This window comes from Azolla caroliniana, unplaced genomic scaffold, assembly GCF_043228905.1.
Source record: "Azolla caroliniana isolate FFs.n. ecotype wild unplaced genomic scaffold, voAzoCaro1.0.p SCAF_4, whole genome shotgun sequence".
Classification (NCBI taxonomy): domain Eukaryota; kingdom Viridiplantae; phylum Streptophyta; class Polypodiopsida; order Salviniales; family Salviniaceae; genus Azolla; species Azolla caroliniana.
The window spans coordinates 498,511-570,599 of NW_028230439.1; the positions used below are offsets into that span (position 1 = coordinate 498,511).

General features: G+C 42.6%; 2 protein-coding genes and 1 long non-coding RNA gene across 3 annotated transcripts; 1 reads left to right on the forward strand and 2 right to left on the reverse strand.

Annotated features, from left to right (window-relative positions):
• Positions 1–8,861: 8,861 nt before the first annotated feature.
• On the reverse strand, positions 8,862–17,633 carry LOC147864630 (carbonic anhydrase 2-like). The gene is made up of 8 exons (XM_087318928.1): positions 17,558–17,633; positions 10,809–10,940; positions 10,535–10,583; positions 10,301–10,417; positions 10,142–10,195; positions 9,937–10,025; positions 9,410–9,515; positions 8,862–9,221 (listed from the first exon to the last, which is right to left on the reverse strand). Exons 2-8 carry the CDS (start codon positions 10,901–10,903, stop codon positions 9,039–9,041), a joined length of 693 nt encoding a protein of 230 aa, XP_087175054.1. The 5' UTR covers positions 10,904–10,940; positions 17,558–17,633; the 3' UTR covers positions 8,862–9,038.
• Positions 17,634–21,234: 3,601 nt separating this feature from the next.
• LOC147864631 (uncharacterized) lies at positions 21,235–22,987 on the forward strand. Its single transcript, XR_015529708.1, has 3 exons — positions 21,235–21,368; positions 22,045–22,153; positions 22,698–22,987. It is a non-coding gene; the product is annotated as an uncharacterized LOC147864631 (long non-coding RNA).
• Positions 22,988–25,028: 2,041 nt separating this feature from the next.
• On the reverse strand, positions 25,029–29,869 carry LUT1 (Cytochrome P450 superfamily protein). The gene is made up of 9 exons (XM_087318740.1): positions 29,279–29,869; positions 28,443–28,742; positions 27,833–28,030; positions 27,648–27,749; positions 26,966–27,106; positions 26,248–26,355; positions 26,047–26,129; positions 25,780–25,942; positions 25,029–25,375 (listed from the first exon to the last, which is right to left on the reverse strand). Exons 1-9 carry the CDS (start codon positions 29,831–29,833, stop codon positions 25,313–25,315), a joined length of 1,713 nt encoding a protein of 570 aa, XP_087174866.1. The 5' UTR covers positions 29,834–29,869; the 3' UTR covers positions 25,029–25,312.
• Between the last annotated feature and the right edge of the window lie 42,220 nt (positions 29,870–72,089).

The window sequence follows — 72,089 nt, forward strand, 5'->3', positions numbered from 1 at the left end:
CGACTTTCATCAAGGAGCATCTCTTTTCTTTATTGTTTTGAGATAGAGACTCTAATAGTGTGGCAAAGTTGTAGGTTCATACCTGTGTGCCTCTTTCCAAACCCAAATTACAATCCATGTCTATACACGGGTGGTATGGGACACCAACAAGGGACTTGGATTTGTCTCTCACCTTCGTTAAGGGGGGGGTGGGCTAGGTAATTAACTATGGGTTAATTAGTATCTAATTATATGAGTAGTTAATCACGTATGTGATTAAACAACAGAAGACTAAGTGGTGTGTGTGTGTGTGTGTGTGTGTGTGTGTGTGTGTGTGTGTGTGTGTGTGTGTGTGTGTGTGTGTGTGGGTGGGTGGGTGTGTGTGTGTGTGTGTGTGTGAGAGAGAGAGAGAGAAAGTAGGAATTACACTTGTGAACACTTAAACAATGGGGGATCATTAACAAGGGTGTAGCTTAAGAACTATTTCTTATATTAAAAGACATCATCAAGTTACAAAAATACCCACAATGTGGTATATATACATCTCATGTGTAAGGGTGCACATGTGAGAAGAGAATATAGGTACAAGAGTATACATCCTATATTAAATGAGTTTGGTTGTGGGGGATGTAGAATGTATCCCACTTAAGTACGAAGTACAAAATTCCATTTTAAACTTTACAGTAACACACTAACTAAATTCGATTCATGTAACTACTAAGTTACATGATTGACAAAATGACTGAACCTAGTTGAGCTTGATATCTCAACAATTTTGTATAATGTTAATTAAGATTCTAACCTTGGGTTGGTTGGAGGTTGAATTCGACGGTGGCTCAAGATACGGTGCGAAAAGAGGTGCATGATGTGTGATTGAAGAGGTCATGGTGATTGAGGTCATGGTTGTGGGACACAATATATCAATGGTGGTGTAGAAGATCTGTAGGTTATGCAAATGACATGGTTAGATGTGAGCATGTTTGGTTCATTTTATGTGTAAGGGTGGTAAAGGCACCTCATTGGTGCACTGGCAACATCATAAAAATTTGCAATTTTCTTATAATACCCACTTGACATCCAATGCACTCAGTAACTCCCTTACGTGCACACATTCAATCTCTCACAAATCAACGAAGGATAGTTGGCCCTAGGCATAGAAAGAGAATAGGCCTAAAGTAAAGTTAGATTGCTAGCAAGTTAAACTCGACATGGAAATGGACATGGACATGAAGGTGACCTCCTTTGTTATCATACCTACAGATAGTAACTCAGACATGAACAATACTACAATAGGACATGACCAATCAAAGATCTGAGTAAAGCTTAACGCCAAGAAAAAGGGATAGAACTTTGGGAGGTCCAATTCTTTAGTGGAACAAGGTAAGAAGCTATGACTCGTAAAATAGGAGCCACAATCGATGGAACGAAAATTAGCACAAGACAACTACTAAAGAGTTGCGCACTATTGAGGGTGGATTAACAAGAATAAGGGAAACATATGTATCACTAAGTAGGGAAGTTACGCCCTACATTGGGTAGGTTGGGTAGCACAGGTTGGACTCTTCTAGAAAAGGAGAAATATGAGAAAGTTTTGTGTAGAATAAAATACTAGACAAACCCTATGTGAAAATCAAATCTTAACTAGCCTACACATTACTCAGAGACATTTATGCCTCTAAAACTAATACAAGAGCTAGTATCCCAAATGTAGAGAGAAAAACAATCTCTAAGTCGAGATCAACAAATGGCAATGCTAAGGTCTCACAATTCGTAGGGTTTTGGGATGCTTGTGACCATGTAGTGTTTCAAAAGTATCACACAAGTTTATGAGACCCTCTCCGTTGTAATACAGAAGACCTTTTTTTAGTCCACTCTTATTCCCCAGGTAAGAGTGTGGTTTCGAACTCCGCAGATGAAAAATGTGACATGACTTCATGTATGTGGAGGAGTTCCAGCTCACTAGCTTTGAAAGGAGACAAAGTAAACAAAACCCTATGGATCAATTGTTCACACTCAGAAAGAGGTGAAAGAGACAATACATTACTACATTAGGTGTACAAAAAGCTTACACTACAAAGTGAACCTGGCAACAACATGTCAGACGAGAAACAGATGAGTAGGTTCATGAATGGGCTAAATGACCTATCTTGCGAAATTTCTTCATAACTTGGTTGTGTAGATCCTTCTCCAAAGCTTGTGCAGTAGTCATGGCCATTTAGGATTTCATGACAAGGCTCCAAATACCAATGTTAGCAGCATATAGCCTCTCAAAAGAGGTAGAACATCCAATAGGTTGTGCTATACGCGAGTATATACAGTGCCCCAAATGCCAAGGCCATTTTAAGAGGCTTGAATTCTTATATCTCAACTAATATCGATCACCATATTAATAGCAGTGTAAGGCATTCATCATTCACCATCTAGACAAGGAGGGCACCCAATGGATCATAGTACTTGTAGATCATTGTTAGAGGACACCCAATGGGAGGTTGTGATGGCCACCATGTGATGGCAAGGTCTGAACCTGTGACCTATGCGTACATAATGCTAAGGACTTGCCCATTAATCTATTTTATACAAATATTTATTAAATTTAACATAATATCATATCCAATAGAAACCTCACTAATTGAATGTGGTTTTCTCATTAGATTCTGCTTTTGTGTCTTGATAATCCAGCCCCACTACAGCACTAATTCTTAGTTATTATAGCAACTTAAGAGATGAGAGGAAGAGTGTCGAATACATGTGTATAATGGACGTATTCACACTATCCCGTTTTGGCCATTTATGTAATTAGCATAAAGGGTAGTTGCCCTAAGTCGGTCACTATATATAGTGACCTTGTAACCTCTTTGTAAGGTTGGATGTTGTATTATTGCTTTGGGAAATAGAAAGTCGTTTTTGTGCCTCTCTCTCTCTCTCTCTCTGTGCAAAGACCTAGAAACTGTCATACGCAGGTATTCAAGCACGAATCGAATGCTTCTTGATCTTCCGCATTGACGACATTGTCTCCAACATCTGGTATCAGAGCGAGGTTCGGCCGTCATCACCGCCTGCACAGCATTCGGTTCTTCACTTCATCACGGCCTGCACAGTATTCACGTCATTCGAAGAAAGAGAGAAGAAGAACAAAAAAACGAGGTTTTGCACCTCATCGCGTTAGATCCTCTTCGCTTGGAGTAAGCCAGCCGGTTGTACTCCGTTCCTTGTGATCGCAACGCTCGAGGTGAAATCCCCTTGTGCAACATTGACACGATCGCGCTCCACTCGGTTAAACGGCATCCGAAAAGGTCATTAAACGTTGCTCGCCGCTCGTTGTAACCACTCGGTGCAGATCGGTCTCAAGACAACAACCCCAATTTGCGCTTCATCCGGCTGATCGACATTCGGGAGGATCAGTTGGATCTGTCTCTCTCGTCGCTGCAGCCACCCGAAGCAGAATCGGTCCAGATAATCGGTTTCAATAATCGGTATTCGGCATATATATCCGAAGCGAACCGGGCTCACTCCGACTCGGCAACATTCGGGAAGACCAGTCGGTTCTGTCCCTCAAGTTACCGGAGTCAATTCGAGCAAGTTCCGAAGCCGAACCGACTCGGGTTCAAATCCGACTAGAACGATATCGGGTGAGCCAACTGGCTGCACTCCAACAAGGTTCGTAGTCAACTCCGAACCGAGCTTCGTCAAACAAAACCGAACTTGATGGCATCAACATCCGGCTCGTCAGAAATGAGTCTACGAAAGTTCGATGGATCGAACTTCAACTTCTGGAAGGAACAAATGCAGGACTATCTCATAGTCAAGGGACAAATCGATCCCATCGAAAATGAAGAACCTCCAGAAGGATACAAACCAATTGAGTGGCAGAAGCTGGACAGAATCGTCCGCGCCACGATTCGGATGCACCTATCGGAATCGGTATACTTTACGGTGCAATCGTGTACGACAGCATTCGAACTGTGGAAAACACTGTCGGACACTTACGAAAAGAAGGTCGCCGCAACGAAGATGTTTCTGATCCGGCGCCTCTACAACTTGCGGATGAAAGAATCTGACTCGGTTCAAGCACACCTCAATGAGTACGAAAGCATCAGCTCCCAAATCTCGTCACAGGGGACGGCAATCGAGGATGAACTCAGAGCAATGATACTCATGAGCAGCCTTCCCTCATCATGGGAAACTTTCGTCACAACCGTGTGCAACGCGTCAACCACGGCTGTTAAGTACTCCGAAGTCACGAGCGCAATCCTGACCGAAGCAGCTCGGAGAAAGTCTTTCGCCAAAGACTCAACAGACGACGCTTATGTAGTACAAGGTTCGACAGACCGATCGAACATACGAGGAAGAGATTCCTCACGGCCGCCGAACAATCAGCGAAGACGGAGCCAGTCACGGGATAACCGAATCTGCAACTATTGCAAGAAACCCGGACACATCAAAGCCGACTGCCGCGCACTCAAGAACAAGAACAACAAGAAGAGTGGCCGGCATGAGGAGGTCAATTACGTCAGCTTCTCAGCTGATGTGCTACCAGACGACCCGAATATACTATCAATCGAAAATCCAGTCGGATCAGAAGTTCTACTCACGACTGAAGAATCGAGCACATGGCTCTTAGATTCGGGCGCGTCATTTCACGTGACTCCTCATCGATCCCAGTTTCGGCAATATACGATCCGTCACTCCGACTCAGTTCGAGTCGGCAACTCACAACACTGTGACATCATCGGAATCGGCACAGTAGAGCTCAACCTTGCAGGTGGCTCTACACTTGTACTCCACAATGTCCGACATGTACCCGAGCTCTCAAGGCCATTGATCTCAGTCGGACAACTAGATGAAGACGGCATTCGTGCCGGTTTCTCTTCGGGAGGGTGGACACTCCACAGGGGGAACCTCCTGCTTGCTAGAGGACCCAAGATACACTCCTTGTATCCGTTACATGTTACGCTCAGAGAGGGTAACCTGTTTTTGGTGGATATTCCTGTGTCATCACTATGGCACAGAAGATTAGGACACCTCAGCAAGGCCGGCATCACGCACCTATCTAGAGCCGGATACATCCCTAAACTCTCCTTCTCCGACCATCAATTCTGCGAGCATTGCCAGTATGGCAAACAAGCAGCCGCATCACACCCGACATCAGCACCAAGAGAAACGAGACCTCTCGATTTAGTCCATTCGGACGTTTGTGGCCCAATGCCGCATCAGTCTCTCGGCGGTGCCTCTTACTTCGTCACTTTTATTGACGATTCGACTCGAAAGGTGTGGGCTTATCCAATTCGCACCAAAGATCGGGTCTTCTCGATCTTCACCGATTGGCTCGCTATGGTGGAAAATCAAACCGACCAAAAGCTGAAATGCTTTCGGACAGACAATGGGGGAGAGTTTAAATCCGAAGAATTTGTCAAATTCTGCCGACAACGCGGCATCCGACGTGAATTTACGGCACCACACAGTCCGGAGCAAAACGGGATTGCAGAACGAATGAATCGGACAATCCAAGAACGGATAGTTTCCATGCTCCAACACTCCGGACTGTCGGATGGCTTCTGGGCAGAGGCTCTACTCACGGCAGTACACATAATCAGTATGTCGCCAAGTAGACCTCTAGGACTTCAAATTCCTCAGGAACTATGGATCGGCAGTAAGCCGAATTACAACAAGCTGAGGATCTTCAGATGCGAGGCGTACGCCCTCATTCCGAAAGATGATCGCCGAAAACTTGCACCTCGGTCCAGGAAATGCATCTTCCTTGGATATGGATCCGACGGCGAAATGGGATACCGACTCTGGGACCCCGAACGCAGACAAATCGTTCGAAGTTCGGACGTTGTGTTCAACGAGTCGGCTATGAATCCATCAGTCGAAAAACCGATCGAAGTCCGAAGGGTAACATTCTTCGATGTGCCGACCCTTCAAGAAGGCCCCGCTCTCAACACACGGTCAGCTTCACGGGTAGCTGAACCTTACACTACCGACTCGGACAACCCCGACTCGGCACAGCAGAACAATCCGCTTTCGGACCATCCGACCTTGATACCCGATGCGACCAGTCCAATCTTACCTCGACGATCCGAGAGACTGTCGCCACCTCCGGAGAGGTATTCTCCTGGAATTTTCTTCACCGACGCCGGCGAACCGACGTCTTACGAAGAAGCATCGACATCTGTCGATTCAGCCACCTGGCATCTGGCTATGGAGTCGGAAATGCACTCCATTCGGGCAAACAAGACTTGGGATCTGGTTGAATTACCTAGGAACCGACGTGCTCTTCCTTGCAAGTGGGTTTATCGACTAAAAGAGACGCCTGATTCGACCACCCCAAAGTACAAGGCCAGATTAGTTGCGAAGGGCTTCCGACAAGAATATGGCGTCGACTTCGACGAGATTTTTTCACCAGTGGTGAAAATGACAACCCTTCGTTTTCTACTCGGCGTAGTGGCAGCCGACAACTTGGAGCTGATTCAGCTAGATGTCAAAACAGCCTTCCTCCATGGTGATCTTGACGAGGAAATTTACATGGAGCAGCCAAAAGGCTTCGTGGCGACTGGCCAAGAACATCTAGTCTGCCGACTCAGGAAGAGTCTATACGGCCTCAAACAGGCACCGCGACAATGGTACAAGAAGTTCGACGACTTCATCCAATCGATCGGCTTCTCAAAAAGCGATGAGGACCATTGTCTCTTCACCAACACAGCTCAAGATGGATCACCCATCTTCCTCATCATTTACGTGGACGACATGCTAATTTCTGGACGCCACGCGGGCGAACTTGCCGTCCTTGGCATGAAGATTAGTCGGCATCGCGCTAAACGACATCTTTTTTTGTCTCAGACCGACTATACCCGACGTGTCTTAGAACGCTTCAACATGCAATCAGCTAAATCTGCTTCAACCCCGCTCCCCATGACTCTTCGGCTCTCTCAGCGAGACTGCCCGACATCCGGTCCGGAGGGGGAAGATATGAAGTCGGTACCGTATGCACCGGCAGTCGGCTCCCTTATGTACCTGATGGTCACGACACGGCCTGATATTTCTCATGCCGTAGGAGTCGTTAGCAGATTTATGCACAATCCTGGCCGATCGCATTGGAACGCAGTCAAGCATGTGTTCAGATATCTGGCTGGCACAAAAGACCACGGCATTCTCTTCGGTCCGAACCGAACCTCAGGCGTAGTCGGTTACACCGACTCGGACTTCGCCGGCTGTATAGACAGTCGGAAATCAACAACTGGATACTGCTTCAAATTCGGCAATGGAGCAATTTCGTGGAAGTCGAAACTTCAGGAGTGCACAGCGACCTCAACGACCGAAGCAGAATATGTAGCTGCGTCTGACGCAGCAAAAGAAGCTTTGTGGCTCGGTCGGCTGGCGCACACGTTTCGACAAGTCGACCATGACTCGGCCCCAGTTGTCTACAACGACAGTCAAGGTGCTGTTGCCTTGTCGAAAAATCCGGTTCACCACAACGCCTCCAAACATATCGACGTTCGATATCACTTCGTTCGGGACTGCGTCATTTCAGGGAAAATCGGTCTAGAGAAAATATCCACAACCGACAATGTCGCAGATGGAATGACCAAGTGTCTTTCGGTAGACCGCTTTCGGTCCCTTCGGCATCAGATGGGCGTAACGACAAACCAGTCCGGTTAGAGCCGGACACAAAGCAGGATGGTTCCCGACAACCGACATCAGTTCCTTAATGATCGGCTTCAACTGTTCCGACCCGACCAGTTCGGTCTTCTGCCTTCGGACCCTGCCGACTCGAACAAAGCTGATATGTCCGAGAACCTAAGTCTATACCTGTAATCTTAGATAACCCATGTATACGCCCATTACGGGGGAGTGTCGAATACATGTGTATAATGGACGTATTCACACTATCCCGTTTTGGCCATTTATGTAATTAGCATAAAGGGTAGTTGCCCTAAGTCGGTCACTATATATAGTGACCTTGTAACCTCTTTGTAAGGTTGGATGTTGTATTATTGCTTTGGGAAATAGAAAGTCGTTTTTGTGCCTCTCTCTCTCTCTCTCTCTGTGCAAAGACCTAGAAACTGTCATACGCAGGTATTCAAGCACGAATCGAATGCTTCTTGATCTTCCGCATTGACGACATTGTCTCCAACAAAGAGCTCTCCTTATCATAATATGCATGTTAGTAGCTTGCAAATGCTTAATGAGCACACTTGTCACTTCGCCAACAAAAGGGATAGGATGATACAACTTGACACAGCTCAAAAAAGGAGACGACTCCTATTGAAAGGAAGACTTGCACTCGATGTTACACACCTAGAGACAATATTGTGCAATGAGTTTTGGAGAGCGACTTTCTTTGATTAGTTGATACGTTGGAGGGGTCAATATAGCATATATTTTTTAGTGGTGTGACCTAACCCATTCCATCTTGAAAATCGGACATACAAGAATGAAAATGATGCAATCTTATCTGCAATGCAAATGATGTCCCAAAACATATATAAGCCATGTTTAATGGAAAAACAAACACCAGAATGCTAAGTTGGTTGGTTGTGATCCTTGCTTCTTCTTTTACCCCTTTAATCTATCTCATTGAAAATGAATAACTATTGTCCTAGAATTACATCAAAGAAATCATTGTAATGCTTCTATTACAAGTTCAAATTATTGCAGATGTATTACATACATAATGACTGTATGAATTACATAATGATTTAGATAGGCAAAAGAAACTAATATTCAAATAAATCTGTGTTGATCAGATTAGGCAAGGCCTACCTATGGATCTCTTGCTCCACAACATATCCAAATATTTCAATAAAAATACAAAAAAAAACATTCGAAAAGTTCATAAAAAGTACGTGTCCCTTTCAAAAGTTTTGGTTAAGAAATTCGAATTTAGAAAAATGGTTTTGCTCTATTCAAGGTCCTTATCAAAAAATATTAATTATTATCCATGTAGTATATTTCAAGTATTATACTTTACTAGCTGCATAGCCTGAATTTTTCTTTCTAAATTATATACAAAAAAAATTGTATTTCCTGGCCTGACTTTGTTGTCATCACAAAGTTCTTCATTCAATCTTTTCTGACGATATCACCTTTGCAAAGCCTAAGGTGACGCCCAAGGTCCATCGTTCAAAGGAGCCATTAACAAAGTCATAATATGCCCCATGCAATGTCACCTCTCCATTCTCAACTCTCTCTCTCACAAAGGGAAATGAAAGACAATTCCTCAACGATTGATCAACTGATTCCTAGACATTGAGCATGATAATAATTATAGTTAAATAGACATGGCCAAATTAAGTTCAAAGTAAATGGAGATCAACTAGTAACTTATAATTAAGATGGAAATAAAAACACTATCAAAGTAAATGAGGATGAGACCCCTAGTAATGGATCATTTATAGAAGATTTTACAAGATATTTAATATATTCTAACCTTTTCACAATAGGTGCATTGTTCATCAAAGGAGTCATATGCACGTGTATTTTTCACCTTCCAGGAAGCCCCTTTTCCGATCAAGACCCAATCTTCAATGAATTCACTGCAGTTATAGGTAGCATAAGGATATCAAATTAGACATGAGTTTAGCAGATGATATCAAGGGGATCATTATGAAATATGTAGCTCTATCACCTGAGTTCAGATGAAGGTATGTTTTAAATGCCAATTCCTCTTCTTTAAACAAAGTTCTTTTTCAATCCCCTTTTTAGTAATAATAAGAAAAAATTTAGATGCCATTCTTACAAAAATCTATGTTCTTAAGTGCCTTTCTTTATATATACAGAAGGGTACAGATAAAACAAAAATGGAGGTGCTTAAAGAAGTTTGAATACAAAAAGCTTGTTTGTTTAATTCAAGGGAAATTTACAAAAAAGAGGAGAGGTTTTAATCTATCTAGGTACGGTCAAACAGGCATTATAAAGAGGATCTGTTGCATATAGTGAATAAAGTTATATATAGACCTGAATTTGTTCGAACCATCTTCTTTCATTTCCATCAAAGCTCTGATACCACCACACCGGCTGTGCCCAATAACAATGAGGTGTTTTACCTATAATAAAAACAAAACAAGAAGGCACCGAATTTTGTAGTTCAAGGGAAACAAGTAGCAATCTATAATGCTAGAAAGAAAGAAAGACAGAAAGAAAGAGAAAAAGTAGTCTTTACCTTCAGCTGCAAAATACCAAATTCAATGGCAGCAGCAGTTGAAGAGCATGATTTCTACATGAACATAAATATATACAAATCCTAATAAAAATGTATTTTTTCTTTCTCTAATTAGACTTTTTTTTTCTCAGAATATCAATTTTTAACAATGTCTCTTACAGATGAGTATGGCGGAACTAGATTTGCAATATTGCGCAGTACGAAAGCATCGCCAATGTCTAGACCCATGATTTTGCATGGATCAACCCTTGAATCCGCGCATGAAATGATCATGAACTATCAATCAAACAAACAGAAATTTTCGAATCTTGGAGCTTTTCTTGAGTAGTTTGCACTATATAACATCATCTAAACCAATGGGAATATGTTAGCAAAATGGCACATATATATAACCGGTGGGCATTGAACTTCAGCCAGCGTCTTGAACAATTCTCTCTCTTTCCTGGAAGACAAATCAAACACGTGTATAGATAGATACACAAGAACTTATTACAACTTCAAAACCCTGTTACAAGATGGGAAGAAATACCCCCAAGTTATTTTAGCCATAAAAAGTTAAGAAATCAATGCAAAACAAGTTCAGAGGATTTTCAACGCATGGTAATGGATGCAAAACAGTGAAAGTAAATATATAACCGCAATGATATACACTTAGGTTTTAACTCACTTGTAATACTCCTTGAATTTGAGAAACCCTTTTCTAATCTTTTCCAGTGGTTCAACTTTGCTTGTCAGCTCAGACACATCTGTCTTCGGTTCCATGACAGTTGTTTTTGGCTTGGTCAGTGTAATGCTTTGTCTGCAAAATACACACAACATTATTAGTCTCATACCAAAGTCACCATGGAATTCAATGGATACGTAAATTAGAAATATATATATGAGCAAGTCATAAGATATGTGTGTATATACACTTTGACCAAGTATAGAGATCACTGATGTTTCAAATCTTGGTGAACATTGATGTTCAGTCTATCCATCTATTTTACATTCATCACTGTCTTGGATATGTTCAATAAACAAAAAACCAAGCATGTCAAATACAATGCATTCCATGCACAGATAACAACAAAACAGAGAAATTAGAGAGGGGAAATAGTTAACTTAACTATCATATTTTGCGTAGCACGATTCATGGAAATGAGAGATGTAGTGAATTTTTTACTTGGAGAAAATAATGAGGAACTGAGAACATTGAAAAACTCTGACTTTCTTTATGTGGTGTTTCTCTACACAAAACTATATTTATTCCGTAAACTTTATATATGTAAAAACCAGTTCATATAATCAATTGAAAGTTTCTTGATCGAAATATAGAGCACAGGTTAACTGATTTTGCCTATCACACATAATTTTTCTTTACAAAGTCCGATTGAATCTAAACAACAAATGCTGGTATTACATTGCCACCACCTTGTCCCATTCCCAAGGTTTAAATTTGAACTAAAGATTAATATCCAGGATCAAGATAAATGGGCATAGATTCCATGTTTCAACAGTTTATTGAGATTGAACTTGAGCCCCAAATTTTATAGTGCCACATTGTGTCATCATACAATGTGTCTAAATTGGCGTGCTATATCCAAAATAAGAGAAGATGACTATAGAGGAAGAACTTCCTTTTTTTCACACTGTTTGAGTTTACATATTGCATAAATTATAGTACAGTTAGATACCACTGTAGCACTAAAAGCTCAACGACTGTTTTCCAAGTCTATCAAGTTTACACTTCAGGGTGAGGTGCATCCACTCAGATAGCATGGGGAGGTCGAATAACTGTGACCATATCAATCCACTCCATAGTGTATGATCTAGCATAGCTAGAGACCACTATAGCATCAGTGCAGAATATGATATAGATAGACATCTCTTTCTAGAAAGAATTGTACCTCTCCAGAAATCCTCAGATCTGGCTTTCCTGAAATAAAAACTGTTTGAATATGAACCATGCAAAAACTATCACAATCCCCTGGAAAAACACATAGAAGGAAAACTCTTCCAAAGTTCAAAAACTTACTCTGTTGACCGGGATTTGAGGAAGTAAAGAAGCAAGAGATAGCTGATTCAAAGGGCTGATAAAAAATAAAGAAAGAAAGAAAGAACTCTCTGGTATTAGGGTCCTATCCCTACAGTAATTTGATGTATGACCTTCTAGTCTCTGTTAGATAATCTTACCAACTAGCTACAATCAGCTAGGCGCTCTCTCTATCTATCTATTTGTCTCTCTATAGAGCTGCATGAATTAGAATTAGAATTAGAATTTTTATCATCCATAAAGAGGCCACTTTTGACGTATGGGACTGTCCTAGCATCCAAGAGAAGAAAGGGGGCTTTTCCTTTTGGGATGACATTGCTATGTGATTGAGAGGCGACTTGAGAAAAGAAGTCAAAATGGAGTAGCAGAGAGGAAGAATAGACATCTTCTAGAGGTAACAAGAAGCATGATGATTTCTATGAATGTCCCAAAGCAGCTGTGGGGACAGGCAGTTTTGATGGCTGCCGCATTAATCAATAGAATGCCCTCTAGAGTATTGGAGTGGAAGTCTCCATGTGAGTTGTTGCAAGGGAATAGCTCTGGAATCCTTCCTATGAAGGTGTTTGGATGTGTGTGTTTTGTAAAGGACAGTAGACCATCTGTAGGAAAACTTGATCGTAGAGCTGTGAAACGTGTATTTGTGGGATACTCGGCCACACAAAAAGGATATGTTTGTTGGAGTCCAGTAGAGAAGAGATTATTTGTGAGCATGGATGTGAATTTCAGAGAGTCGGAGCCATATTATAAACAAGAGGTAACTTCACCCTTTGATGATGGAGATAATGGTGAGAGGTTGCTAAAAATAGGATCAATTCCTTTGCTGATCACTACATCAGCTGCGAAACAAGTGAGCATAGAAGATAAGGAAAAGAAGACGATGAACCTATATGTGTTGGGACTCAAGCTGAGGAGGAGCTAAAGGTGTATACATAGAAGAGGAAGCAGAAAGAAGGAAATATGAACACGTCTTCAGTGCCACTTGTGCCATCAAGGTCCATGTCCCGACCTGCCTCAACTTCTGAAATACCTATAGAACTCCCAAACCCAGAAATCACAGGTGATATGATTTCCTCTCCTTCTCCTATAGAGGTTAGGAGGACCTCACGCAATAATGCAAGAGTCCCTGCTGATCGTTATGGTTTTCCTCATGATATTGCTCAATTTATATTGCTACACATAGAGCATTCATTGCATCATTGGACTCTCTCACTTTACCCGAGAAGATCCAAAGTGGAAAGCAGCCATGCAAGAAGAACTCGGAGATCTTGAGAAGAACAAAACTTGGGAGATTGTGTCACTACCACCGGGAAAGAAGGCGGTCAGTGCAAATGGGTGTTTACAATAAAACAGACCCCAAAGGGGAAAATAGATCGATACAAGGCACGATTGGTGGCTAAGGGATATAGTCAGACATATGGTGTTGATTATGATGAGACTTTTGCACCTGTAGCGAAGATGAGCACTGTTAGAACGCTTATTTCCTTAGCAATGAAAAAGGATTGGAAATTACATTAATTAAATGTAAAAAATGCATTCCTTCATGGAGAGTTGATGGAGGAAGTGTACATGGATATCCCCCCAGGTTTTGGTACAATTCAAACAGTAGGTAAGGTTTGTAGACTAAGGAAGTCGCTTTATGGACTAAAGCAATTCCTCGAGCCTGGTTCGACAAGTTAAGAAGGGCTATGGTGGGTATGGGATACCAACAAACGAATGCAGAGCGTACAGTGTTTTTTCGACAACACAAGGAGCATACTACATTACTTGTTGTGTATGTGGATGATATAATTATCACGGGTAACGATGAAGGAGAAATCGCCCAACTGAAGGTGCAATTGCGTAAAGAGTTTGAGGTGAAGGATTTCGGATTTCTACAATACTTTCTTGGAATTGAGGTAGCTCGTGGAGCAGGAGTTGTTCTATCTCGGCAAAAATATGTATTAGATCTTCTCACAAAAACTGGAACGTTGGGTTGTAGGCCCGTAGCTTCTCCAATCGACCAAAAGATCAAGCTAACTGAACTTGTAGGAGAGAAAGTTGACCGTGAAAGGTATCAAAGATTGGTAGGTCGACTGATTTATTTGACTCACACCCGTCAAGATATTTCATTTGTAGTAAATGTGGTAAGTCTCTACATGCATGATCTGAGGAAAGATCATATGGATGCAGTGTACCATATTCTAAGATATCTCAAAGGCGCCTCGGGGAAGGGATTGATCTTTAGAAGACATGGTCATTTTAACATTGAGGGCTATTGTGATTCTGATTGGGCCAATTGTGCTGATGATAGGAAATCCACATCAGGATACTGCATGTTTGTTGGGGGCAATCTGGTCTCTTGGAAGAGTAAGAAATTGTCAGTAGTAGCAAGGTCAACAGCCAAAGCAGAGTATAGAGCTATTGCTATAGGAGTTGCGGAGATGTTATGGCTGAGAACTCTCCTAGTAGAACTAAAGGTGAATCAAGAAAATCAGATGATGTTGTGGTGTGACAATAAGTCAGTAATCAGCATTGCCAACAATCCGGTACAGCATGATAGGACCAAGCACATCGAAATCGACAGATTCTTTATCACGGAGAAGCTTGATAACGGAGTCATGTTTCTACTGAACCTCAAGTAGCAGATTGTCTAACAAAGGGACTTGGGCCGGTAAGTCTTACTAGATTGTGTGACAAGATGGGCTTAGTGGATATTTTTTCGCCCATCTTGACGGGGAGTGTTGAGAATGATTAAAAGTTATAACGGCTAGCCCAACGGTTAGTTAGCTCCAACGGCCAGATCTTGGCCTTTATAAAGAGGAACTTTCTCCTCATGTAAATATGAGCGATCTCTGTATTTTCTCCCTCCTATTGTGATATACCAATGTATATTATTGAACAAATGTGCCTTCTCATTTTTCTATTGATACGATCAATAGGCATTCTTGCTTTATATTGAGACCAACATTAAGGGTTGACATTTACAATGTAGTATTCTATCTTTGTCCTCTTAGCATCTTCCCACTCCATCCTTGATGATTTCAACCATTGTTCAATCATTACATAATGCATAGCACCGCCCGAAAGCTCGAAAAGATTATCCACACCCCATCTTCTAAACCATTTCCTTATGTCAACAACCCAAGCGGATGAGAGAATCTTACTCTTATGACTTTTGTAATGTTTTTATATACTCTTTGGAGTGCCAATATTTCTACGGGTTGAACACCTATTACCAAGAGCATAACCTGGTAAGAGGTAGTGCATTTAACTCCTAATTGCCTCCTTAAAAACATCTTTTGAATTTTCTCAATCTCATTCCATGCATTAAGAGATATGGTGCCACTCCATACTTATACTCCATAAAGCAATACATGAGTTACCATGGCATTAGTTTTACTTCCCATCCACGAGGCCAACAATTTAAGGGGGGGTGGGGGGGGGGAGGAGAGCAAGTTAGAGGAGAATTCGGAGAGAAAGATATGCTCAAACAATTTACACCCATTTAAATGAACAATGCATGTAGATCCATGCCAACCAGCATAATAGCTCTAGAGGATGAAAAAGACCTACGCTTTCTAGCTGGCTAGAAGTCAGTTGATACAACTCACACAAAAGAGGAACTCATCAAATGTATGGGGTATTCATCCCGATATGTATATACGCCCAGTTTTGCTGAGCCTCTATGAAATGCTTCCGCTAAAAATGGCAAGAAAATCAAACTCATCTACAAGGATGGAAGAAGAACAAGCTTTCTAATTATTTTTACTATCATGGTAGGCTCACACTTCCAAGACTATATAGTATGATTGTGGGAAAAGACAATTAGTAAATTGGTAGACAAACAAAATTTAAAAGAGCCATTTGCCAAAACATTCATGACAAACAATCTCATTATCTTCTACTCATAAAAAAAGACAGAGCCGACTCAAGGTTGAAACTCTATATTTGTTGCTTTGTAAATTTCAGAAAATCCTCTATACAATAGCACAAAAGGAACTCCAAGAATGTATGGAAAAAAATGGTATATTATGTGAATACCAATACAAAATGTTTTTCAAGTGAGCTTCGGGGCAATCTCAAGGTAATGCAAGGGTGCCCTCTCTCACCCATTGTGTTTGGCTTATGCATAAACCACTTCAAATATTTCACCACGCAAGCATAACAAATTAAGCAGCTTTCTAACATAAACTTTCAACAGTCAGTTACGCCACAGCTTTGCTATACAAACAGTACAATGCTCTTCTCAGAGGATGTCAATACCTAATTTCAATACTTACTTCACAGCATTGAGAGTTTTCGTCGAGAGAGTGGCCTTTTGAGTAAATGCAAGAAAAACCAAAAGTCAAGACCAAGCAGCCAAATGTCTACCCATACGTCGCATACAAGCACACGGTCTTGAATCCGTGAGCTTTTAAACGGGTTGAGCAAGCTACACTTTAAATCACCAAAGACTGGACAATGCCATAGTTGCCAATTGTTTCATAAACTGGAAGGGTGAAGAAACAAAGGATAACCCTTGATAAATGACAAAATGCTACCTCCGAAAAAAAAAAATGCATATTATATATAATAAGTATAATATAAAACTCTGAAAATAGGATCCAATTTTAATTTGTATAGCATAGATAATCAGTATAGCATATATGAGATAGTGGAATGTATAAGTGGATCAGAACTTTGAAAAAACGAAAATCAAAATTTAGAAATGATAAGAGTTCGAAGAGACTAAATGTAATCCTACATGAGGATGTGTTAGATGATCCTTTTCTTTTCTCTATAGTTTTTGAAGATGTTCTATGATCATCCACAAACTGAAAAGTCAGTGCGCTAGCTGATGCTCTATGCATTCGTATATCTTCTATTACAGTGCTGAAGGAGTTTTAAAAGCGGGTGCATTTGATGATCCTTTTCCTAGTTTTAAAGATGTTCGAAGATTCCGAAGACAGGCAAGGCATTGTGCGGTAGATGATGACGACTAATCAATCTCATCGATAAAAATCCAGAAAAACACAGGAAATATCAAAGGCATTGCATAGTCCGCAAATCCCACAGTGGGACCGTATGCTGGAAACATACACACACACATATATACATATAAATATAAATATAAATGTGTGTGTGTGTGTGTGTGTGTGTGTGTGTGTGTGTGTGTGTGCATATCTTTCTTTTGCTTTCCTTTGTTTTTTTGGTTTTCCTGCTTTTTTGCTGTATTTGTTTCTACTCTTCGGTTCTTTGATGTTGGTTTTTTTGTTCCTTACCTTTTCTTATTGGTTAAAATAAATAAAAGAATGGAGTTAGACGAGCTCGCCGCAGCACAAAAGAAGCAGAACAGAATGACAGATGCATTTTTAAGCATACGTTATTATTAATATGAGGAGCTATGGCGTCGTAGCAAATACCTGGTTGGGTACCACGCAGATCCTCCCGGCCTCTGTCTTCTTGCTGTCTGTCGGTCTGTCGGTCGGTCTCTCTGGCTTAAGCAATGTCTGCAAAAATACAGAGAAATACAAGCATCTCCTGTTCCATAGAGAAAAGCAGAGAAAAGCAAATCCTTCACACCCCACCACCTTCCCATAATAACATTTATTTATTTGTTTTATGTATTTTTATTTTCTTTAATTGTATTTTCTTTTCTTTCTTTTTTTTTCTTTCTTTTTTATTTTTTTTATTTTTTATTTTTTTTTTTATTTTTTTTTTATTCTTTATTATTGTTTCCTTTTAAAATTTTTAAAATTTTAATGTTTTCTTTTTCCTTTTTTTTTCATTTAACGTTCTTGTGAGGGGGACCTACTCTCATTGGAAAGATTCCAACAATATTTGAACATGCAAATGTTCCCCTCCGACTTTTTTTGGATAGTTGTAGATAATTATTAAACATCTGAATTTGTTCCGCATTAACAGAAAGTTGCATGAGAGGAAATGATCGCTAGCTTATAAGAGGAAATTCCGAAGTGTTTATAGACGATAAGACACGTTTACATCATGTTAGAAGTTGAACAAGTTCTTGGTAATTGAGAAAAGAGTCATACTAGACACGTGGCGTCTTATCGTGGACATTGTTTCCAAAGACGAAAGAGCATGGCAATTGCCTAAAACATTAATACGATATCATTTTCAAACTTTCTTGTCCCAAACATCAATGAAAGGAAATATTATGTAAACAGGATTCAATAATATTCTTATTTATTGAGTAATCACTTCTATTAGGCGTTGATTGCAGGCTATGATGTGGATCAGTGGCATGGAATGCGCGTTTTTGGAGTTGAGATTGACCTATGTGGTGCTAGCAAGTAAGGTCGAGGACAACTTGTGTTGGTTTTATGCCACACCTAATAGATATGGGTCCACCTTTACTTTGTTTATGCCTCAATTATATTTGTATGGTTTATGCCATGCTCTTTCTTCGAGTTGTGGATTTTGCATGGGGACTTAAAAAGGGAATTTTACTAAATAATAAGTATAATGGCAATATTACCTCTTCTACTAGGGTTTTGTGTTTCCATTATTTACATACATGTTATCTCATTTACCGATATTTTCAAAAAATGCCTCTCACTTTGATTAAAGGGCTCATTGGTGTGTATGTATATGCAAACACAGATAAGGGTATTATAACGAGTTACTAAGAATGTTGCCAATAAGGGATGACAAAGTGATCAAGATCCTTAATAGCCAAATCGTGACTTGTCTTCATTGTATATATATAATATTTTGCAAGAATGTATGTGATTTCCTCAAATGGCCCAAAGTTTTCTTTACTAGTGTGAATGCTCGATGTGAGAAAGTTAGGGATAAGTAAGTAGATGCCAATGAGCTTAGAATTCATAATTAAATAAAACTTATGATGGAGCGCATCAAAATCTCACCTTTGTAGTGGCATCAATGATTGCAATATAAGATGTTCTTTAGAAATATATTCACTTTGAACGAGTTTTTTCATTCACTATTAATTTTATTAGATTCTCGTATTATGATAACTATTTATATCTGAATGGCAAAGTTTGAAAATGAAGGGAAGATTCTTAACTTGGGGACAATGTTAAAACAGTTCCAAACTAAATGTCAACAATGTGACCCTACATGAGATAAACATTAGTTAATATTGAGAGTAGTCATATTTACTATCATATAGTAATGTGTTTACGTATTCTTGAAAAGCCGAAAACCACATATGTCAAGCTATTTATGGTTCAAAGGTTATTGAATTCATGAGTTTTACTTTATTTTTCTCTAACAGATTTGTTGCAAAAGAGCAATGCGTAGGTCTCATGGTTCACTGCCACACATAAGTGAGTTGCCATAATGAAGAAAGTTCATTGTTGAGTAAACAATTACATAGCAAAATGATAGCTATGATGATTTTGTAATAAACTTGCCAAAATGTACTCCCACTTCGAATGTGAATGGATTTCCAACCCAATCAACGATCGTCTAGAATAAAGGGTCACCCTAAAGTGACGGACAAATGTGAGGTATAACGACAATTCATAGGTTTGTGAAGGAAAGACCAAGGATAAAGATTAATATTTATGGAAATGCATCAAACATGTAAAGAATATATGATAAGAAATGATTATGGGAGCAAAAAAGAAAGTATAAAGATCACATTATTCGGAGAAAAAGAAGAAGCATGGGGAGTATCTAAGTTGAGTAGTGCCATAATCATGACAAACACAAAGGACCACATCATTATTACTTGAACATTTGATTTGATTCGCAATTACTTGTTGAATTAACACGGTTTGAATATCTTGACCAAGACACACATGCATTGCCAAATGCATAGTCTTCAGTTTGTGACCGTGGTTTAGGCTAAAGAAGATTTGAGCTTGAACACCCTCCACTATGGATTATACAAATTAAGGGGTAATTAGGGGCTAAAAATGAGGGGAAAAGGCAAAATCTAGAATTGTGGCCACCAAAAAGAAAAACATAACATGCATCTCTCATCACAAAACAAATTTTCCAATGAAATTTGCAATATACATGAAAAGCCCAATTTCAAATTCAAGACTTAGTTAGGTGGTGATCTTGATGTATTCGGCCTCTTTTTTATGGATGGTGAAAGGAAGTTCTCGCTCTCTTTCTCCTTTACTTGTTGTTTTTTTCTATTCCCTCATAAAAAGAGTGTATATATCGAAACAACATGTTAATATTAAAAAACACCCTTGTTGTCCCTACTAGCCAATTCCTACTACAATAGTGGGGATTGGATGGCAAGGCAAGCTCTCTCTCTCTCTCTCTCATCTATGTTTATTTTCGATGATTGGGTACAGATCCCATTTTGTTGTAACCAATTGTCTCACAGGCCAAATGTGGTCTTAGAAGACATTAATATTTCTTTCTTTCTTTCTCAAGTTCGACCTAGCTCGCCTAGACTTTGCCCCTCATCTCATACATCATGATCAGTCTACCGTGAACCTTCAAAAGAAATCTGGCAACCTTGAAAAGATAACAACGAGCAAGTTGAGGATACCATGATTTGTGGGCTTGCGATGCACGCGGAGTAAGATGAAGAGAAGGAGTGGAGTGCATAAGCGTGCATGCGTGTGGATGTGCGTGTATGTTAGGTCAAGCAGGGAAGATTCCATCCAGATAAGGTCGCGTGGTTCGGAGTCACGATTGGATGGTCAGATGTATCGATCCACAACAAACTTTTTTATACATATATTCCTCGAAAGGCCCAGGAGTTTTTTCTGGCTCTGGGTAACCAACCACCAGCACTATCAAAAAAGGAGAGAAAAAGATGGGCTTAATTTATATGTATATGTACATTAAAAAAAAAAAACAAAAGAAAAAGAAAAAGGAAAGAATAGACATTACATAAATAATGTTTTGCTTGATTTGCAAGCCTAAAAAAAGCCTGATAACACATACATAGATATACATATATTATTATATATATGTAAATAAATGTAAATAAATATAAATAAATAAAGAAGAAGAAGAAGAAGAAGAAGAAGAAGGTGATGGGTATAAAAACAGAGCAGCCCTTCTTCTGTGTCTCCCTTCGATACAGAGAGCTTCTTCACACAGAGAGCCATTGACAAAAAACGACCAACGAGAAACAACACAGGAAGTGACAGACAGACAGACAGACAAACAGACAGACAGACAGAAGGAAAGAAGAGCTTCTGGCCATTGTATCTATGGCGGATCAACAGAAAGGTTACCCTTACGCTCCTCCTCCTCCAGGCTACCCCCAGCAGGGTATGCAAATCCCACTCTTTCTTTGTTTCTCTCCTTAATCCTTTCGTCTTTTCTCCCTTGTTTGCTGGAACACACACAGACACGCACGCACGCACGCACACGCACGCATGCAGAGGGAGAGGCAGACCAGACAGACAGAGGAAATGGAAAAACTAACCTTACTTCGTGACATTTACCGTTTGGCCCTCCTTCCATTGAGAGGCATTCATTCCAAAGGGACACATTCCTTTGTTTTTTGGTATATTGAGGAACCATAGATCACATCTTTTCTTTGTGCGTTCAGTAGTCAGCCAAATTCCCTGTTTTCTATTTTTTGATGTGGGAGAGGTAGATATGAATATTCAATGTGATGACATACATACATACATACATACATACATACATACATGTCTTTGCTAGCTTCGACAGGTGGCGGAGGGGTTGATTCTGTGGTGTAAAGCCACCAAACCAACAGGCAGACAGAGGACTAGAGAGAAGTGTTAGATTCAAGTCAGAGAGAGTAAATGATAGACACATTTGATGTCCTACAGAGACCATGGAAAGGATTGAACTAGGATTCTCTCAATTTTATGCATTGAAGGATATGATTTATGCCAGCGAGAGAGAGAGAGAGAGAGTTAAGAGAGATGTGTTGGTATTTAAAGACATATATTTTGTTTTCTGAGATTTTATGTAGGCTACCCTCAAGGAGGTTATTACCAGCAGCCACCTCCAGTTGTGCCCCCACCTCAATACTATCAGCAGCAACCGCCTCCAGGGAGAAATGCAGGATTCCTTGAAGGCTGGTAAGACCTCCCTCAGCTTCTCATTTCTTTTAGTATTTACATTTGAATTGAAATCTTCACAATAACAGGCAATTTTTTGTTGTTAGCCTAATTGAATCTCTATATAAAGTAAACAAATTTGTTTCATGTAGTTTGTTTGAATCTTTAGAATACCGTGCATCTTTTGTTTTTCTACTTTACTCAAATCCTCAAAATATATATATGTATATATCTTCCTTTTTGTACTTTACATGAATTTTCAAAATATTTCCATGTTTCTGTTTTCTCACGTTACTTTGAACCTTCACAAAAAACACATGCGTTTTTACTTGAGTATTTGCATACACTTCTTTTTTTTTTTACTTCACTTGAATATATACAAACACACATACGTATGTTCTTTACATTGAATCTTCACATGATACACCAGTTTTTTTCTGAGAGTCTTCTCAATACACATACATAAGTTACTTTCAATCTTCATAAATACACATGTTTTTATTATTTTACTTGAATATTTGCAACAAACACATAAATTGGTGCTTATTATTGCTATTGACTTCAGCTTAGCAGCTTTATGTTGTTGCTGCCTCTTGGATGAATGCTGCTGTGATCCCACCATCATCTTCGCGTGAATTCACGAATTTGTGTGCGTTTTGAATCTTCGTGAATTGCACTGTCAAATGATTGTGGATTGCCGATACACTTAGATACCGGTGGCATCCTATTCCATCACCAACCTATATGTAAAACATTCCCCTATTATTTCATTGAATCTATACTCGGTAAAACTTTGTGAACTGGTTAAAAATACTTATACTCCCCTTATATCATTACTTCTACCTTCTTCAGTTTTATCTGATGTAGTATTTGAATCCTCATAATTTTCTTTGCATTTCTCTCAGGGTAATGCATTCAATCTCCCAGTATTCCATATGTATTTTACAATAAAAACATGGTGTGTAGAGATAGTTAGTTATTTGATCTTTAATCTATGCTCCACTTGAACGACCTTGCTCCAACACCATGCTAGTTTGTGATATTGTGTGAAGTGTGCATACTTTCCTTTTCTTGGAAAGGCTAACTTTTTGATAGATTGGGAGTCATGTCTATTTTGCAATGATCTTTGAGATGATTTATTGTGAAGAGAGCATTTTTGTCTTTCCTAGTATATTGGTGAATTTTGTTTGAATGTTCTAGGAGGGAAAATGATAAAAATATTTTCTTTTTGATTGAAAAGAAACAGGTATTTCTTCTGCCTATTTTGCTACTTTTTAGAGACTGTTAATGCTTTTAAGATGCTATGATTCATGATTAGCGTGGACCAATCTATGTATAACAATTGACATCCTTATTTTGCAAGCAATATGAATCGAATAATGAAGCCTCATTGCACAATTCTAGGGATCCACAAAAGCAATGCATGATAGTGTTGGCATATTTTTCGGTTACTTGCCTTAACCATAAATGCAAGCAACAAAATTTGATTACAATGAGGGTGGCTTCTTCTTACTCCAAGTGTTACGTTTTGGGGGTTCACGTGGCCAAGGGTTATAGATGTGTCTCATAAAGTTGGGGGAATATGGAGAATGACGAGAACAAGAGTTACAGATGGGTGTCACAAAGCTAGGAGCATATTATTCTTTGGGGAATTGCGGTAAAAAAGGGTTATAGATATGCTTTGTATGGCAAGAAGAATATTATTGCACAAATACGCCAAATTTTGAGAATGTGAATTCAGTGACTAGTTAATGTGATTGTCTGGTCATCGTCTTTCTGGATTTTCGCAAAGATTGCACAAGGTGGTTATAGATGTATCTCATAAAGCTGGGAGAATATGGTGAATTACGAGAACAAGAGGTGTAGATAGGTGTCCCAAAGCTGGGAGCATATTATACTTTGGGGAATTAACACGAAAAGGATTACAGAAATTATGCTTTGTATGGCAAGAAGAATATTATTGCACCAATACATTAAATTTTGAGAAGAATGTAAATTCAATGTTTGGTTATTGTGACCATCAATAGTGGTTGTCTTTCTAGACTTTCACAAAGATTGCACAAGGTGGCAATAACACTCTTATAATTTAGGTTGTAGATTTTATAGTACTTAAGGAGAAACTCCAAAGGGAGCCATGTGGATTTCTTTAATTGGTTCTCATTTTAAAGTCTCATTTAGTCACTTTTAAGTTTCTCCATTGAATCTATTAATGCACAACATTGCCAAGTTAATCTTTGTATCTTCATAGTCAAGAAGAGAGAGGAGTCCACTATATTACAATATTGTATCATTCATTTACATGAATTCATACTATAGATGTCCTATATTTCTACAAAGTTTAAGTTTATGTCTTTTGATAATGAAATAGGTACATAATGCTTAGCGATTATTATTTTTAATCAACACTGCATATTTCTCTTTATTCCTTGTGGGTTTTCACATTACATCGAGGTTTGCCACTAAGCATTAGGAAAAATAAAAGATGCCACTGCAACACATGTACTAATCTCACCAATTCCACACTCTTTATACCTCACATACCAGACCATATACCATATTTGTCCTCGTGTTAAAAGTTGTTCACATTTCTTCAGTTGAGGGTACACACCAATAGTAATGATAGCAAGCCACTCATACAAGCAGCTTCATATTTTACAATTTGCACCACTTTACTAGATGATCTGAGTGCAATGACGGGCTTGATCAGATAACCTCTCTGAACATACAGTACTAGGGATACACCCCAATATGGCTAACTACTCATACATAACCTTGGTAAAATGTAGGGCTTCATCAGATAACCTCTCTAAACATACAGTACTAGGGATACACCCCAATCATGGCTAACCACTCATACATAACCTGGTTAAAATGTAGGGCTTGATGAAATAACCTATTCAAATTTACAACTGACACCATTTTACTACATAACCTGGGTAACATGTAGGGCTTGATCAAATAACCTCTCTAGACATACATAAAACATGTCTTTAGAGTAGCATTCTGATCATGTGCAAGTCACTTGGCCACCAAGTGGAGAACAATTTTTTTGGAATATATGCACACAGCTAATATGACATGAGAGCAAGTTATTATGCATACTTAGCAAAATCATTGAGAAAGTCATTGCATGATATATGGTACAAAAAAACACTATATGCATTCACTTTTCAAAACCCATCATATGAGAATTGGTTCTCCCACTTCTTTCCTTTCTCGTTGGCTCACTGCCATGTAAAGGCCCTACAAAAAATTAAATGACATCTTAGCCCTTAGAAAAGAAAAGTTACATTCTATTTAAATTGGACATAGTAATTGATCTATGCATACAACTTGATGATGACTTCACAAATATTTGTATGCCAAATGTCATAATAGTGTCGTTTCCCCTTAATATATCAAATTAACCACCCTAGGTTCTATGTCTGGGTGATACCTGCAAATAAAACTCAAGGTCTGTCTATAGAATAGCCACATATACCAACTAAAACCCTCTCCAATTAATCCTCGCCTATAGCAATGTCAAGAGGAGTGGGCATAACTCTAAGCATAACAGGCCCCATTAACATACCGTTATAAAAATATGCTCAGGGACAACCTACTATGATCAGCAAAACATGTCTGATATGGTTCTTTAGACAACTTACTGTAGTTGTATGTATTGTAGCCCCCGTGGTCATGCCTATAATTTGGTTCGGAACAAGCTGAAAGTTGAGGCGTTGCAGGAGGATAGCTAACGCAACAGTTGCTTCCAACATCGCAAATTGATCACCCACACATTTCCGTGGTCCACCACTAAATGGAATATATCTATAGTAAACAAAGGAAAGAAAACATCAACAAAAACAAAACTTTTTTTGTTTGGACATATCACAAAGATATTCTCCAAATCTAAAGAGAGACTACACTATTACCTAAAGTCTGTATTAGATTCATTTGGTACAGGCCCATCTAAATCAAACCTCTCCGGTATGAATTCCTCAGCTCTATCCCAAACCTTTATGACAAACAAACAAACAGAAGGCATTCAAATAGAATATAACTATGCCCCAAAAGAGAAAAATAAAAAACTTTTCTGACAATTCCATTGATAAAAACTCTTGATGAAAAAATACCTGAGGGGAGTGATGGATGTTGTACACCGATATCATTACATCTTGTCCAGCTTCAAGTTTATAACCTCCGGGAAGAATATCTGGTTCTTGTGCTCTCCTTATCAAAACCTATTAGCAGTACACACTACTCCCTCCCCTTAGTTTTTTCTGGGTACTTACCAAATATCCTTAAGGTTTCATAACTTTACCCTGATGCTCACACATTTTCAAAAGCCACCAATAAACCCAAGCTTTGGGAAATATATACTCCAATAACCCTAAATTTTCAAAATTTTACCACAAGTAATCACTTAGAGATTATTGGGTATTTTTCAAATACTTCTTAGTTTTCAAAACAAATACCTCAACAGCCCTCTTTTTTTGAAAACTTACCACAATACCACTATGTTTTTGATATTTACTTGAATAACCTCTACGTTTTCAAAATAATACCCCAGAACCCCCAGAGTACCCCTAATTTTTCACAAAAACGCCCAGAATATCGTTAACATTTCAATATTTGCCACAATACCCCTATGCTTTGGGTAATTACCGCAATACCTGAGTTTTGGGAATTTGCCGTAATACCCCTGCCTAGTTGCAATTTTTCTTGTATTAAATACTGAATATATTAGGGGTATTTTTGGTGTTTCTCTCCAATTTGAAAACATGGCCTCTCTATGGATGCTAAAAATATCTATCTATCTATCTATCTATGGGAGAATGGGAGGCAACATACCGGAGGATGAGGATAGAGTCGCATTGACTCGCTAATGCATCTTGTCAAGTATTTCAAGTCTTTCATGTCCGAAAATGTTGGGTTACGGCCCTGGAGAACCCGATCAAGTTCCTCTTGCACTTTCAAGTATGGTCCTGGATTCTGAGAATCAATGAAGAACATGTATTCTTATACTGAAGATGGCTTGTTATACTTCAGTAAAACATGTACAATGTAACAATTGACCACAAACAAAGGTTACACCATCTGCAACATATAAAAATTAAAACTATGATATTACAATATCTTTAAGCTCTATCTTATGTTATGAAAGAAATATATGAACATCCTAATGTATGGCATCAGTACAATACGTCTTGTTAGATTATTTTGCAAATACGAACAAGAAAATTCACATCCACACAAAAATACTTTAAGCATGACTCTATCCACGAATTATCTGTGGAACTATCACATTTATAAAGTCATTCTTTCGCTATTGCCTAGGTATCTAATTATAATTGTGGAATGATGGAAAGTTATTCAATGATCTTACAAATGACAGAAGTATATCTAATATGTGGCATGATCTACAGTGATCATGAAACTAAGTGTTTTCTGTGGTGCATTAAATTTGCTTTTGCAAACCTTGAACTCTTAAATACAAAAACGTTCATGTAAATTAAAATGAGAAGGGCCATACCTTTGTCAAGAGGTATAAAGTCCATGTCAACACAGACGCCGTAGTCTCATGACCCGCCACAAGCATCGAAAGCAAATCGTCCCGCAGTTGAGTGCTTGAAACCTACGAGGACAATAAGTGATAGGGTTGGCTTTCATTCAGAGTCTGAAATAGGGGCCATTCTTGTTAGCTAAAATCCATAACACCTCTTCCCGGCTAGCCAATAGAAATCGAAGAATACTTGGATCCTTCTCATTCATGTATTCCTCATTGTTCAGACGCTCACCCTCCGTTTCCACAATGGCTTTACATTTGGCCACAAGCTCTTCCACTGTCTCTCGTATAATCGATACAGCTTCAGCAGCTTTGATCTGTCTGGGTACCACCTTGCATAAGATCGGCACCTAGAGGATAAACCAATCGTCAACTCTAATCCAAAGACCCCTCACTTTGTAATAAACAAACAAATGGATACATGAGCGGCAGTAGACACCTTCACAAATAAATCTCTAAAAGTGGGTTTCATAGCACATTCAAAATAGAAACTCTTCATAATTTTATTTTCAGATAATGCACACTGCCAGTTTACTCCTATAAGAATTGCTTTGCAACATTGACATTGACATTTTAGTCATGATGCAAGGATTGTGCTAACCAAAAAGATACCGGCTCAAACATTACTGATATAATTATTGGAATTATTTTGACATTCATAGTCCAAAGTTTGTTAGTAGTGAGAATGAAAAATAATTCTCTTCTTAAGTATTCATGCACATCATTAATCGTGCATTGAAAGATTCTTAATCACTTCCATACCTTCCAATATGGAAAAATGTCAGTGGACCGAGATTCAGTTTCCTTAAGGGCTGTATATACTGCTTGTATGACTGGGCTATTGGTGGTGAGAGCATCGAAATTATAGTTGAAAATTGAAAGCCCGATGACATCTAATGTCAATTGGCTGAATTTTTCTTCCATATTCACAGAGAGGTCTTGTTGTTGTGCAGCTGAACTCAACTTTTCTACCAATCGCTCTGTGCATCTGGAGAAGACCGTGTCCACCATTGTTGATAAGTATTTGCGATGTAGAGATGGCAATACAGCCCTTCGTCTAATCTAGAAAAATCAACCCATGTTTCAATCACATACAAACATAGGACATATATGCACATAAAAGAACAAAAACTCTTCTTTTGTCCTCTAGATATAATATATAGATTAATAGTGTATAACCCTCAACCATAATTTTAAACAAAACAGTGCATCAGGAACCACTTTTTTTCATCCTTTGGATGCATCACTCAGACATATTGCCCCAGTGTGACTAAAAGAGTACCATACTCTCACCTAAAAATTGTTTCACATAGAGAAAGAATCTCTTTTCTTCAATCGCCAGATGTGTTACATACACACATTCATTCATGCATTGACATAAACATACATTCATACATGCATATCATCCAAAAACATGCATATAAACACAAGCACACACATATCAACCAGCACAACAATACTTATATAGTTAAATGAGAAAGCATTGGTTCCTTTCTTATTGTCCAGATATGATATGCACATATAAATAACAACAGGAGTACAACAGCAGCAGCCAAACTACTAAAACTACAACACCTACTACTGCAACTACTACTCACAGTCCAGAGCTGCCCTTCGGCGATTGCAAACCCAGACCCGAACAGGAATTCAGAGACTTCGGCGACAAGTCCCTTGGCATACTTGCCATAATTCTTGAGGACATGCTTGGCAACGACCGGATCGCCAACAATGACGAAGTCACGGGGCCCAGCCGCGAGTCGATACACTGGGCCACTCTCCATCATCCATTTGAAGAGAGGCAAGAACAGGGCACCGCCCAACAGCTCCTTCACATCCTCCAGTTTTGCAGAGGCCACAGGAATACCACTCACATCGTCTCTACCATTCTTTAAAGAGCTGCTAAGAGAAGTGAGCCAATCAGGGCTCACCCAGGATTTCCCTGCACCAGATTTGTCAGGGTAGTTCTTGGTGGAGTCTTCAGTTTTGGTGGTGTATCCTTTGGGGCCAGAATCTTTGCTGGAGCAACAATGGATATGGAGAGGTTGCTTGTGGGGGTGGAGGAATGATGGTGATGATGGGTTGAGCTGAAAATGCGTTCTAGGTGGCTGAAGATTGACATGATTCGTGAAGCTCGGCCCTGAAAGAGCCACCATGGCTCTGATGGGTAGTAAGTAGCAAGCAAGTAGTACTAAAACGAGTGTCCCAGGATGTATGGCCCCAAAAATCTATAGATTTACTTATGAATCATGATCTTCTTGTTTTTTCTTGTACTGATGCCGATGGACAAGCACGTGACTTGTCCGCTTGCCTTTGTGGCCGGTGGCATCGCCTGCTTGAGCCGGCCCATTCCGTTCTCATTATATTGTAACTGCTTTTATCGCGCTCTATTGTTTCATCCCGCTCTTCTGACCCTCCACTTTTTATGTGACAATCCAACCCACGATTCATCGATCCATTAGCAAAGGAATGCATATATGCATTTGTTTTGTCCGCGGGTGCGACTCAACTAGGAGTCAATTGGCTTACGCAAGGAGGAGTGAGATAATCTTGCTAAAGATTGTGATGAAAAAGGCATACATTTGGTTTGGGAAGTGTCGTTATTAATAGAAAAAGTAAGGCTAGACTAGATCAACCCTATGATCAACCTATTGTTGCCATACCTAATTGTAATAACATGGTAGAAAATCCTTATGGTTCAAACAATCCACGATGAACTACGTATAGTATGGCTCTCTTCGTATCTCAAATTTCATTAGTGTATATTTTGCATGGGAATCAAAGAGAACCATTTGATATAAATGTCACATATATGTCATCAGCATGTTGGGAACTAACCTTCAATGCGCCTTCCACATGTGAACCTTGCATATTCTATATTGTTGTCAAGAATATAAATTGGTCGCCCAAATTGTGTAAACCCTTAAAAAAGGTACCATGGGGTTTATATAGGCAACTAAGAAAAGGCAATGCATACCTTATACATATATAGGATGTTGTTGAGATATCAAGCTCAACTGTAGTTAGTTAGTTAGTCAACCACGTAACTTAGTAGTTACCTAGATAGAATCTAGTTAGAAGTGTTGATTATAACGTGGGCCACGCCTTGAATAGGACCTTATACTTAGTGGGACATTCTAGATCCTCCACTCCCAAGTACATTTAATATATGACTTACACCCTTGTACCTATATTCTCCTCACACATGTGCACCCACCCTTGCACATGAGATCTATATAAACCTCATTGTGGGTATTTTTGTATTTGATGATACTAATTTAATATAGAATTAATCACCCCCCATCTTGTTTGTTGTTCATAGTGTTAACTTCCTCTCACGCACACATATCACTTAATATTCCACTTAACTTAGTCACATAATTAGGTACTAAATAACCATTGCTTAATTACCTGATTCTTAACATGCTTCAAGGATTCTAAGACACCACACTTGCTTCCCCTTTTGATAAGATTCTTAGACACAACACTCCAGAATGTTCCATGGAGTCAAAGGATGGTGTTTCTACATTGCAACTGAAGCATGACACTTCACGGACAATGAAAACATCCTCAAATAATGAGGTATATGGTGAACTTGAATATCTTTGTGTTTTTTGGAGTTGCTCTGCCATACAAATTGTATACAAGAACCTTACACCTCACAAACAATAGACGTTAATCGTCATGTGAGAAATATAGTAGGATTAAAGTGACTGAGATTGTAATTGACAACTAATATGAAGAATATTATGCCGCTTTTATGTTAAGATCATTCTCTACCTATGCTTTATCAATCTTCTATTAAGAATATAACCAATAGTGGTATTAGAGCAAGGTTTTAAAAGAATTTGCTATAGATCGATTTCAATGATAAAGGAAGAGAAAGAACAATGAATCGATAAATTTTTCTCTCACGAAATACTACAAAACCAAGTAAAAGGTTATTGGGAGCCATCAAGTATCTTGCCATCTGATGATGAAAGAGAGAAAAATGATAGAGAAGAGAAGAGAAAGAGAAAAGAATACTTGAATATATTATTAAGAAAAGAATACAATCCTCTTAGACTCCAAGAGTAACAACCCCAAACAACTACTTCAATATACTATTACTAAAATAGTATTTTTGTCTTCCCTCTTTCTTCTACTAATTGTTTTCTCACTTCTTCTAATCTTCTTCTTATAGATCTTCTATTCCCCCTTCCTATTACTAAGAATACCACATATTTATAGGGTTTTAGTTACGTTATTCTTGCTTTTTTATTTTATTTTCTTTTACATATCCTCGAGTTTGTGTGGTACGTTTTTCATATCATTATTTTTTGTTTGTCATCCAAATTTTTCATACAAGAAAGCTCTCTTTGTCAGCTTTCTTACGAATCTTTTCTTTTGAAATTTGGATAAGAGATGAAGAAGTTATGAGCTTTTTTCTCTACCTTGCTTTTTCTACTTAATTTCCTAAGTTTTTCTCCTTTTTCTTTTTTCTTGCCTTTTCTACTTTTGAAAAACGCCTCTAACTTTATATCTCTTCAATTTCATTCATCTCACAACTCTTGGACCTTTCATATTGTGCTTTATTCTTCTATACCTTCGCATCCAATGTATTTGTCACAGTCTTTTCCTACGAGCAAAAATCAACTTCACACCATCAAATCATATTATGTAAAAGTCTTTTTGGTTGATATATTATATGCTATAGTAATTCCGTGAATCATTTTCAATAATGATTTGAAATCTTGTTTTGTAAAAACGAAATTGAAGGTCATAATTATTCATGTGAATACCAAATCCCAATACTGATTCTAATATGAATTGAGGATCAGAATGAAGTTGCTACAAGTAGCAAAATTAGAGAAACTTGATAAAGGTAATTATCATTACTAGAAATATAAAGTTGAGATTTATTTGCATTCACAAGATAAAGAATTGGTGCAAGATAATGTCAAGATTGAAAATGGAGCGTGGCAACGTGGGAACTTTAGCTCTCCTAATTGTGTAGTGTGGCCAAAGGCAACAAAATCAATCCGACACGCTCTATGGGACAACCCAGAGACCCATCGAATACGACAGGGGGGTTGGCCTCCTATTGGAATTATGCCAAGTGCAAGGCACAATCAAGTGGGGAAATGTATGTTGGTTATAATGGCAGACGCTAATTGACAAGTACAAGCATCATTAGGAGGGGATGACTTTGGTGATAAAAGCATAAGATTTTTTTTTTTTCCACCATCGACAATATCCACTCAACTCCTATTAATGTCAAATCTCAAGTTGTGTTGGAATTTGTCAACCCAATAACTCTTTGGACTCTATAGAAACAATGGTGTAGACGGGTCTTCTCCAACCAAACCACGCATCTAGTAATGTTAATGCAAGAGATATGGAGTGAAATTGTAGCCATTCTAAAGAGTCAATATGATGACCTCAAGGGCTGCTCTGATGGAGTTGAAAGACAACGACTAGCCTTCTTCCAATATTGGTCATCCTCTCCCCTTCTTAACTTAGTGGGCATCCACATAAGATGGAACTATTGCATCCCTATAGGGATTTGTATATAACGCTCTCATTTGTAAAATTGTATAACTAATGGAAGGAGATTTTTTGGAAAATAAAACATGTTTATATGAAGTGCAGAAACAAATGGGTTGCTTAGACCACTCATATATATGAAGAAAAATTATTTCTAATATATTAATTGCATCTTACAATTCCATATATTAAGAAATGCATCACAACAAAAGATATATGGGATATGCTTGCACAAATGTATATTGACATAATGTTAGCAAGGAAAATACAACTCAAAACACAATTGCAATATTTTAAAATGGATAAATGTAAGATTGTCTTAGATTATTTTGTGAAAATAAGAAAGATGGTGGATGAATTGAAGATTATTGATCATGAATTTCCAAGAACTATTGTATATTCAACACTTACATGCATGGGCTCAATATTCCATCATGTTACCATGCAATTTCAAAGTTATTGCAAAAAGAACAAATTTGTACATCTAGCTTGCATATTTCTAATTATTAGAACGAAAATAATGCATTTTACCCAAAAATGGGAAGACCTTAAAGAGGTAGATATGTCGGTAGAGCAAATCAAAGGAGAAGCTTGAATTCCAAATGGAACTCATGTTGCTAAAAAAATTTGGTTGAGATGTTATATTTCATATTGGTCGATCGAGGTGGAAGATATGATAGACAAAGCAATCGAAGAAGAGGTAGAAAATAATGGATGAACAACATAATAAACAAGGTAATTGAACTCCTCTCATGTTCACGTTGTCATGAAAATCCATCACTATGTGCGGATCGTGAGGCGGAACTGTCGGGGTCCTAGACTGGAAGGATTCGAAGTTTGCACTAGCTTTAGTGAGAAAGTATTTAAGATAGATTGAAAGAGAGAGAGATTGAGATAAGATAGAACACTTAACTTTAGATTGAGAGAGATTGAAATGGAGGGAGAGATAAAGATTGAACCCTTGACTTTAGATTTGAGGAACAAGATATATCATCAATTGGATAACGAATTTTCTTCTTATTAAATTCTTGATTAATACATAGATGTGTTTTGCTTCCTTCTCCCCTCTTTTATAGATGCCCCCATGCATATGATGAATGTGAGGGTGCAAGACATACATGTAATGCATGAAACACATGAGATGCATGTTGGCCATTTGGCGCTCATGCATTACATGTGTTGCATGATAGTTACCATGTCACTCATTCAAGCTCTCATGTATGAGAATTTACATGTGAAAGTATAATGATAAAAATATAACTTAAAGAAATAATGACTTGGCTTTTTCGTTTCACACCGAAAAATCTTCAAGACATCATGCATCACGATCAACCTATTTGACCGATCTGGTCCCGTCTGTCCCGACCGGTCTGGTCATGATCCGTATGTCCGTTCCGATTCTGTCGTCATCCATTCTGGTTCCAGTTCCAGTTCCGTCACCGTCCGTTTGGTTCCGGTTCCGGTTCCGTCGTCATCCAAAACCAATTTGAAGAACTTGGCCTCATCCATTCATCCAAGTTATATAACCCAACCTTTTTGTGCTCCTAACACATAGATAAAATATAAAGAGATATGGCTCTACTTATATAATCTTGAATCTGGATGTTGTCCTATCTATATGGGATATCTCATAGTTTTGTTTTACTCTTCTTCTTCTCAAACTTCACACTCACATAACTTGACATTTAGTTGTTCGTTTCAAATGTAGTAAAGTACATTTGGAAGCTCTTGAAGACATCCATCTTTTCATACCAAGATATGAAACTAATATAAAATAATATCTTTACTATTATTGTTTCATATTGTGTGTGAAGAACCATACTCGATTTTGTACATTCCATGCAATTTTCACACCGTTGCTGAAAATCTTCACGACAACGTGTTGTGAATCCACGTGTATTACTAGAAGATTGTGTATTGAAAGATAATGTTGAAAAAATCATCTAAATGTATTGAAGAGGATGTATTGGAACTTGGAAGTTGAAGTTGAGACTAAGGACTTAATGCGATTATTAGGAAAATTGCAAATTTAATATATTTTATGCAGTAGACCAATTCACACATGTGGGCGCACTCTTTGATGGTTGCCCTAAAATTGCAAGAAATATGGGAGCAATTTGAGATTGAAGTCTTTAAAGTTAATATATGAAATTGGATTCATGGGATGACCTCACTATACACATTTCAATATATGCAATATAGTTCTACGTGTAGGTTTGATCGAATGTACATAATGCATAATACTAATTTATTGCCAAAGATGTTGGATATAGCATTTTAACATGGAGGGGGACTTGTCTTATCATTTTCTACTTGTATTTGTATTTATCATGAGTCAGTGGCTCATTTTCATGACATTGTGTGAGAACTCTGTATGCATTTTAACTTATCTTTCCTCCATCATGACATATTCCATAGATATATGGGACAATCGTTTGTTGAATTTATGGAACATGTTTGTTTTGAAGCATGGGATGTGCTTGTTAGCAATTTTGATTGATAGATGGAATAATTTGTTAAATTATTAACCAATGCATGTGGTGCCTAAGGAGATTCAAAGTAAGAATTCTAATGACATCATTGCAAGAACTACAAATGCACACTTATCAACAAGCTAATGTATATAAGATGAGGCGAGAGTTACTCACAATAATAATTGTCAATTGCATAAATGTTTTCATGCCTTACATGAATCACATGTTAGATACAATGTATTAAGGCGAGAAGTAAATAGATAAACACATATGGATCCATAATTCATTATGGTAATGTATGTTGAGGAATGTGTCACACAATTATTTGATTCATGTACCAATAGTGATGATACTGTTACACATGCTCGTAATTATTGTTTTGAGTAGAGTGAGAGGTCATGTATCGCAAGGTATAATAGACATCCTTGAGGGAGATTTTACAAAGGATGAGATGAAGAGAGTGGTGTTGCATTTGTCAAATGATAAAAGCCTTAGTTTGGATGGACTTACGAATGTATTCTTTAAGATGTACAGGAATTGATGAGACCAATCAAAATTAAATTTCAACAAGATTGGAATTTAGGGTACATGCCATAATCATGGAAGATTGATTTGATAATTGTGTTGCCTAAGAATTCCATGTCCATTGTCTTTTTCTCAATGGCGACCTATTTCTTTATGGGAGCGAGTGTGCAAATTATTTGCTAAGGTCATTACTAATATGTTACAGACATATTTTTCTGCAATAATTCAGAAATCACAACATGGATATATATCATGGATGGGTATTCTATGTAATATTCTAAATGTACATACGACTTTGCGAAGGAGGAGACCAAACAAGGGTTGGTCATGGTACCCTTAGATCTAGAAAAGGCTTATGATAATTTGAATTAGTCATCTGTGATGGAGTTAATTGTTCATATGGAATTTGGTGAATGCATGCCACCAATGATATATACATTGGAGGAGGGTTCTATTTTTCATGTCATGCCTAATGGAGGAATTGCCCAACCCAATCCACTTTTGAAAACAACTTAGCAAGAATGCCCATTATGTTTGTTACTAGAGATAGAGAGTTGGTAGGACTTTCATTACCATCAAGGAAATTGTGCATTGAACAAGCATTAGTTGATGGTCACGTTTTTAGGAGTCTTGCAATAAAATATTATGAAGGCTCTACAAGTGCGGGAGTTGTTTTATGCAGCCTTGGAGTTAAATATTAACATGCACAAATTAGTTCTCATTTCATGTAGATATAGAAATTTGGAGAAGGTTGGATGGATAGAATGGTAATACTACATGGTATTATTCGTTATTTATCCTATTGGTTAGGACGCATCTAATGCGAAATCCCATATTGGATATTTGAACGAATTGCAAACAAAATTATGTATTGGAGATCACAAGCTTGGTTTTATCATGTTCGACTACAAGTGGTCAAATCAAACATTATTACTATGATCTATCCTATTATTTACCATTTTTGCCATGGTCTAAAAAGGTTATTGGTGAGTTAGTAACCTTAATGTGGTTCACATTAGGGAAGAGGACAAAACATTGGGAGTGGCATGCAAACATATTTGTACTCCAAAATGTCTTAGTGGGGTAGAACTTTTAAATTTATACAAACTAGTGGCTCAAAGGTTCTCATTTCTTAAGTATATATTTTAGGGACAATCATTATGGAAAAAAATGGTTGCTTACTTTAATGACAAAGAAGGTAACGAGCATGGAAAGGTAAAGCTTGCAACGTCTTGGTGCCATGTGGTAAATAGTGATGGACATATTAAATGTGTGAGGGTATTGATAACTCAACATTTATTGGCCTCATGGCTAAATGCCTAGGGTATTTTAGAGTGGCTTCTTCACACAAGGGTTTTTTTTCTTTTCTTTTCCAAAACAAAATATCCTTCCATTAGTTTTAAAAAACCTATCAAGTACAAACTACAAAAGAGATGAAAAAGACTATCCCAATGACTAGCCATGGATCCTATCACCTACTTTCATCATACCAGAAAATGACATCATAATAATTAGACACCTTACACAGGCCTTCAAGGATAGAGTTGTATAGCATCCTCATTCTTATCCTACTCAATATATACCAATAACATGGCAAGCCGTTGTCGAGGTATTCCTCGCGGATGCGTGGAATGAGGCGGGGACTCGGGGGTCTTGTACCGAAGAGCAAGAGACAAAGGAGAAGGGAAGGGACCCACTACGTGCGAGCGTAGATCCACAGGGACACGGCCCTTCGACACAAAGACGCGAGCGGGAAACCGACACAGAGAGACACGAAGGTATGTATGTATATATTAACAGAGACGAACAACAAGAAGCACGAAGTCGATTACAACCGAACAGGCCGACGAACAGATGCCGATGCCTGTTCGTAAACGCTCAGAAAGAAAGGAGTAGGTTGGAGGTGCTGCCGGAAGCACTCGGGCATTCCTCAGAGCAGCGCGAGCCTCCCCGAAACCCTGCACAGAAAGAACCTATGGAGTATGGAAGAGAGAGAAGCCTTCGGTCCACAACCCGACAACACTTCATCCTCTCTCCGCGCGATACCCCCCTCCTCCTCGTCTCCCTCCTTTTATAGGCAAGAAAGGAGCCGTTTCCCATTAACTTCCTACCTAACGAATCTACCTACCTCGGATCTTCTATGTACCTAATTCTCTCTTATGTACTACATAAGACGCACGTGCATGAAGAGCCGGTTCCTACGCTTCGGTGCACCGATTCCGCTTGTGGACGGTTTTCTTCACGACATCCGCCCCCACCTAACTGCACATCCACCGGCATGCGCCAAATTGAGTTGGGACGAAGAAAACCGGTCCAGCCTTCATTCCCCGCCCGTCGGTTCTTCCTCGGTTTCGGATCGTTCGTCGTCATGGTCCAGGTTAACCGGATCCGGCTCGTCGTCGTGACGCTTCTTGAACGCTTTGATCCGCTTCCCAGCTACCTGTATCGCCATTCTCGTGCCGTCGAGCTCTACCAGATGGTACATCCCGTTGTCATTGGCGCTTTGTACCACGTAAGGCCCGAACCACCTTCTTGCGAACTTCCGTGTCGCTCGGTGCTGGTTGTCGAGGCTGCTATCGTAGACTAGCACCCAGTCGCCTTCCTTGATCTTCTTTGGTCGGAACCGATGCGTTCGGTCGAACCGGGCTTTGTTCCTCGTCCTTGCCACCCGAAGCTTTCCCGCAGCCTGCTCCACGTCCTCCGGTCTTCGCTCGAGCTATCATATGCGCGCCGCCAACAGTTCCTCCCGGCTCATCTCGTCTTTCCAGTCCACGGTTGCCCATGAGGAGATCGTACGTTCCATCGGCATGATCGGCTTCTGCCCAAACATGAGCTCTGCCGGCATGAATCCGGTTACCGAACTGTGCGTAGTTCGGTCCGCCCACAACGCGTAAAGCAACAACCACGGCCAGTTCCCGACTTGACCTCCGCATGCCCGTACTAACGCCTTGACGATCGGTCCGTGTCCGCGCTCCACCTTCCCATTCGCCTCCGGATTGTACGCAGTGGTAAGCGAGAGCTTGACTCCTAGCCGGTCGAACAGCTCCTCGGCCTCTTCGGCGTCCAACTCCCCGCGATCAGCCACGATCTTCCCGACGCACCCGTACCGGCATATCACGTCCTCGATCAGGAACCGACATACGACCGCAGTCGTTTTGTTCTGAAGGGCTCGGCCTTCCACCTGGTTCGTCAGATCTTCCCGAGCCAGGACCAGATACCGCATCTGTCCTACTCCCATCGGCATCGTCACCATATCAACCATCCATTTGAAGTGGATGGTCGGAGGGTACATAGGGTGAAGCTCATCCCGATGTCGGACTATGGAGTGCACCTGACAGCTCTCGCAAGTTGTCACGAACCGATGCACGTCCCGGTACAGTCCCAGCCACCAGTACTTCCCCTTTATCTTCTCGAACGTCGCCCACGTTCCACGATGTCCAGCCCAAGGGCTGTCGTGGTAGGCCGTCAGCAGCTCCTCCTGTTCTTCCTTCATCGCCACCACTCGGAGCGGGACGCCGTTCCTCTTCTTCAGGTGCTTCCATAAGTATCCATCCCGGAGAAAGAATCGGTATGCTTTCTTCCGGATCCGGTTGGCCTCGTCCCTCGTCCACGACGCATCCGGCGTCATTGTCCTCAAGAAACCACCGATCTGGAGCCACTCGCCGTCGTACTTGCTCTCGTCGAAGCCGTTAAGCGCCGGAGTGCTCGTCCCATCGGTCGTTACGTACACTGCCTCGAAGAAGTCCACGCCGACTTCTTCGTCCTCCGAAACCATGCCGCCCTCGTCATCAAACCTCGCCCTCGAAAGCATGTCGGCCATGGCGTTGTCCTTTCCGGAAATGTGTTGTATTTCCGGGTCCAGGGACTTGATGTATGCTATCCACCTGAGCATCGCCAAGTCCGGTGTCGCGCATCTGGAAACCATGCCGAGAATTGGGAGGCAATCCGTCTCGATAATCACTTCTGTCCCGATCAGGTAGTCTTTGTCGGCCTTTACTGCCGAAACGATACCCTAGAGTTCGCGTTTAACATAGGCGTACCCTCGTTGTCGCTCATTGAGGACCTTCGCGCCGAATCGGATCGGGAACCAAATGCCGTCCTCGTCTTCTTGGTTGACGACCCATCTGATCCCGGTCGGACTCGTATCCACTGTTATGTATACCGGGGCACCCTTCTCGTAGACAGCCTTCCGGAGCGCCGGTGCTGCCGCAAGAGCTTCCTTCAGCTTCCGGACCGACTCCGTGTGCTCGTCTCGCCACTCGAATTTTCGTCCTTTCTTCAGCAACCCGTATAGCGGCTCCGCAACGTGGGCGTAATGCGGGATCCATATGTGGTAGAATGCGCACTCCCCCAGGAACCTCCGAACTTCCATAACCGAGCTACAGTCGGTCTTCATCGCGGAGATGGCTTCTACTTTTGCCGGAGACGGCTTTCGGCCATATGGTCCGCATAGGTGTCCGACCACCAGGATTTCTGATTGCCCGAAGGCCGATTTCTCCCCGGAGAAGGTGAGCCTCGCATCCTCTAGCCTTTGTAGCACCTTCTCGCAGTCGTCGATGTGTGTTGCCACGAATCGCCGGCATCCGTCCGGCCCGACTGTCTCGTCCTTCTCTTCCACCGAGCACCCCTTTATCGGGATGTCGTCCAGAAATGGCATGGTGATGTCCGGGATGCAATCCCTCAGTACCTTGTTCATTGCATTCACCATGTGGGCCACCGAGTTGGTCCCTCCTTGTGGCAGGGTACACATTCGCACTAGGCCGAGGGGAGTTCGCATCGTCGTAATGTCTCTGCTCTCCACGGCTAGCTGGAACTGGTCGTACCCCGAGTACAGATCACGGCCCGACTGTCTCGTCCTTCTCTTCCACCGGGCACCCCTTTATCGGGATGTCGTCTAGAAATGGCATGGTGATGTCTGGGATGCAATCCCTCAGTACCTTGTTCATTGCATTCACCATGTGGGCCACCGAGTTGGTTCCTCCTTGTGGCAGGGTACACATTCGCACTAGGCCGAGGGGAGTTCGCATCGTCGTAATATCTCTGCTCTCCACGGCTAGCTGGAACTGGTCGTACCCCGAGTACAGATCACGGACCGAGTAAATCGACCTTCCGGCGAAGGCCTCCGCGAACTCGTCTATGGTCGGTCCGATTCCTGCGTTCCGAATGGTCACTCTGTTGACCGGCTGCAGGTCTTGAATGAAGCGCAATGTTCCGTTTTTCTTTGGTACGGTAAACCATTGGTTCGAGTATGGGGCACTCGACGGTTCGAGAATGCCCATATCGACTTTCTGCCTCAATAGCTCCATCAACTTCGGGATGTGAGCTCTCGGTACTGGAATCGGCTTGAGATTCCACGGCACATGCGGTACCGTGAATATCACCATTGGCTCCACGATTGTCGGGTCTACGCACCCGATCTCTTCCGGTGAGAATGCGAAGGCTTTCCCGTGCCTTCCGAGCATTCTCCGAAACCGGTCTTCCTCCGCCGGCAGTAAGAACCCGCCCCCACCGATTTTGAGCTCCTGGAGCGTCCTGTCGAATACAAGTGTATAATGGACGTATTCACACTATCCCTTTGTATAGATCAAGTTTGGGCCATTTGTGTAATTAGCATAAATGGTAGTTGCCCTAAGTCGGTCACTATATATAGTGACCTTGTAACCTTTTTGTAAGGTTGGTTGTATTATTGTTTTCTATTGAATAGAAAGAGTCTTTTGTGCCTCCTCTCTCTCTCTCTCTCTCTCTCTATCTCTGTGCACGATCTTGGAAACTGTTATACGCAGGTACTCAACCCCATTCGAATTCTACTTGATCTTCCGCATTGACGGCCTTGTCTTCAACATCTGGTATCAGAGCCTGCACAATATTCGGTCCTTCATCCCGCTGTCGGCCGTCGTCTCAGCCTGCACAGCACTCGGTTTCTTGCGTCATTCGAAGAAGAGAGAAGAAGAAGAAAAACGAGGCTTGCATCTCATCGCGTTAGATCATCTTCGCTTGGAGTAAGCCAGCCGGTTGTACTCTGTTCCTTGTGATCGTAACCGCTCGAGGTGAAATCCCCTTGTGCAACATTGACACGATCGTGCTCCACTCGGTTAAACGGCATCCGAAGAGGTCATCAAACGCTGCTCGCCGCTCATTGTGACCACTCGGTGCAGATCGGTCTCAAGACAACAACCCAAATTCGTGCTTCATCCGGCTGATCGACATTCGGGAGGATCAGTTGGATCCGTCTCTCTCGTCGCTGCAGTCACCCGAAGCAGAATCGGTCCAGACAATCGGTTTCAATAATCGGTATTTGGCATATATATTCGGAAGCGAACCGGGCTCACTCCGACTCGGCAACATTCGGGAAGACCAGTCGGTTCTGTCCCTCAAGTTACCGGAGTCAATTCGAGCAAGTTCAACAATACATATATCCGAAGCCGAACCGACTCGGGTCCAAATCCGACTAGAACGATATCGGGTGAGCCAACCGGCTGCACTCCAACAAGGTTCGTAGTCAACTCCGAACCGAGCTTCGTCAACCGAAACCAAATTTGATGGCATCAACATCCGGCTCGTCAGAAATGAGTCTACGAAAGTTCGATGGATCGAACTTCAACTTCTGGAAGGAGCAAATGCAGGACTATCTCATAGTCAAGGGGCAAATCGATCCCATCGAAAATGAAGAACCTCCAGAAGGATACAAACCAATTGAGTGGCAGAAGCTGGACAGAATCGTCCGCGCCACGATTCGGATGCACCTATCGGAATCGGTATACTTTACGGTGCAATCGTGTACGACAGCATTCGAACTGTGGAAAACACTGTCAGACACTTACGAAAAGAAGGTCGCTGCAACAAAGATGTTTCTGATCCGGCGCCTCTACAACTTGCGGATGAAAGAATCAGATTCGGTTCAAGCACATCTCAATGAGTACGAAAGCATAAGCTCCCAAATCTCCTCTCAGGGGACGGCAATCGAGGATGAACTCAGAGCAATGATACTCATGAGCAGCCTTCCCTCATCATGGGAAACTTTCGTCACAACCGTGTGCAACGCGTCAACCACGGCTGTCAAATACTCCGAAGTCACGAGCGCAATCCTGACCGAAGCAGCTCGGAGAAAGTCTTTCGCCAAAGACTCAACAGACGACGCTTATGTAGTACAAGGTTCGACAGACCGATCGAACATACGAGGAAGAGATTCCTCACGGCAGCCGAACAATCAGCGAAGACGGAGCCAGTCACGGGATAATCGAATCTACAACTATTGCAAGAAACCCGGACACATCAAAGCCGACTGCCGCGCACTCAAGAACAAGAACGACAAGTCTCAGAAATCAGACAAGAAGAGTGGCCGGCATGAGGAGATCAATTACGTCAGCTTCTCAGCTGATGTGCTACCAAACGACCCGAATATACTATCAATCGAAAATCCAGTCGGATCAGAAGTTCTGCTCACGACTGAAGAATCGAGCACATGGCTCTTAGATTCCGGCGCGTCATTTCACGTGACTCCTCATCGATCCCAATTTCGGCAATATACGATCCGTCACTCCGACTCAGTTCGAGTCGGCAACTCGCAACACTGTGACATCATTGGAATCGTCACAGTAGAGCTCAACCTTGCAGGTGGCTCTACACTTGTACTTCACAATGTCCGACATGTACCCGAGCTCTCAAGGCCATTGATCTCAGTCGGACAACTAGATGAAGACGGCATTCGTGCCGGTTTTTCTTCGGGAGGGTGGACACTCCACAGGGGGAACCTCCTGCTTGCTAGAGGACCCAAGATACACTCACTGTATCCGTTGCACGTTACGCTCAGAGAGGGTAACCTGTTTTTGGTGGATATTCCTGTGTCATCACTATGGCACAGAAGATTAGGACACACCTCAGCAAGGCCGGCATTACGCACCTATCTAGAGCCGGATACATCCCTAAACTCTCCTTCTCGGACCATCAATTCTGCGAACGCTGCCAGTATGGCAAACAAGCAGCCGCATCACACCCGACATCAGCACCAAGAGAAACGAGACCTCTCGATTTAGTCCACTCGGACGTCTGTGGCCCAATGCCGCATCAGTCTCTCGGCGGTGCCTCTTACTTCGTCAGTTTTATTGACGATTCGACTCGCAAGGTGTGGGCTTATCCAATTCGCACCAAAGATCGTGTCTTCTCGATCTTCTCCGATTGGCTCGCTATGGTAGAAAATCAAACTGACCGAAAACTGAAATGCTTTCTGACCGACAATGGGGGAGAGTTCAAATCAGAAAAATTCGTCAAATTCTGCCGACAACGCGGCATCCGACGTGAATTTACGGCACCACACAGTCCGGAGCAAAACGGGATTGCAGAACGCATGAATCGGACAATCCAAGAACGGATAGTTTCCATGCTCCAACACTCCGGACTGTCGGATGGCTTCTGGGCAGAGGCTCTACTCACGGCAGTACACATAATCAATATGTCGCCAAGCAGACCTCTAGGACTTCAAATTCCTCAGGAACTATGGATCGGCAGTAAGCCGAATTACGACAAGCTGAGGATCTTCGGATGCGAGGCGTACGCCCTTATTCCGAAAGATGATCGCCAAAAACTTGCACCTCGGTCCAGGAAATGCATTTTCCTTGGATATGGATCCGACGGCGAAATGGGATACCGACTCTGGGACCCCGAACGCAGACAAATCGGTCGAAGTTCGGACGTTGTGTTCAACGAGTCGGCTATGAATCCATCAGGTGAAACACCGATCGAAGTCCGAAGGGTAACATTTTCCGATGTGCCGACCCTTCAAGAAGGCCCCGCTCTTAACACACGGTCAGCTTCACGGGTAGCTGAACCTTACACTACCGACTCGGACAACTCTGACTCGGCACAGCCGAATGATTCGCTTTCGGACCATCCGACCTCGATACCCGATGCGACCAGTCCAATCATACCTCGACGATCCGAGAGACTGTCGCAACCTCCGGAGAGGTATTCTCCTGGAATTTTCTTCACCGACGCCGGCGAACCGACGTCTTACGAAGAAGCATCGACATCTGTCGATTCAGCCACCTGGCATCTGGCGATGGAGTCGGAAATGCACTCCATTCGGGCAAACAAGACTTGGGATCTGGTCAAATTACCTAAGAATCGACGTGCTCTTCCTTGCAAGTGGGTTTATCGACTAAAAGAGACGTCTGATTCAACCACCCCAAAGTACAAGGCCAGATTAGTTGCAAAGGGCTTCCGACAAGAATATGGCGTCGACTTCGACGAGATTTTTTCACCAGTGGTGAAAATGACAACCCTTCGTTTTCTACTCGGCGTAGTGGCAGCCGACAACTTGGAGCTGATTCAGCTAGATGTCAAAACAGCCTTCCTCCATGGTGATCTTGAAGAGGAAATTTATATGGAGCAGCCAAAAGGCTTCGTGGCAACTGGCCAAGAACATCTAGTTTGCCGACTCAGGAAGAGTCTATACGGCCTCAAACAGGCACCGCGACAATGGTACAAGAAGTTCGACGACTTCATCCAATCGATCGGCTTCTCAAAAAGCGATGAGGACCATTGTCTTTTTACCAACACAGCTCAAGATGGATCACCCATCTTCCTCATCATTTACGTGGACGACATGCTAATTTCTGGACGCCACGCGGGCGAACTTGCCGATCTCATTCGGCAATTGCGGTTGAAGTTTGCCATGAAGGACCTCGGTCCGGCACGACACATACTTGGCATGAAGATTAGTCGGCATCGCGATAAACGACATCTTTTTTTGTCTCAGACCGACTATATCGGACGTGTCTTGGAACGCTTCAACATGCAATCAGCCAAATCTGCTTCAACCCCGCTCCCCATGAATCTTCGGCTCTCTCAGCGAGACTGCCCGACATCCGGTCCGGAGGGGGAAGATATGAAGTCGGTATCGTATGCACCGGCAGTCGGCTCCCTTATGTACCTGATGGTCGCGACACGGCCTGATATTTCTCATGCCGTAGGAGTCGTTAGCAGATTTATGCACAATCCTGGCCGATCGCATTGGAACGCAGTCAAGCATGTGTTCAAATATCTGGCTGGCACAAAAGACCACGGCATTCTTTTCGGTCCGAACTCAACCTCAGGCGTAGTCGGTTACACCGACTCGGACTTCGCCGGCTGTATAGACAGTCGGAAATCAACAACCGGATACTGCTTCAAATTCGGCAATGGAGCAATTTCGTGGAAGTCGAAACTTCAGGAGTGCACAGCGACCTCAACGACCGAAGCAGAATATGTAGCTGCGTCCGATGCTGCAAAAGAAGCTTTGTGGCTCGGCCGGCTGGCGCACACGTTTCGGCAAGTCGACCATGACTCGGCTCCAGTTGTCTATAGCGACAGTCAAGGTGCTGTTGCCTTGTCGAGAAATCCGGTTCACCACAACGCCTCCAAACATATCGACGTTCGATATCACTTCGTTCGGGACTGCGTCATTTCAGGGAAAATCGGTCTAGAGAAAATATCCACAACCGACAATGTCGCAGATGGAATGACCAAGTGTCTTTCGGCAGACCGCTTTCGGTCCCTTCGGCATCAAATGGGCGTAACAACAAACCAGTCCGGTTAGAGCCGGACACAGCGCAGGATGGTTTCAGACAACCGACATCAGTTCCCTAATGATCGGCTTCAACTCTTCCGACCCGACCAGTCCGGTCTTCTGCCTTCGGACCCTGCCGACTCGAACAAAACTGATATGTCCGAGAACCTAGGTTTATACCTGTAATCTTAGATAACCCATGTATACGCCCATTACGGGGGAGTGTCGAATACAAGTGTATAATGGACGTATTCACACTATCCCTTTGTATAGATCAAGTTTGGGCCATTTGTGTAATTAACATAAATGGTAGTTGCCCTAAGTCGGTCACTATATATAGTGACCTTGTAACCTTTTTGTAAGGTTGGTTGTATTATTGTTTTCTATTGAATAGAAAGAGTCTTTTGTGCCTCCTCTCTCTCTCTCTCTCTCTCTCTCTATCTCTGTGCACGATCTTGGAAACTGTTATACGCAGGTACTCAACCCCATTCGAATGCTACTTGATCTTCCGCATTGACGGCCTTGTCTTCAACACAACTAACCGTCATGCGTAATCAATCGGGTCCCAATTAAGGTGTTCCACTAGCTTACTTTGAAATGACCATAGTTGTCGTGCGTGGTCTACCAAAAAGGGGTTAGGATCTAGGAAAATCTTCTTCTCTAACCTAGCAATGACCCTAATGGGTTTTTGGGAGGTTAGTTGCATAACTTCGGCTTCTTCTTCCACTAAATATAAAAGACCAACATCTCCAACCTCATAAAATCTTATTCTACCCTCATCAGTGTAAGCCCTGGCACCTATTAAAATGCCCAAAGGTGAGAAAAGATTGTACCATGTATAATTATTATGTAAGGTAATTTGCCTTTGACAATTCTGAAAAGCCTATTGAATCTAAACGGACATCAAACATCCCCCAGTAAAGAAGACAAGAATTGTTTTTGGTCCTCATTTGAGAGAAATTGAAAACGCTCCCAATAAGCCACACTTGTAGCTGTACCCGAGTCCATTTTACCCCATGATAAATGCAGCCTAATACCTAAAACACAACTAGAGCTATCAGTAAACAAAGGATTCCATAACAATGGTTGTCTTAGAAATTGGGCTTCTGTTGATGGTAGTTGAAATAATAGAACCTCTCTAATGTCCTTCCATACCCTCAAAATACCTGTAAAAAATCTTCTAGAACCAACATTTTGAGAATTAATTGGAAATTCGGAATTAAACAACCATCTACAACTATCTTGCCACCGTCCTCCTAAGGTAGGCTTAATGTTACCAATATCTAACAACCATAACTTTTTCCACAACTCATCCCTAGGCATAAATCCTCTCACAACATGCTTCGCAAGAAGAGCCTTACTCTGGAGCATAGGATCTATTAAGCCCAGTCCACCTTCACTTATTGGCCGGATTAAAACCGACCAAGCAACTTTTGCAACAGCCCTTGATCCTAGCGAAGCACCCCAAATAAAATTACGAACTAAGCGTTGTAATTTCAATATAATATAACGTGAAAATAACTACGTTGACGCAATATACCACATTGATGCAAACAAAACAGAGTTTGCCACAACTACCCTTCCAGGTAAAGACAATTTAGTTGTATCCCAAAATAACAATTTATTTCTAACTCGTAATAAAAGGGGTGTTACCATATCTTCTGCTGACAATTCTAGCCCTACTTGACAACCCAAATACCTTACTGTTATACCTCGAGGCACCCAAATAAAACCTGGAGTTGGCACATCTTGTGGAGGAGAGGAAGACGCGATCCAAAATCCCATAGACTTGTCCCAATTAATCAAAGCTCCTGAAGCATCACAAAAACATGTTAGTGCTTGTTGAAGATTCAAAACATTCTCCTTTTTTGCAAAAACATATAAAGCGGTGTCATCAGCAAATTCTGAATCAACAGTCATGGTTGCATATCCTTGTATAGGTAAGGTTATACCAGGATTATCTACATCCCTACTCCTAAGGTAATCAAAAAAAGTTTCAGAGACTAAAATAAACAAAAAGAGAGCTAGTGGATACCCTTATCTTATTGATCTCGAAATTGAAAATCTACATCCAACATCACCTGTAAACAAAAGAGAACTATGAGCGGTCCTTTACAAAGCTACAACAACCCTAATCTATTGCATTGGAAAGCCCATTCGCTGTAATGTCCCTTCCATGAAATCCCAATCCACTTTGTCATAGACCTTCTCGAAATCTAAAAACAAAATAGCCAAATCTTGTTGTTGTTGCTCTACCATAGCCACCATTTCCCAAAACAAAAAAATGTTATAAAAATTACTTCTCTCTTGAGCAAAACCCATATGGGAATCATGAATTAGTTGAGGTAAAAAAGGTTGCACCCTCCTTGCTATTGTTTTAGCTAAAATCTTATACACAACATTAAGTAGTGTTATAGGCCTCCATTTTCAAATATCATCCAAAGGGCCGCCCCCCTTCGGAATCAAATATATTAGGCCTTCTGTCCATTCTTGAGGCATATAACCATGGTCAAGAATTTGTTGGTAGGCAAAAGTCAAAACATTACAAATCATATCCCAATACTCTATATACCATGAAACCCCCATCCCGTCAACACATGGACAAACATCCTTACCTAAAGCCTTTGTTGCTAACAAAACTTCATTGTTATTGTTTTAGCTAAAATCTTATACACAACATTAACATTAAGTAGTGTTATAGGCCTCCATTTTCAAATATCATCCAAAGGGTCGTCCCCCTTCGGAATCAAATATATTAGGCCTTCTGTCCATTCCTGAGGCATATAACCATGGTCAAGAATTTGTTGGTAGGCAAAAGTCAAAACATTACCAATCATATCCCAATACTCTATATACCATGAAACCCCCATCCTATCAACACCTGGACAAACATCCTTACCTAAAGCCTTTGCTGCTAACAAAACTTTAGAAGGTTGCAACAGAGCAAGCAAAGAAATTTGCATTTCAAATGAAACTCAATTAGAGACCGAAGCCCAAACAACATCCCTCTTAATCACATTATTTCTTGAAATTGGAACTGTTGTCAACAAATGACTATAAAAAGATGATGTTATGTCCCTCATCTCCATCACATTCGATGTAAAAGACCCATCAACGCGTCTCATACTCGTCGATTGAGACTTATGTGATTTAATGCGATGAGGTTGAAAAAACCCTTTGCAAACTGTATCAACTTGTCTAGTCCATCTTGTAAAGGATTTATGATACCAAAAATCTGACGTTTGTAATTGCAATATTTCTTGTGGCTAAATCTACAGACCTAGGCCACCTTTGCCAAAGCTCGTTTATATCTTCCAATCTTGGAATCATAATCAAGGTACAAAGCTTTCGCTTTAGTTTGAAAAAATTCTTGAATTTCTTTCAACGCATGCACCACATTAATCAAGATAACATCGGATTCCGCATCATAATGATATTGAGACCAAATACTTTGAACAAAATGTTTACAATCATCTCTAAGAAAAACAGAGTTAGGGATTCTAAATCTACTAGCCCTTCTTGTCGATGATAAAGAGAATTTTAACTTAAGAGGTGAATGATCAGAAAAAGAACAACCAGGTAAAATTCCTAATTGACCACCTCTTGTCCACATAAAAGCATTCCCATAAAACCTATCCAAACGAGAAAGGTTGACCCCTGCCAATATCCTGTCAGATCTTGAAAAAGATAAAGATTATGGTATTCTATTAAAGGATTGCATTGACCAAAGATCAACCAATTGTAGTCACATACATAGACTTTCCCGCTCCCTAAATTCTGACCCAGACATAATGCGTAAACTACCACCTTGCCTATCTTGCACATCCTCTAACATATTAAAATCCCCAACTAATGCCCAATGGTCAATCTGAGGTATTTGTAATAGAATTTCAGACCAAAAATGAGACCTCGGTGCGTAAAGGTTAAGCAAACCCCACTTAATCTCTCTTATTTGAAAAACAATATATTGTGCTCTTTTATTTGCTAATGATCCAGACATACTTACATGTGAAGCCCAAATATGTGAAACCGCAATACATAAACCCCCCTAGGTATCATTCGGTCCAAAAGCCGGCAACCAGAATTGTTGCCATCTCCCGGGGAGAAGATTCCCATATTTTAAGAGGCGTTGTTCCCCTAAATGATGCTCCTGAATAATGAGCACATCTATTGGTCCTACATAAGGCCTTTTTAACTCTTGTCTAAAAACCCCTCTGATTCTTTGAAACCGACTACCTCCTAATCCTTGCACATTCCATGAGATTATATTTAGAACATCCATTAATAAAGAACTAGGTATTATGGAATTGTCCTTTTTCCAGCCAAAACTTCTCCTCTACGTTTTCCTTCCCCAACAACTCGTAATTTTCTTCTAGTTTTCATCATATCTTTACCGGAGTATTTATGTGCACGGATTGGCTTTGCTTTTTCCAATGTCATAGTATCATCTGGAACCAAAGTTACTGCCGAAAAGGAAAAATCATTAATGTCTTGAGAAACCATCTTTTCACTACGGAGAGAGACTTTTGTTTTGATGGATCCTCCTCATAGATTACTAAAGATAACTCCTTTTCACAATCCATGGCAATCCCCGAGAAGTCAATTTGTCGCACCTTGTCCTGAGGCACCGGGTCAGGCAAGGATTGAATGATATGCTTCCCTTTATCCCCCAAATGATTACCATTAAATTGCCCCATAGACGGACCCTCAAACTTATGATGTCTATCCTTACTTTCTTTAATAGTCAAGGCTTCATGATCCTACTTCGAGGTTGCTGGATTCTGTATTTCAACAACTTTATTCTTCTCTCGTACAATATTTTGCAAGGATATATTCCTATCTTCATCGTTATTCAAAGTATTGTATGGATTACCATCGAACAAAACTATAGAATTGACTAGTGAGTTAAATTGTTTAAAAGTATGTTTAGCTGCTACTGGAGTCCAGTCGGATCTCCCCATCTTAGCAGTCGACTTAGGGGCCTCCTTTGATCGATAATGTTTCCAAGGACAATCCTTCCCTAAATGCCCAAAATGACTACATATAAAACATTGATCCGGAAGCCCTTGATACACAATCCTTTGGGGAAATGGCTCTTTATTTTCTTGCAAATTTGGCAGCAAAATTAAAGATGGTAAAACGTTATTTCAGGGGGTTAAAATCCTCACCGCTCGTGCTCATCTTCTTGTGAAGCCTCATCTTTAGTCACTATTACAGTACCTAAAAGAGAAACTATTTGGGCTAATACTTGATGCCATTCTTTCTTCAATCCTGGAAAAACGGCCGTAAAGATCATATGGGCTTCTTTGTGCTGCAAAATCTCATCTGCAACCACATTATGAGTCCACCTATAGAAAGATATCCAATTGCCCTGCAATGGTGTATGTTTGATCTTCAACAAACGATCAATTGAAGAACAATCGGAAAACTCCAAATAATAACATCCTTTGCCCATGAATTGGATGTCCACAACAGTGTTGGTTTCTTCTGGGAAGGAAGCGTACAACATTCGACACAACTCAGGCCTATTTGGCCTTGATCCTTCCATATGAGCTACCAGAGAAACCTCTTGTAGTCATTGTACTTCTGCCAACACAATATTCTTATCATTATCTGACAAGGAGAGTGAGACGACCTTACCTGAAATATGGGGAAAGGTAGAAGGTTGATTGAGGGGAGGTGCACCAGAACCCCCTCTGTGCGTCGAATCAGGTATTAGTCGTTGTTCTGCCATCGCTCCTCGTTCTCTGTTCATGCTCCTCGCTCTCTGTTCACTATCGAGAGTGGTTAGGACTATATTTCTATATTCCCTTGAATTGTCACACAAGGGTTTTTTTGTCCCAACAATGGTTTATATTATGTCTAAAGTGATTTAAAGGATACATGAACACTTCCAAATATTCTTAACAACTTCATCATGGATTTTTACCTTTTTCAACTGCTCTGCTACCACAGACATTCATTAGTGCACCACATTCTACATACATATCTACCATAACATTGTTAAGTACAGTACATCATGTTTTTCTAGCAGTCCCTTGTCGATGATCTCCTCATGAACTTCCTTTCCCTCATCACATGTTTGTACATGGCCACATGTCTCATGTCAGTGGAGGAAATACCCTGAGAGGTGGTTGATACCTTTATTGTATACAACCATTAAACATGAAGAAGACATTAAGCCTTTCCCATCTCTTCTTAAAAACCTCTTGCTTTCAAAAGACTACATTTGAATCACCCTTGATAGCATCGTATTCTCCTTTTAATGCATGCATCAAAGTCAGCCAAATCTCCTTGATTGCATCCACAACATTCTATTGAATTTCCTGAAATATCCTTCGACATCCACTAGTCCACAAAACCCATAAGACTACTAAACTAATCATCTCCCAAACCACACCATCCTATATTGAATTAATAGACATACCTAATGACACTTCCTCAACATATTGACCTCTTGTATACAATGCAAAGTTAACCTTTTCTTTTTCATAATCTTGTAGGTCACCCTTAATATTTGCCCACATCATTGTCCCCCATCTATATACTCAAGAGCCATATACCTCATGCAAGACACGCAAAAACCTTTTCCAAACCAATTGAGTTGTCATACCTGACTAGAATAGATGATGAAGAGACCCCATCTCTAACCCACAGAAATCACACATCTTATCCATATCCTTACAATACATCCAAACCAAGAAAGAACCCCATAATGACCAAGCAAGCATCTAAATAAAATAATATTCTTTGGGAGCCGCATGACCTATAGCCATTTCCAAAATGTTCCCTACGAGGAGGTTCAACATTATAACTCAACCATGTCTTAGCTGTTGTGGGCCACTGGGCCACCCTATGCTTTATCATTTCCCTTCCCGAAAATGTTGCCATGCGAGTAGGTTCAACATTATAACCCAACCATGTATTAGCTGTTGTGGGCCATTGGGCCACCCTACACCTTATCATTTCCCTTCCCAATCGAACCGAATATTGAAAAAATGGAATTGGTTGAACATCCTCCTGAAAATACGATGTAGGTAACCATGCTCATTACCTTAGATCCCATGCCAATTCACATAATGGTTTTTTCCCCACTACCTATAAATCCCACAATGGATGAACAACATTAGGATCCAGATCTTAACCACCTTAGTTAGAATTCTAACAAGTTTTAATATACCCTCAACTAAACATTCATCTTCTAAGGGGATCGTCCCTAATTGTCCATCCCGTAGCACATCATAACTTAAGAAATCATCATTATCTCTAAGGCCTTAGACTCCAAGTAGCGTATAGAAATTCGAGAATAATCTCACCCACTTATGAGAATTAGAAAGTAGATTAGCGAGCAAGGGTAACCACAACTTCTTTAACTCATCAACTATCAACTTGCCTCCTTATTCCGCCATACTCCTATTGCATAATATGATTAGGATTGTGAACAAAACATTGCCACGTACTTAGAGCTGAATCAACTTAAGCCTAATTTAATCTGACTCTCCTCCCCAACATAGATCATTCATCATCTAGAAATAAAGGGTTCCAAATCAAGGGTTGATATAACCATTTATCCATCGAAGTAAGACGAACTTGATGCAAATTAGCCTTTATTCCTAAAAGTAACCATGATATATAGTCTCAACCAAGGCCTAAATTTGACGGGTCAGTATTAAAGTTTTTTTATGGGCATTTATTAAAGATATATGACATATGACATAAGAGTGCAAAAACTAACATGTCATTTGACATACAAATTTTAAAAATGAAAAGCTCTATATAATGCTACATTGTTATAAACTTATACATTTATGATTTCCTTACTATAAAAAGTACGTAAAGATACACAAATCACCATAACTACCTCACAAAGATAATGAAATACATAAAATAAATATTGTGTTAATGTTTTTTAAGCCAAAGCACAAACAAGCTATGTAGATAATGAAATACATCAAATAAATATCGTGTTAATGTTTTTTAAGGCATGATCCTTACGCGGGGCAAGGAAGCAAACCCATCTCGTTCTTCCAATTCACAACTAGATTGGGTCGCCACATTCTAGCTGCTCAAACCGCCCGAGAGCCGGCTGATGCAAGTGTTTGGCACACATTTCAAGTTCCTCACACAATTATCACCAAATTTTGGTAGAAAATCTGGAAACAACAACACGCGAGACGAATTACCACGTTCCAATGGTTATTAATACATAAGTCCCTACCAGTGGGAGCATGCCAACGTGGGAACCTTAGCTCTCGTAATTGTGTAGAGTGCCCAAATGTAGTAGAATCAATACGACACGCTCTGTGGGACTGCCCAGCGTCCCATCAAATATGGCGGGGGGTTGGCCGCTTGTTGCAATTATGCCAGGTGCAAGGCTCAATCAAGTGGGGAAATATATGTTGGCTATCATGGCAGACCCCAGTTGGTAGATATAAGCATCAGGAGGAGGGGATGACTTTAGTGATAAAAGCACAAGAGGTTTTTTTCTCCACCAGCGTGTCCACTCAACTCCTCATAATGACAAATCTCAAGTTGTGTTGGAATTGGTCAGCCCAATAACTCTTTGGATTCTATGGAAACAACGGTGTAGACAGGTCTTCTCCAACCAAACCGCGCATCCAACTTCAATGGAGTTGAAAGACAACGAATAGCCTCATCCAACAATGGTCGTCCTCTCCCTTTCTTGAGTCAGTGGGCATCCACATAAGATGGAACTATCGCATCCCTACAGGGATTTGTACATAATAGTCTCATTTGTAAAATTTTATAACTAATGGAATGAGTTTTTTTGGGGGGGAGGAAACAAACAAACAAGCTATGTAGACAATGAAATACACAAAATTGATATCGTGTTAATGTTTTCTAATGTCATTTTTTATGATATTTTGATGTGAAAAGCGGTGTTCACATGCAGATGTACTAATAGGAATAGTCATACATAGTCTCTACAATTGCATCATACCCGGAAATAATTGCTAAGATTGTGATTTTAAGTGATAATCAAGTGCTACAAATAGTATTAGAAAGGGAGATTTTTAAGAAGAGATGGGAGCGGGGAACTATTAGGACACTGCTTCTCCATCTTGGTCACAAACAAAGTTAACAGAGTTGAAGTCATTGTGGACCACACTTGCAAGTCTAACATGGCAGATATGGAAGCATTGTTGTTGTAGGATCTTCTAAGGAAAGATCTTGTAGAGGTAATCATGGAACTTTGGGATCACCTCATCACCTTCCTTCGTGGTTCATATGAAGATATTCAAGGTGAAACGGACTCGGCATCCAAGGCACGAGCAACCTTCATTTTGAAATGGAGTGGAACGCCGATACGGAGATTGCATGGCGGCAATATACAATGGTGATATCTCCCGCCAAAATGGCTCTTCCCACCAAGGACTCCCCCCATCGTCCCTGAATTGTAGAAGGATCACTTTACACTTCACATTTTTAGAGTTAATTGAAGCCACAAAGCTCTATATGAGGCCTCACTCTTGTACATATGATACCTCATGTATTTCTTCCTAACTAATGTCATGATATGGCAAGATTCGAACCCATGACCTTATGCTACATGGGTCGAACTCTTGACCATTAGACTATACATTGTAATACGTAGAATATTATTTTCATTTATGTTTTATGATAGAAAATTGATGTATATTCCAAATTTCTCTAGAACATTCTAGAAACTTCAGGAGTATTCCTTAGAACACTATAAAAGGAGGCACAAGGCATTATTTCGAACCAAATCGGTTCAACACCAGTCTTAAGCCTCCTAGCTACTGTACATTTTCTTCACATAATATATATCTTTTCTTATCATCACTCTCTCTCTCTCTCTCGATCTCTCTCTCCCTCCCTCTCACTCACTCTTTCCTTCTCTCGAGAGTTCTTCACCTCTGTTAGTACTAATACTTCTTTTAGTACTAATTCCTTCTCTGTCTTAGTACTGTTTCTGACAGTTTGAACCAATTTTCCTACCTTCTGTCTCTCTCATTTCCTACTAATCTCTTATTCCTTTTTTCTTTCATCCCATGGCCACTGTTAGCGCTGAAGAATATCAATCTGTTTTTTCGGAATTTCAATGCTTGAAAGAGAAGTTCCATGCTTTGGAACAAGAAAACCAACGGTTGTTGGGGGATCTTCAACAAATCTCCTTAGAAAAGCAACAAACGCAACAATAGCATGGGGAACTTGCGTTACGCGTGCAACAACTCGAAGCCACCATCATAGTGATGCAACAACAAGGGCCTGGAACACAAGGGATTCATAAAGAACCCAAGATTGGCCTTCCCACAAAGTTCGATGGAACGCGATCGCAGTTTAGAGGGTTCCTTAACCAGGTACGATTAGTTATTCAAATGCATCCTTCCCAATATCCCACCGATGCATCACGAGTGGGTTTAGTAGGCACTTTGTTAAGTGGCTCAGTGTTGGCATGGTTCACTCCACTATTAGAAAAGGAATCTCCGTTACTCAACAATTTTGAAGAGTTTCTAGGTGAGTTTAAAGCATGTTTCAGAGATACTGACAGCATCAGGACCGCAATCAACAAAATTCGGCGATTACGCCAAGGTGACCGTCCAGCCTCTGCATACGCTGCAGATTTTCGCCTACTCGCCACCGATATCCCTTGGGATGATCAAGCGTTGATGGAGCAATTCCGTTATGGTTTACGCAACGACGTCAAGGATTTACTCTTGACCTTCCCCGAAGAGCCAAAGTCCTTAACAGAAGCAATCAGTCGCGCGGTGAGATGTGACAACCGCCTCTTTGAGCGACGTTCGAAACGACAGCTACAAATGCCGAGGGCAAGATCAGAGCCCACCTACGCCTCAATGGTATCAAGACCTTTTCCGAGGGAGTCATATAATGCGCCTCCAGCAAATACTCCAACTCCGATGGAGATTGACACTACACGTCGTCGAGGGCCATTATCCGAAGAAGAAAAGCAGCGACGCCGTACAAATCGACTATGTCTTTACTGCGGTGGACCAGGACATATTGCAATAAATTGCCCCCATAGGCCAAGAAGACAGGTAAACCAAATAGTCGCTAGTTCTAATTGTACTAAACCCGAGCCTATTTCAGTAGGGATATCTGATAGTCCTAATAGTACTAATAGCCCAGATCTAGCGAACAGATTTGATGTCCTTAGTCAATTAGAAGAAGAGTTAAACGACTAAGTCCAGCCAAAATAGGAGCCATTTGGTTGGACAGCCCTAGATCTGTGCAGCCCATTAGTGGTTCCATTCCCTCTAAGCAAGTTAGTGATGTGTTCGTAGCCCAAGTAATAGTTAGTACTAAAAGTACCCCCCCAATACATGTCCTAGCACTCCTAGATTCCGGAGCTAACTCTTCCTTTATGGATAAGAAATTTGCTCAAGCTCATAAGATATCCCTAAGAAAACTCCAGTGTCCAGCCTCTTTAGTAGTCATTGATGGACGTCCCATTGCTTCCGGAAATATCATAGAAGAATCAGAGCCCATTAATATTGTCCTAGATAACTTAGCATGTGTAGTATCATTTAATATTATTAGTATCCCAGAACATCCCATAGTTTTAGGATTATCGTGGTTCGAGTTCCATAACCCAGACATAGATTGGAGAACAAGAGAAATCCAGTGTCGACAAACCCAAGGGTCAACTCAGAAGATGGCAACCATTTTGCTATGTCAGTTGCGTAAAGAAGGGTGCAAGGAAGAAATGTTCCTCTTTGCAATATCAGTAAACCCCTCCAGCACCACTAAAGAAGAATCCACCGTTCAACTTCCCGAGAAGTATCGTCATTACGTCGATGTGTTCGATAAAGTACAAGCCAACACACTTCCTCATCATCGACCGTACGATTGCCCCATCGATTTACAACCGGGAAAAGAGCCGCCATGGGGACCGATCTACAATTTGTCACTAACCGAGTGTTGGGAGACAGGTCCCTCCGGATGGGAAGGGAGAAGAACAGTGCCGACGAACAAACTGTATGAGTACCTGGCTACGGAGAGCCGGATGATACAGGCCCGGTGTGAACCGGATGAGTAGTACCCTGCTACGGAGAGCCGGATGATACAGGCCCGGTGTGAACCGGATGAGTAGTACCCGGCTACGGAGAGCCGGATGATACAGGCTCAGTGTGAACCGGATGAGGAGTACCTAGCTACGGAGAGCCGGATGGTGCAGAACCGGTATGAACCGGTGTCGAGGTATCCCTCGCTGATGCGTGGAATGAGGCGGGACCTCGGGGGTCTTGTACCGAAGAGCAATAGAGAAAGGAGAGGGAAAAGACCCACTACGTGCGAGCGTACCTCCACAGGGACACGGCCCTTCGACACGAAGACACGAGCGGGGAAACAAACACAAAGAGGCACGAAGGTATGTATGTATATATTAACAGAGACAAACAACAAGAAGCACGAAGCCGGTTACAACCGAACAAGCCGGCGAACAGATGCCGATGCCTGTTCGCAAACGCTCAGAAAGAAAGGAGTAGGTTGGAGGTGCTGCCGGAAGCACTCGGGCGTTCCTCAGAGCAGCGCAAGCCTCCCGAAACCTGCATAGAAAGAAGCTACGGAGAGTATGGAAGAGAGGAGCCTTCGACCGACAACCCGACAGCACCTCCCCCTCTCTGGTTCCGCCCCCCCCTCCTTTTATAGGCAAGAAGGGAGTCGTTTCCTATTAACTTCCTACCTACCGAATCTACCTACCTAGGATCTTCCATGTCCCTAATTCTCTCTTATGTACAACATAAGGCGTACGTGCATGAAAAGCCGGTTCCTATGCTCCGGTGCACCGATTCCGCTCCTGGACGGTTTTCTTCACGACATCCGCCCCCACCTAACCGCACATCCACCGGCATGCGCCAAATTGAGTTGGGACGGAGAAAACCGATCCAGCCTTCATTCGCCGCCCGTCGGTTCTTCCTCGCTTTCGGACCATTCATCGTCGCGATCCAGGTTAACCGGATCCGGCTCGTCGTCGTGACGCTTCTTGAACGCTTTGATCCTTTTCCCAGCTACCGGTATCGCCATTCTCGCGTCGTCGAGTTCCGCCAGATGGTACGTCCCGTTGTCGTTGGCGCTTTGTACCACGTAAGGCCCGAACCACCTTCTTGCGAACTTCCGTGTTGCCCGGTGTTGGTTGTCGAGGCTGCTGTCATAGACTAGTACCAAGTCGCCTTCCTCGATCTTCTTCGGTCGTAGCCGGTGCATTCGGTCAAACCGGGCTTTGTTCCTCGTCCTTGCCACCCAAAGCTTTTCCGTAGCCTGCTCTACGTCCTCCGGTCTTCGCTCGAGCTGCCTTATGCGCGCCGCCAACAATTCCTCCCGGCTCATTTCGTCTCTCCAGTACACGGTTGCCCATGAGGGGATCGTACGTTCCATCGGCATGATCGGCTCCTGCCCAAACATGAGCTCTGCCGGCATGAATCCTGTTACCGAACTGTGCGTAGTTCGGTCAGCCCACAACGCGTAAGGCAGAGGTCGCGGCCAGTTCCCGACTTGCCCCCCGCATGCCCGAACTAACGCCTTGACGATCGGTCCGTGTTCGCGCTCCACCTTCCCATTCGCCTCCGGATTGTACACAGTGGTAAGCGAGAGCTTGACTCCTAGCCGGTCGAACAGCTCCTCGGCCTCTTCGGCGTCCAACTCCCCGCGATCAGCCACGATCTTCCCGACACACCCGTACCGGCATATCACGTCCTCGATCAGGAACCGACATACGGCCGCGGTCGTTTTGTTCTGAAGGGTTCGGCCTTCCACCTGGTTCATCAGATCTTCCCGAGCCAGGACCAGATACCGCATCTGTCCTACGCCCATCGGCATCGTCACCAAATCTACCATCCATTTGAAGTGGATGGTCGGAGGGTACGTAGGGTGAAGCTCGTCCCGATGCCGAACTATGGAGTGCATTTGACAGCTCTCGCAAGTTGTCACGAACCGATGCACGTCCCGGTACAGTCCCGGCCACCAGTACTTCCCCTTTATCTTCTCGAACGTGGCCCACGTTCCACGGTGTCCGGCCCAAGGGCTGTTGTGGTAGGCCGTCAGCAGCTCCTCCTATTCTTCCTTCATCGCCACCACCCTGAGCGGGACGTCGTTCCTCTTCTTCGGGTGCTTCCATAAGTATCCGTCCCGGAGAAAGAACCGGTATGCTTTCTTCCAGATCCGGTTGGTCTCGTCCCTCGTGCACGATGCATCCAGCGTCATTGTCCCCAAGAAACCACCGATCTGCAGCCACTCGCCGTCGTACTTGCTCTCGTCGAAGTCGTTAAGCGCCGGAGTGCCCGTCCCATCGGTCGTCACGTACACTGCTTCAAAAAAGTACACGCCGACTTCTTCGTCCTCCGAAACCATGCCGCCTTCGTTATCAAACCTCGCCCTTGAAAGCATGTCGGCCATGGCATTGTCCTTTCCGGAAATGTGTCGTATTTCCGGGTCCAGGGACTTGATGTACGCTAACCACCTGAGCATTGCCAGGTCCGGTGTCGCGCATCCGGAAACCATGCCGAGAATTGGCAGGCAATCCATCTCGATAATCACTTCTGTCTCGATCAGGTAGTCTTTGTCGGCCTTTACTGCCAAAACGATACCCTAGAGTTTGCGTTTAACCTGGGCGTACCCTTGTTGTCGCTCACTGAGGACCTTAGCGCCGAATCGGATCAAGAACCGGGTGCCGTCCTCGTCTTCTTGGTTGACGACCCATCCGATCCCAGTCGGGCTCGTATCCACCGTTATGTATACCGGGGTACCCTTCTCGTAGACAGCCTTCCGGAGCGCCGGTGCTGCCGCAAGAGCTTCCTTTAGCTTCCGGACCGACTTCGTGTGGTCGTCTCGCCACTCGAATTTTCGCCCCTTTTTCAGCAACCCGTATAGCGGCTCCGCAACGTGGGCGTAATGCGGGATCCATATGTGGTGGAACGCGCATGCCCCCAGGAACCTCCGAACTTCCGTAACCAAGCTACAGTCGGCCTTCATCGCGGAGATGGCTTCTACTTTTGCCGGAGATGGCTTCCGGCTATACGGTCCACACAGGTGTCCGACCACCAGGATTTCTAATTGCCCGAAGGCCGATTTCTCCCCGGAGAAGGTGAGCCTCGCATCCTCTAGCCTTTGTAGCACCTTCTCGCAGTCGTCGATGTGTGTTGCCACGAATCGTCGGCATCCGTCCGGCCCGACTGTCTCGTCCTTCTCTTCCACCGAGCACCCCTTTATCGGGATGTCGTCCAGAAATGGCATGGTGATGTCCGGGATGCAATCCCTCAGTACCTTGTTCATTGCATTCACCATGTGGGCCACCGAGTTGGTCCCTCCTTGTGGCAGGGTACACATTCGCACTAGGCCGAGGGGAGTTCGCATCGTTGTAATGTCTCTGCTCTCCACGGCTAGCTGGAACTGGTCGTACCCCGAGTACAGATCACGGCCCGACTGTCTCGTCCTTCTCTTCCACCGGGCACCCCTTTATCGGGATGTCGTCCAGAAATGGCATGGTGATGTCCGGGATGCAATCCCTCAGTACCTTGTTCATTGCATTCACCATGTGGGCCACCGAGTTGGTCCCTCCTTGTGGCAGGGTACACATTCGCACTAGGCCGAGGGGAGTTCGCATCGTCGTAATGTCTCTGCTCTCCACGGCTAGCTGGAACTGGTCGTACCCCGAGTACAGATCACGGCCCGACTGTCTCATCCTTCTCTTCAACCGGGCACCCCTTTATCGGGATGTCGTCCAGAAATGGCATGGTGATGTCCGGGATGCAATCCCTCAGTACCTTGTTCATTGCATTCACCATGTGGGCCACCGAGTTGGTCCCTCCTTGTGGCAGGGTACACATTCGCACTAGGCCGAGGGGAGTTCGCATCGTCGTAATGTCTCTGCTCTCCACGGCTAGCTGGAACTGGTCGTACCCCGAGTACAGATCACGGACCGAGTAAATCGACCTTCCGGCGTAGGCCTCCGCGAACTCGTCTATGGTCGGTCCGATTCTTGCGTTCCGAATGGTCACTTTGTTGACCGGCTGCAGGTCCTGAATGAAGCGCAATGTTCCGTTCTTCTTTGGTACGGTAAACCATCGGTTCGAGTATGGCGCGCTTGACGGTTCGAGAATACCCATATCAACTTTCTGCCTCAGCAGCTCCATCAACTCCGGGATGTGAGCTCTCGGTACTGGAATCGGCTTGAGATTCCACGGCACATGCGGTACCGTGAATATCACCATCGGCTCCACGATCGTCGGGTCTACGCACCCGATCTCTTCCGGTGAGAATGCGAAGGCCTTTCCGTGCCTTCCGAGCATTCTCCAAAACCGGTCTTCCTCCGCCGGCAGTAGGAACCCGCCCCCATCGATCTTGAGCTCCCGGAGCATCCCGTCGGTGAAGGTGTGTCCTATGCAGGCCGGATCTCGTAAACTGGGGTCCGACGCAACCCCTCTGATTCGGGACTCGCTGCCCTCCGGTAAGGGTGCCGCGACTGGCCTTACCTTCCGGTCCACAATCTTGTACTTCGTGCTAACTCGGGCCGTCCGATCCGCCCGGAGCCCCTAGCCGAAGTTCGCGATGACTTGGTACATCTCTTCGGAACATACCGGTATCGTCCGGTCTTCGTTAAGGTCTTCTCCGGCTACCTTCCTCAGCATCCCCAAGGTGTCGTCGAAGGAGACCGCCTCCACGACCCCGCTGATTTCCTCGTCCAGGCCGAGAACTCCGCACGCTCGAAGTCGCTCCTCCGCACTTGCCCTTTCTTGACCAACGATGCCGACTATCATGCACCCTCCGTTGTTGGGGAAGCAGAATTTTCTACCTATCGTACAAGGTTTCTTCGGTTTCGGTTCTATCGTACAGCTGTGGGGTCTTTCCCGAGTGTTCGGACTGTCTCGGCCCCACGCCTCGGCAGCCCTCTCTAAAAATCCTCCTGGTTCTCGCCACCGAGGGATTCGCGGTTTCGCTCGTGGTTCGGATGCACCGTCAGAAATTGGACCGAATGGCGCCCGTCCTGGCTTTTGACCCTCGCGTACGCCGAACCGTTGTCCAGCACCTTGGTCTCCATTCGCGCCGCCGTGATGTATGGTTCTCCTAATATGACCGGGTGCGAGGACGTCTCCTGTACGAAGAAGTGTTGGTCAATCTCGACGTCGCCGATCTTGACTCGCACGTTCGGGCAGGCCCCGTGCAGTTCCTCGGTGGCGTGTGTCGCCGCCTGTATCTTCCACCCGTGCTTGGTGTTGATCGGCCACTTTCCCTTCTTATAGAAGTCCATGGACATTAGGTTTATTTCCGAACCGTGGTCCACCAGTGCCACCACCGGTTCCTAAACATCTCCGATCTTTACCGGGGTCTCCGTGGTCGCTCGGGCCTAGTGTGGCCTCGAATAGTGGCTCTCCACCCACTCATCTTCCAGCGCCAAGTCGTCAATGTGCGTCGTCCGCACCTCCACCGGTCTTTCCGGTTCCGTCTCCGTCGACAGCCTCTTCCGTTTCACCAAGTCCACAATGGAGTCCTGGAACTCCTTCTTGGCGATCCCTAGCACCTCCCGTAATGACAGCTCCACTTTGCTGTCGAGGATCCGTTCTTCTAGGACCTTTCGTAGGTCCGTGGTCCTTTCTATTTCCGTCCCTAGTCGGTATCCGCCCTTCCTGGGGTTATCTTGCGCGCTGGACCCATCGGCTTCGTTCCGTCGTTGCCCGAATCGGGTCTCGTATCGTTGTGAGGGCCCAGCTGCTCCAGCTTTCCCCACCCGTTTGTCCTCTACCAGAGCCTCGTAGTTCCGGCAGGCGGCTTCTACGAAGCCCGTCTTCTCCTCGACCGGGTTGCTCCACCCGGTTATTCCCCGGACCCGTCTCTCGGCGCGGTCCGCTTCGTCTTTCCTTAGCCGTGCGCCGGCAAGACCTTCCAGCATTGCCGACCAAAATCCGTCTTTGCCCTCTTTTCGGGCCTCGCTGCCCCCGACCCGAATGTCGGCCGACGCCGAGTAGTGGATGGCCTCCACGTGTCTGGTCGCTGCCTCTTCCATCAGTCTCTTCATCCCTCCTCGCCCGTCGTTTCGGTTTAGGGCCCTTCTAGTGTCGCCGGCGTGCACCCGGCCTTCCCACAGGTACACCACCCGGTTCCTCAACGCTTCTGCGAAATCGCCGCAGTCCTTCCAGATGTGGCCGACCTCGTCGCACCACATGCACATGTTCCCTGCTGCCGGTCGTCCGTCACGAGCCAGTTTGCTGCCTTCCCTTCGAGTCTGGGCGATCTGGAGATCCTTTATCGCCCGCGTCAACTCCTCCAGCGCTGCTCCTCCGGACGAGCCACTGACCATGTCGGTCGAAGCCGGACCGGTTTCGAGCCATTCCCGGGTTTCTTCCCTTCGCCCTTGCGGTGCCGGTTCAAGCCTCCTTGCTGTGACAGAGCCCGCACCAGCCGCCCCATTGTCAGCCCACTCTCGCCGTTTGTCGAAACGGCCACAGACTCTCTTAACCGTAGCCCAGTCAATCGTCAGCCCGTCTTCGGTTTCCAGCAAGGAGCCGACTTGATCCCGGTCCCGCTCGTCCACCGACTTGACGAACAGTAGAACCCGGCTCGTATCCAGAACGGTTCGGTCAAGCGCCGAAAGGCGCGCAAAGCGTTCTTCAAACTCCCGGAGGAGTGTCGACGCGTTTCTTCCCTTGCCGGGGAACTCCACCCATTCCATGAAGTCTCGTTTCGAAAGACGGAGCGCGTCGTCCAGCCCGTATTTTTCTAGGAGTCGGCCTTCGAACTCCTCCCAGGTACGGCTCTCCGCCCACACCTCGAGCACCTCCGCATGGATGCTCGGCATCGCCACTCGAGGAAACCCGGCAAGACGCCTCTCTTCCGGAATGTCCCGCATCAACATTTCTGCCCCGTAGGACACCAAATACTTCGTGGCATCCTTTCCGCTGAACCGGCCGATCGTACCGACGACCACCTCAATGGCTCTGTCGAGGGCGCCGGTGCCCTCGCGTGCGCTCAATATCCTATCCACGGCCGAAGCCATGGCCTCCGCAAGATCCGACCCCTTCATCTTCTGTTCTTCTGTCGCCTCTTTCACGTCGGGTTCACCAAGATGTCGAGGTATCCCTCGCGGATGCGTGGAATGAGGCGGGACCTCGGGGGTCTTGTACCGAAGAGCAATAGAGAAAGGAGAGGGAAAAGACCCACTACGTGCGAGCGTAGCTCCATAGGGACACGGCCCTTTGACACGAAGACACGAGCGGGGAAACAAACACAAAGAGGCACGAAGGTATGTATGTATATATTAACAGAGACAAACAACAAGAAGCACGAAGTCGGTTACAACCGAACAAGCCGGCAAACAGATGCCGATGCCTGTTCGCAAACGCTCAGAAAGAAAGGAGTAGGTTGGAGGTGCTGCCGGAAGCACTCGGGCGTTCCTCAGAGCAGCGCGAGCCTCCCGAAACTTGCACAGAAAGAAGCTACGGAGAGTATGGAAGAGAGGAGCCTTCGACCGACAACCCGACAGCACCTCCCCCTCTCTGGTTCCGCCCCCCCCCTCCTTTTATAGGCAAGAAGGGAGCCGTTTCCTATTAACTTCCTACCTACCGAACCTACCTACCTAGGATCTTCCATGTCCCTAATTCTCTCTTATGTACAACATAAGGTGTACGTGCATGAAGAGCCGGTTCCTATGCTCCGGTGCACCGATTCCGCTCGTGGACGGTTTTCTTCACGACACCGGAGGAAGAGACATATTCGTAAATATGTTTCTGAGAGCCCATTGTGGCTACATTTGTAAATAGCCGAAAAGTCATATTAGTATAAATATGACTTAGGGCAAACTTTTAGTAATGTTTTTTAGTGGTTGTCATTCTTCCTTGTTGGTGCAAGAAGAAGAGAGAGCGTGTAACTGTACAGAGAGAGAGAGAGAGAGAGAGAGAGAGAGAACGAGGTCGTTGCCTCTGTTGTAACCACCGCCTGTGGCGAAGATCGTGAGCCCGAGCTCGTTGCCTCCGTGTACTCACTATTCTGTACATTCATACATAGTGACAGTTTGCAGCCTGTGGGCTGTCGTGGTTTTTCCCCTAGTTTGGGGTTTTCCACGTTAACCTCCTGTGTACCATTTCTCTTCTCTATGTTGTGTTCTATTTCCCGTTTTCTGTGTATGAAAATAATCTCGGTTGTGGCCGAGCGTTGCGCATAAGGAACGTTGGGTTCCCGTCACCGAGCTGGAAGTCCTTCGGGCCTATATAGAGGAGAATTTGGAAAATGGTTTCATTCGGCATTCGAAATCTCCAGGTGGCGCGCCCATTTTCTTCGTCAAGAAAAAGGATGGATCGCTTCGTCTCGTTGTAGATTACTGTGGCCTGAATAAGGTTACAGTCAGGAATAGGTATGCTCTTCCCCTTATCTCAAGTCTTTTAGAACGGATCAATGGTGCCAGGTTCTTCACGAAGATCGACTTACGGGGAGCATATAACCTCGTACAGATCCGACCAGGAGACGAATGGAAGACCGCGTTTCACACTAGATATGGGCACTTCGAGTATACGGTCATGCCGTTCGGCCTCACTAATGCACCGGCAGTCTTCCAGCACATGGCTAATGATATATTCCGAGATCTATTGGATGATTGTTTGATCATCTATTTGGATGATCTACTGGTTTATTCAAAGACCCAAGAAGAACATGATTCTCATGTACTATTAGTACTAAAACGACTTCGAGAACATGGTTTGTATGCAAAGCTGGAAAAATGTAGTTTCAGGTGCAACCAAGTGGAATTTCTCGGGTACATCATTTCGTCAGAAGGCATCTCCATGGACCCATCTAAGGTCAAAACGGTGGTAGAATGGCAGACTCCGCGTTCGGTGCGGGATGTGCAATGCTTCCTAGGCTTTGCCAATTTTTACCGGAAGTTCATACAAGATTACTCTCCATGGACCCATCTAAGGTCAAAACGGTGGTAGAATGGCAGACTCCGCGTTCGGTGCGGGATGTGCAATGCTTCCTAGGCTTTGCCAATTTTTACCGGAAGTTCATACAAGATTACTCAAAGATCGTTCTACCTCTCACACAACTTACCAGGAAGGGACAACCATTCATTTGGTCTGAAGAAACAGACATGGCTTTCGAGAGTCTTAAAAAGGCATTTACATCGGCTCCAATTCTAGCTCATGTCGATCCGGAAAAACCATTCATTATTGAAGCTAACGCATCGGATTTTGGATTGGGGAGCATTCTGTCACAACAGGGGAATGATGAGAAGCTACATCCTGTGGCTTTTCACTCACGCAAGTTTGACGCCGCCGAAATCAACTACGAAATTCATGATAAGGAGCTATTGGCAATAGTGGATTCTTTTATGCAATGGAGGCATTTTCTGGAGGGATCCTCTCATTCGGTCACTGTATTTAGTGACCACAAGAACCTTGCCTACTTTCAGGATGCTCGTGTGTTGAATCGACGTCAAGCTCGGTGGGCCCACTTCCTCACGCGTTTCGACTTCAAAATTACATATCGTCTGGGGAAGCACCAAGGGAAGGCAGATGCATTATCACGGCGTTCGTATCTAGCACCCCGTCCCGGCGAGCCAGCTTTCAATAACCAAAAACAAGTCATCTTGGGACCGGCACGACTACAAGCAACACAGATCTTTGACATGCCCATGGATTCCCGCGTTATCAAAACCATACGCGAAGACTTGAAGACAGATGCGTTCGCCCAAGCTATACTAGCACAAATTGATCCCTCTCGCGCGTCGTGTTCACAGTCGCAACCACCAGGTACGAACTATCGGCAATTCAAATACCATGATGGATTACTCTTCTTTAAAGAACTTTTGTATGTTCCTAATGGTTCTTGCCGCCGTCAAGTAGTACAAAACTGTCATGACACATATACAACTGGGCATTTTGGTAGTACTAAAACATTACATTTAGTACAACGATCATTCTGGTGGCCCTGTATGCGACAATTTGTCGAGGATTTTGTTCGGACTTGTGATACATGCTGCAGAGCGAAAATGCCAAGGCATCATCCATATGGTTTATTAGAACCATTACCAATTCCAAGCAAGCCGTGGCAATCCATTGCTCTAGACTTCATCACAGATCTTCCAGTCTCTAAGGGGTTCAATGCGATTCTAACGGTGGTCGATCGATATACGAAGATGGCTCATTTCTTGCCATGTACTAAGGAGATCTCCAGTGAAGACACTGCCGAAATTGTCATGCGTGAAGTATGTCGGCATCATGGACTTCCCGATAGTATCATTAGCGACCGTGGACCCCAGTTCGTGTCAAAATTCTAGAAGCACCTTTTTAACATGCTCAAGGTCACTTGTAACCTCTCCTCCGGCTACCACCCCCAAACCGATGGCCAAGCCGAACGAACCAATCAAACGCTGGAGCAGTATCTGCGGTGCTTTCTCAGCTATCATCAGGATGACTGGGCAGATATTCTCCACTTCGCTGAATTTGCCTATAACAACTCTATCCACGCATCCACTAAAGTTACGCCATTTTATGCTTATACGGGATGTCACCCCCGGTGGTGTGTACTTGAAACCCCAGAGGTGTCCACAAATCCTTGCGCAGAAGATCGTTTGGAGAGGTTACGCAAGATACAAGCGGATGTATCTACTCACCTCCAACAAGCTCAACAAACACACAAGGTTTATGCGGATCGTCATCGACTCCCATCTAGTTTTAACATTGGAGATCGGGTATGGCTACTCCGACGACACATCAAGACCACTCGCCCATGCGAGAAGTTGGATTATCGGCGATTAGGTCCTTTCTGTATTATAGGAAAGATTAATGATGTTGTTTTTCGTCTTGATCTACCTCCACAACTTCGGATACATCCGGTGTTTCATAGTTCTCTCCTCGAACCCTATCAAGAGAGCACCATCCCAGGACGTATTACACAGCCTCCACCCCCGATCGAGCTTGAAGATGGACCTGAGTACGAGGTTGCCGCCATCCTTAATTCCAAGCTTGTTCGCAACAAGCTCTACTATCTAGTCGATTGGCTAGGATATAGTCCCAGCGAGCGTACTTGGGAACCGATAGAGAATATCACCAATGCTCGTGCTCTTCTTGAAGATTTCCATCGTCAATATCCAGACAAACCGGGTCCTCAATCCAAAACGACTCATTACACTCGTCGTTTTAAAGGGGGGATAGTGTCATGATATGGCAAGACTCAAACCCATGACCTTATGCTACATGGGTCGAGCTCTTGACCATTAGACTATACATTGTAATACGTAGAATATTATTTTCATTTATGTTTTATGATAGAAAATTGATGTATATTCCAGATTTCTCTAGAACATTCTAGAAACTTCAGGAGTATTCCTTAGAACACTATAAAAGGATGCACAAGGCATTATTTCGAACCAAATCGGTTCAACGCCAGTCTTAAGCCTCCTAGCTACTGTACATTTTCTTCACATAATATATATCTTTTCTTATCATCACTCTCTCACTCTCTCTCGATCTCTCTCTCCCTCCCTCTCACTCACTCTTTCCTTCTCTCGAGAGTTCTTCACCTCTGTTAGTACTAATACTTCTTTTAGTACTAATTCCTTCTCTGTCTTAGTACTGTTTCTGACAACTAATGGGTAACATTTTTTGGGGGAAAAAAACATATAATATATTATTAGACACACATATAATACATACATATATTTATATGTGGCATACATATATATGACATAGAAAATCAAATTTTAGCATGTCATTTGACATATATAATTTTCAGGGGCCTTTCTCATGAAAATGGAACTTTAAACTCTTATATGTCACTTGACAAACATTTTTGTTGGGTGTATTTTTTTACGAGCATAATTGCCTTTGACAAGCATGACACCTATCAAATTTTTGCCTTGGCCTCAACTACAATATCTAATTGCAAATTTTGCAAAGGTTATGCTTGAGGTATATTTGACATTTGCATGCCATAAAAATCCTTGCCAAAGTCAAAACAATTCCTACTACATAAAAAAGATAGGATAGCATGTATTATAGAATGGGTTAGTAAAGAATGGGGAATCGCAAGGTCCAATAGGTGGTAGCAAAGTATGGGTACAAACGGGGTGGCAATCTTATATTCCTATCAAAGCTAAGGTATTTATTTCGAGGCTTATGGTGGGTGGCACCTCTAGTACATAGTTGTTTTGTGAAGACAAAGTATCACTTTTGGAATGTGTCAATTGCCCAATGGCAAGGGTTATTTGGACATTTATATCCATAGTGTGGACTTCTATAAGTAGAGTGTCAAAAGAAAATGACGGAGAGTATATGTTTTTGGAAAGTAGAGTGTCAAAATCTCGTTTTAAATGGGTGTTTGGTCATGCATAGTCGAGAATTCGTTCTCCATATTTTGAGATAGCCTTTCATTGTATAAGGTATTGGAAATTATGACATAGTTAACTTATGTAGAATGCCTATTTTTTTATGCTCAATATGCATAATATGATGTTCAAAAACACATTAGATGATTAAAAGGCATATTGGTGTAGCACGTTTCCTTGTTGAACACTTTAAGGAGATGCCACGTGAGGAAATAGGGATATTTAATTTAGCAAGGCATCATGTCCATCATTAATATTGGCCTTATCACATGGGATAGTATAGGCCCGTAATGATATCTCTTGAGATGAGGGATGTCATGGGAACCTTGATTGATTTTGTGGTGTGACGATAGGATATCATATCCCATTAATTGTAATTTGATTTTCATAATTAATACATTACAATTTACGAGAGGGAGAGACCAACCAAGTGTAAAGGTGGAGATCATAAGGTTATGCATTCCAGGCAACCTTTTCATTGTGATATCTACTAAACTAGTGAACATGGATACATGGGTTTAAATAAACATGATTCACCTACTACAAAACACAAATCGATGGTAACACCCTCACAAGCAACACTTTGGCATTCAATGAATCATCATTTTTTGCAATTTTGCCAACGTTGCATACAATGCATCATCTAGACATAACTAGAGAAAGTTGTAAAGACATTTCAATCCCCATCTTTTTCCCTATATTATGTTGAGAAATTGCATACCATCAACGGATTGAAGCGTACTTCTACAATATGAGGAGGATTCAGAATTATCCATCTATTTGCATGAAACAATTTGGTGTTTAGGGTATTACATCCTAGACAATTGAGTTTTAAAAACCTATAAAATATTTTTCATACACTCTTTATAGATCTTAGGAGTGAATTAAAGAGTCAAAACATAAATTACTTCACTGTGACGTTCTTTTATAAACACCATTAATTTTATATAGTGCATTTATATAGCAACTAGAGAGTGGAATTTTAGGATCATATGGATGCAACTCATTTGGTATGATTGTGCCAAAGAGACGAA

Excerpts from the sequence above, each read along its gene's own strand:
- LOC147864630 (XM_087318928.1), bottom strand. The coding sequence starts at position 10,903 with ATGGAACCGAAGACAGATGTGTCTGAGCTGACAAGCAAAGTTGAACCA. Across the intron at positions 10,196-10,300 it reads TAGTTCCGCCATACTCATCT|AAATCATGCTCTTCAACTGC; the intron begins GTAAGAGACATT and ends ATGTTCATGTAG. Across the intron at positions 9,516-9,936 it reads GATGGTTCGAACAAATTCAG|TGAATTCATTGAAGATTGGG; the intron begins GTCTATATATAA and ends CTATAACTGCAG.
- LUT1 (XM_087318740.1), bottom strand. The coding sequence starts at position 29,833 with ATGGTGGCTCTTTCAGGGCCGAGCTTCACGAATCATGTCAATCTTCAG. Across the intron at positions 27,107-27,647 it reads CTTTATACCTCTTGACAAAG|AATCCAGGACCATACTTGAA; the intron begins GTATGGCCCTTC and ends ATTGATTCTCAG. Across the intron at positions 26,356-26,965 it reads GACTCTATCCTCATCCTCCG|GTTTTGATAAGGAGAGCACA; the intron begins GTATGTTGCCTC and ends TACTGCTAATAG.